The sequence below is a fragment of the Aristolochia californica genome, unplaced genomic scaffold (assembly GCF_029961685.1).
Source record: "Aristolochia californica isolate CCGP_79_NKW_82.1479 unplaced genomic scaffold, dmAriCali1.0.hap1 SCAF_10, whole genome shotgun sequence".
Taxonomy (NCBI): Eukaryota; Viridiplantae; Streptophyta; class Magnoliopsida; order Piperales; family Aristolochiaceae; genus Aristolochia; species Aristolochia californica.
In genome coordinates, this window is record NW_027181771.1 from 1,386,204 (window position 1) to 1,455,576 (window position 69,373).

The 69,373-nt window shown below is 36.9% G+C and overlaps 8 protein-coding genes and 3 non-coding genes across 14 annotated transcripts in view; 6 read left to right on the forward strand and 5 right to left on the reverse strand.

Moving 5' to 3' along the window:
* The first annotated feature begins 3,153 nt into the window (after window positions 1-3,153).
* Window positions 3,154-5,039, forward strand: LOC137939238 (vicilin-like seed storage protein At2g28490). Its single transcript, XM_068784474.1, has 5 exons — window positions 3,154-3,481; window positions 3,596-3,777; window positions 3,899-3,979; window positions 4,132-4,533; window positions 4,608-5,039. Exons 1-5 carry the CDS (start codon window positions 3,154-3,156, stop codon window positions 5,037-5,039), a joined length of 1,425 nt encoding a protein of 474 aa, XP_068640575.1.
* Window positions 5,040-6,367: 1,328 nt separating this feature from the next.
* On the reverse strand, window positions 6,368-15,128 carry LOC137940901 (DUF21 domain-containing protein At1g55930, chloroplastic-like). Its single transcript, XM_068786019.1, has 14 exons — window positions 14,438-15,128; window positions 14,130-14,227; window positions 13,889-13,982; window positions 13,398-13,475; window positions 13,098-13,201; window positions 12,901-12,982; window positions 12,636-12,775; window positions 12,473-12,551; window positions 12,332-12,395; window positions 9,900-9,991; window positions 9,736-9,801; window positions 8,857-8,973; window positions 7,243-7,413; window positions 6,368-6,821 (listed from the first exon to the last, which is right to left on the reverse strand). Exons 1-14 carry the CDS (start codon window positions 14,933-14,935, stop codon window positions 6,693-6,695), a joined length of 1,812 nt encoding a protein of 603 aa, XP_068642120.1. The 5' UTR covers window positions 14,936-15,128; the 3' UTR covers window positions 6,368-6,692.
* A 3,140-nt stretch (window positions 15,129-18,268) lies between these two features.
* On the reverse strand, window positions 18,269-21,129 carry LOC137940076 (rRNA 2'-O-methyltransferase fibrillarin 1-like). The gene is made up of 6 exons (XM_068784997.1): window positions 20,965-21,129; window positions 20,573-20,859; window positions 20,313-20,408; window positions 19,941-20,195; window positions 18,747-18,815; window positions 18,269-18,631 (listed from the first exon to the last, which is right to left on the reverse strand). The coding sequence occupies exons 1-6, from the start codon at window positions 20,978-20,980 to the stop codon at window positions 18,455-18,457; spliced, it is 900 nt and encodes a 299-aa protein (XP_068641098.1). The 5' UTR covers window positions 20,981-21,129; the 3' UTR covers window positions 18,269-18,454.
* LOC137943312 (small nucleolar RNA snoR60) lies at window positions 19,123-19,195 on the reverse strand. The gene has a single exon (XR_011110648.1). It is a non-coding gene; the product is annotated as a small nucleolar RNA snoR60 (small nucleolar RNA).
* LOC137943311 (small nucleolar RNA snoR60) lies at window positions 19,384-19,455 on the reverse strand. Its single transcript, XR_011110647.1, has one exon. It is a non-coding gene; the product is annotated as a small nucleolar RNA snoR60 (small nucleolar RNA).
* On the reverse strand, window positions 19,514-19,626 carry LOC137943314 (small nucleolar RNA snoR100). Its single transcript, XR_011110650.1, has one exon. It is a non-coding gene; the product is annotated as a small nucleolar RNA snoR100 (small nucleolar RNA).
* Window positions 21,130-22,021: 892 nt separating the features above from the next.
* On the forward strand, window positions 22,022-33,299 carry LOC137966335 (methionine aminopeptidase 2B-like). 3 transcript variants are annotated; one of them, XM_068812930.1, is made up of 14 exons: window positions 22,022-22,125; window positions 22,300-22,853; window positions 23,962-24,064; window positions 27,899-27,944; window positions 28,594-28,630; window positions 28,726-28,833; window positions 29,678-29,777; window positions 30,053-30,198; window positions 30,307-30,398; window positions 30,553-30,647; window positions 31,258-31,354; window positions 31,615-31,758; window positions 32,269-32,486; window positions 33,010-33,299. In XM_068812930.1, the coding sequence occupies exons 3-14, from the start codon at window positions 23,975-23,977 to the stop codon at window positions 33,118-33,120; spliced, it is 1,284 nt and encodes a 427-aa protein (XP_068669031.1). In that variant the 5' UTR covers window positions 22,022-22,125; window positions 22,300-22,853; window positions 23,962-23,974; the 3' UTR covers window positions 33,121-33,299. The 3 variants fall into 3 exon arrangements, with proteins under 3 accessions (XP_068669031.1, XP_068669026.1, XP_068669021.1); XM_068812925.1 differs by having other exon boundaries at window positions 22,023-22,125; window positions 22,300-22,858; window positions 27,851-27,944; XM_068812920.1 differs by having other exon boundaries at window positions 22,023-22,125; window positions 27,851-27,944.
* Window positions 33,300-34,398: 1,099 nt separating this feature from the next.
* LOC137966350 (DNA N(6)-methyladenine demethylase ALKBH1D-like) lies at window positions 34,399-42,597 on the forward strand. 2 transcript variants are annotated; one of them, XM_068812940.1, is made up of 6 exons: window positions 34,399-34,701; window positions 34,799-34,882; window positions 36,336-36,467; window positions 37,984-38,256; window positions 40,896-41,243; window positions 41,933-42,597. In XM_068812940.1, the coding sequence occupies exons 1-6, from the start codon at window positions 34,510-34,512 to the stop codon at window positions 42,206-42,208; spliced, it is 1,305 nt and encodes a 434-aa protein (XP_068669041.1). In that variant the 5' UTR covers window positions 34,399-34,509; the 3' UTR covers window positions 42,209-42,597. The 2 variants fall into 2 exon arrangements, with proteins under 2 accessions (XP_068669041.1, XP_068669047.1); XM_068812946.1 differs by lacking the exon at window positions 36,336-36,467.
* Window positions 42,598-44,384: 1,787 nt separating this feature from the next.
* LOC137939248 (3-ketoacyl-CoA synthase 4-like) lies at window positions 44,385-45,917 on the forward strand. The gene has a single exon (XM_068784486.1). The coding sequence runs from the start codon at window positions 44,385-44,387 to the stop codon at window positions 45,915-45,917; it is 1,533 nt and encodes a 510-aa protein (XP_068640587.1).
* Window positions 45,918-53,386: 7,469 nt separating this feature from the next.
* On the forward strand, window positions 53,387-55,302 carry LOC137966365 (3-ketoacyl-CoA synthase 4-like). Its single transcript, XM_068812954.1, has one exon. The coding sequence runs from the start codon at window positions 53,551-53,553 to the stop codon at window positions 55,090-55,092; it is 1,542 nt and encodes a 513-aa protein (XP_068669055.1). The 5' UTR covers window positions 53,387-53,550; the 3' UTR covers window positions 55,093-55,302.
* Window positions 55,303-63,867: 8,565 nt separating this feature from the next.
* LOC137966373 (ankyrin repeat domain-containing protein 2B-like) overlaps window positions 63,868-69,373 on the forward strand; it is a 7,991-nt gene continuing 2,485 nt past the window's right edge. Inside the window, exons 1-5 of the mRNA XM_068812961.1 lie at window positions 63,868-64,022; window positions 66,727-66,872; window positions 67,747-67,947; window positions 68,052-68,200; window positions 68,284-68,458. Of these exons, the coding sequence (XP_068669062.1) occupies window positions 64,007-64,022; window positions 66,727-66,872; window positions 67,747-67,947; window positions 68,052-68,200; window positions 68,284-68,458 (687 nt within the window). The 5' untranslated portion in view covers window positions 63,868-64,006. The remainder of the gene's footprint in view (window positions 64,023-66,726; window positions 66,873-67,746; window positions 67,948-68,051; window positions 68,201-68,283; window positions 68,459-69,373) is intronic.

A 69,373-nucleotide genomic window follows, 5' to 3' on the forward strand; every position in this document is an offset into this window, starting at 1 on the left:
TAGAGAAGAAGTGAGGTTTAATGCAGCGGTCGCAATTCACCCCATAGGCAAGGAAGCACGAAGAAAGAGAGAGAAGAGAAGTCGGCGTTGAGTTCTTTCTAGGCATTGCAAGAAATCGGTCTCAACCCCTGGCGCGGCCTCTTTCTCCAGAAAGCCAGTGAGTCTCTTTTTTTAATTCTTCTATGCTCTTCCGTTTCCCTGTCTCCGTTCTTTTTCTCTCGATCTTAATTTCTTCCATTCTTTATGGTTGTTTGCTCCTTTTTTATGATTTTTTATGCGTTAATTTTTTCCAATTTTTTTATAATTTTCATCTGTTTCGTTTTTTTTTTTGTCTCTCCAAATGCATATCTTCAGTGCTGTGTTTCTTTCTTTCCCTTCCCAGGTGTTATTATTATTTTTTTTTTTTGCCTTCTTGATCGTCTAATGTTTCTTTTATTTTCTTTTCTCTCCGTTCTCTTCCTCCGGACATTTCTTCCATTGTTCTTTCCATTTTTTTTATAATTTTCATCTGTATCGTGTTTTTTTTGTCTCGCCAAATGCAGAGCTCCAGTGCTGTGTTTCTTTCTTCCCCTTCCCGGGTTTTTTTTTTTTTTTTTCTTTTTGTCTTCTGGATCGCCTAATGTTTCTTTTATTTTCTTTTCTTTCCGTTCTCTTCCTCCCGATATTTATTCCATTCTTTGTTTTTTTCCTTATTTATTTTGTTTATTCGTTTGTTTTTTTCAAGGCAAATACAGAGCTTCAGCGCTCTGCTTCCCCTTTCTTGCAAGAGTAGCGGCCGGCGGGCATTAACATTTTATGCGCAGAGGAATGATTCCCCCTCCGTCAGATGCTATGGTTGTTTGCTCTTTTTTTATGATTTTTTATACGTTAATTCTTCTCCCCGTTTTCTATGGTACAAGGATGAAAAGCGAGGTAAGGATAGGGAAAGGGGAGGTGAACTTGTCAGAATAAAAAAGATGGCTAACCTGAGTGGTGGTTTGAGACAACACCAATCCGGCCAGCTATAGAAAGCCTTTACATTAATGGTAATACAATTCAAGGTAGAACCAGACTCCAATGTTCTGCACGGCGACGGAGCTTTTGCAGACGTCGAAGAGAGATTGCGAGAGAGACGACGTTGGGTGTGTGGAGTAACGATTCCTTGTAGTCTTGTACTAATAATATTTTAATGTTGTTGTTATTATAATTATGTAATAATTAATTGAATAAAAATATAATTACCATTATTTTTATTTTATTTATACATAGTAATTATTTATTAAATTTATTTTTCTAATATATATTATTACAATTATCTTCGTCTTCGTCTTCCCCTAGGCGGCCTGGAAGACCTCCGTGAAAGAAGAACGCCGCACTCAATATCTCTCCCCCTCAGTCTCTCCCTCTAGAAGCCGCGACAGCTAAAGGGCTAGAACTGTTTGTTCTGGCTTTCTAGGAGGAGAGCCTGAGAGAGTGAGGTATTGAGTTCCTCCGTGGCACGTCGCTGTTGATTAAGTTGATGGAGGAAGCCGTCGATCGTCGCTTCTTTTCTTTCTAACTTTTCCTTTTTTATGGAAACGATAGCATCCTTTTCTCTTGACCACATTAGGAACACCGTCGAGCCAGAGGATCCTGTGTTATGTCATTTTTTGGCGCTGCGAATGCATATTTTCCCTCCATTTTTTTCCTCCCATCTTTTCTTTCTTTTAATTCTATGAGTTTCTTTTTCTTAATTATCTTGATTATTCTCTATTCGATCTCTTTAGTAATTGTTCTCTATTCTTCCGTTTCTCTCTTTTGCGACCAAGGATTTCTTTGTTACCCTCTTTATTTTGCATTCTCGTTTTCGTTTTCGTTTTCGTCTTCGTCCGTAGATGTGATCTTCCGTTTCTCTCTCTTTTTTGTATACGTTTTCTTCTGTTTTTGTTCCCTTCTTTTTGTGCTTCTTCTTATTTCTTCAGTCAAATTCTTGTTGCGTCTTTTGTCGGCATTCATTATCCGTCCCATTCTATTTGTCCTCCTTTCATCCATTTTATTTCCGCATTCCTTTGGTTTTCCGATGCCATCTCCGTCTCCGTCTCCGTCTCCGGGATCATCAACGCGCCGCATCAACACTCCTCGTCAACATTTCAGGAAAAAGAATCTTGAAACTAAAATAATTTTTAAATTAGAAAATATTTTAATCAATAATAAAAGGTAATAATTACATTTAAAAATATTTTAATTAATTAATATATAAATTTAATATTTTATTACAATAAATACAAGGTAATGAAACGTATACTAATGCCTCATGCTAATTTTATATTTTATTATCGTAAATATAAGGGAATGAAATTTGTACCGATAAATAAGATTTTTAAATACTAAAATATATTTTTTAATTAAAAATATTTTAAATAGATAAAAGGTGCTAAATAAGTAAGAATATAATATTTTAATTAATTAATATAAGAATTTTATATTTTGTTATTATAAAAAAAGAAGGTAATAAAAAATGTACCAAGAAATAATATTTTTAAAAACTAAAATAAAATTTAAAATATTTTATTAAATTAAATAATATCTTAAAGATAAAATATAAGGTATTAATTACATTATAAAATATTTTTAAAATAATTAATAATGAAATTTTATATTTTATATTATATTAAAATGAAGGTAATGAAATGAAACGGGTAAGGATATTAAAACCAGAAAATAATATTTTTAAAATAAAATTTAGTTACAAAATAACTTAAATTAATAATGAAAGGAAAATAGGAGAATAAAGGTCAGATGAAGGAGGGGCAGGATCCCTCTGATCTTCCTTCTGCAAGGGCTCCTTCCCCCACTAAGAGGGAACTGCCCTACAAATAGTGATCTGATCTCATCCCTCCAAATTCTCAATAACAGACCCGAACGGCTATTATTTGAATCTGAAGCCTAGATCTTAGCGGATCTTAAGTGGACCTTGGAAGTTGGAACAGTTCTTCAGTCACACGAAGCGGATCTGAACGTTGGCCTCCCTCTTCAACATCCACGTCGCTCCCGGTATTCCGCTTGCTCCCAACGGTCCCCCTCCTCTGCCGCTTTTCCCTCCTCTTTTCGTCCTACATAAGCCCTCACCCGCGACTCTTCTCTCCACCAAGTAGTCATCGCAACAGATCCGAAACCAGCAAAGAAGAACAAGAAATGGCGATGCCGAGACGTGAAGGCCTGCTGCTTCTGCTGCTCGTGTTCTCCCTCCCTTCGATAATGGCGGCAACGTACGAGGACGAGAGTAGAGAGGGAAGACAGACGGAGGATTGGGAAGAGCACCGAGGTGGAAGGGGAGGGCTTTTCCTTCTGAGGAACGTTAAGCAAGTGGTGAACACTGACGCGGGGGAAGTTAAGGTTTACAGGGGTTGCAGAAGGAAAGGGGCTTTTGCTCCAATGCATGTCGGCCTCATCCGTATGGAACCCCAGACCCTTTTCATTCCCCAGTACATTGACGCCAGTTTGATCTTGTTCGTTCGCAAAGGTAAGCTGCTTAAGCCTCATGCTTCTGCCTCTTCATGTTGGAGTATTTGCGATTTGTTCCATGCATGCTTAGATCTGTTTGTGGTGATGGACTGATGGTGTTGGTGTTTTGCAGGGGATATGAAGATCGGGTGGATTTACAAAGACGAATTGATGGAGAAGGAGTTGAGGATGGGAGATGTGTACAGGATCCCCGCCGGCGCTGCTTTCTACATTGTCAACACTGGCAAAACACAGAGGCTTCAGATAATCTGTAGCATAGATACCTCTGAGAGCTTAGGAGCTGGGCTTTTCCAGGTTTTCTTTTTCGTCGTCCTTCTTCTCTATTTATCTTCACATAATTCTTTAATTTTAGGATTTTTCAGCAACAATAAAATCTGGGTTAATTACTAAACTTCTTTTTCATTCACTGTTACAGTCCTTCTCCATTGGAGGAGGAATGCATCCAAAATCTGTTCTCGCCGGATTCGACATCAAGACTCTAACCGCTGCCTTCAATGTAAGCAGAATGAGTCCTATTTCATCATTTTAATCTCAAAACGTTTAATGGAAATGAAATTAAATCGTCTCTCTGGTGGACTGATTGTCTAGGAAAGTACCATAAAAAATCAAAACCGAATACAACTATAATGGTAAAAAACTGTTTGTCAGGTCTCCGCGGAGGAGCTGTGCGCCATCATGGGAAGACAGAAGGGCGGACCCATCATCTTTGTGAAGAACCCAGACCAACCCCGCAAATGGGCGGATCTGATGACGCTGAAACACAAGCAAAGACGAGCTCAGATGGCTTGGGATGAAGATGACGAGGAAGAATCAGGACCAGATCAGGAACAGACCAGCATTTGGGCATGGAGGAAGCTTCTGAATGCCATGATCGGGACGGAGAACAAGGGGAGAAAGAGTTACGCAGTTAAATCACCCGACTCTTATAATCTCTACGAAAGAGATCCCGACTTCAAAAACGATTATGGGTGGAGCGTGGCCGTCTACCAGGACGATTACTCCCCTCTTGGCAGCTCCAGCATCGGCGTCTACCTCGTCAATCTCACCGCGGTAATCTTTATAAACTGGGTATCCAATTTGGACATGTGAAGAGATATTAATTTGGATATAATTGAGACTTTCAGGGATCGATGATGGCACCACATCTAAACCCAACAGCGACAGAGTACGGGATCGTTCTTAAAGGGTCCGGCTCGATTCAGGTCGTCTTCCCGAACGGAACGTCGGCCATGAACGCCAAGGTGAAGGAAGGGGACGTGTTCTGGATCCCCAGGTACTTCCCCTTCTGCCAAATCGCATCCCTAAGCGGGCACATGGAGTTCTTCGGCTTCACAACCTCGGCGCGGCACAACCGGCCCCAGTTCCTGGTGGGACAGAGCTCTATTTTGGAGACTATGAGCGGTCCAGAAATGGCGATGGCGTTCGATACAAGCGAGGAGAGCTTCAGGGAGTTTGTAGCAGCGCAAAAGGAGTCTATCATCCTGCCAGCGTGGTCTATGGCGCCTTCCATGGCGGGGAGAGAGTCGGAGATTCCGACGAGTGTGGGAGAAATCTGATCGTAGACTAGGATCAGGGAGCCGCCATCTCTGGATGCTCTTGCCTTTTTGCAGTGGGATTTTATTCTTTTTCTATCATTCTGACTGTAGTAGTCTTTCTTTAAGAGCAGTGAATAAAAGCTTAGCATCACTTTGAGAAAATTACTAGTAAAACGGCACCAACGCGACTCGTGCAAGTTAACTCGGATGTTGAACTGGAATGATTCAGTTCGTTTTGCTATTCTATTTAAACAGGACCCATTGCCTGAACTCAGTGATCGAGTTATTGGATCAACTTTGTCACCTTTTATCTCCTAGAGGTGAAGGGGTGACCCTCCCTCCACCACTCCAGCCTTTCCAATGAGAACAAGGGCTGTGAGTATGCTCAGCCCTTTTGATCACCATGGAAAATATGATTTTCTTAAAGCAGCCTTCGGAGGCTTTATGATGTTTTTCAAGCTATGTAACTAAACATAAGTTATTTGTAGGCTTTTTTTAATGATATTTGTGCTACCATGCATAGGATCCAAGCCAAGGCAGTCGAACCCTATTCGAGGGTCTTTGAGACATCAACAATGTTGGCTAAGGACAAGGTGCTACTAGACAAGGCAAAGAAAGAGGTGGTCGTAATAGGGGTAGAGGTCGTAATATAAATAATTCCTTTAAGACCTCTACTACTATTGTCATTACAGGTATAACCTTTTACTTTAATGTATTATAAATATTTTTATATATTTTTTAAAAAATTATAGATAAGTAAAAATATTTGAGTAGGCCAGAGATACAAGACAAGGTCGAGGAGAAAGGCAAATGGCCTAGATTTCTAAAACCCTCAAGATTTTAATGGGGTTTGGCTCTTGGGATTAAGTTTTTGGTTCAGGTTTTCCAAAACTCGACTTGTGCCCACTCCTTATTGTGTTATACCTCATAAACCCAACCCTTAATCTTATAATTTGTATGCTAAAATAACCTCTTGTACTCGATTACTATTTCTTAACCATAATAGATAGAAGTGTTTGCTATATCTTATTTACTTAAATTACCCTTCCACTTGCCTTTAGTGTTAAGGAAAATGCGCCTTATGCAAACAATCTATTAAAGTATATTTGGAACGCATGGAAAAGAAAATGAGAATTTGATCATTATTATTTTAAAAATAATTAATAAAAATAAAAAATTGATCATTACTTTTTACTAATTATTTTTAAGAATAATAATGATCAAATTCTCATTTTTTTTCTTTTAAACGGATAATTTACGCAAATCCTAACCTGTTTAAGAAATTTTTTTCTCAATGTAGCAGGGGGAAAAAAGACAGAGCATTGTAGTTGATTCTATTTTTTCAAGACATTCAAGTTACATGTTGCAATTAAGGTTTACATAAAATTGAAATTCTTAGAATTCCAACTCCAAACAAACTGAAACTGATCCTCCTCCCAATGAATTAAACTTTCAATAAGCTCTTCCCAGCTCCTGGAAGGACCAGAGGCAGCAGGGAAATGTAAGCAGCTTGCAAAATTTGGCACCTTAACTGGTGTAATCAATCAAGAATAATAGCAGAAAATGCAAATTTACAAACGCCATTTCTGAATTCCAGGACAACCGGATTGGGGTGAAAAAGAATGCTTTCATTTTTCTCCCCAAAACCATATATGCAGAATCAGACATCTATCATTAGACCTCTTCCCAGTTTTCCTCAATCCGAGGTATCAACATCCCATCCTTGGTCTCGAATTTAAGTTTTTCAGGAGGGATCCGTTTAAATTGAACCTTCTTCACTCTTCTTAAGTTGCCTGATAACACCTGCAAATGCAGCATACAACCCATTAAATTGATAATTTGTGATATATTTGGAATGAATTTAAGCAAAGAATGAATCGGTTTCTCAATCACATTCCTTCCTTAGAGTACCCTCTCCTTCATCTACAAACATGAAACATAACTTATTCTTTGAGAGAGAGGGAGAGAGAGAGGGAGAGAAAGAAAGAGATATTATATTAGTATATTTGCTACATTATATCTATCTTAATCATCACAATTTAAGAATTGATATTGGATAGTGTGTATAAGTTGGTCTCAATATGAATGTGAAGAGTACCATGTCAAAAGTGGACTTTAAAATAAAATTTTAATATCTACAAGAAAACATGAAACATAACTTGTTCTTTGAGAGAGAGAGAGAGAGAGAGAGAGAGAGAGGAGGGGAGGGGGAAAAAAGTAATACCTGAATTTCAAACACAAGGTAGTCATTTTGTATGCCTTCACTTTCACGCTCACTATCCCTATACTCATCTTTTTCTTCTTTCTCAAGCACCACAATGCTAGTTTCCCCTGGTTGGGGGATACACCCAAATTGATCACATATAAACCCAGACGTTGTCTCATAGTCTGCATCCTGCAAAATGTTTCAGAAAGAAAAAAGAAACTAAAAATGCTGAAAGTCAACACAGCTGAAGTGTATGGATGGACAAGTGCATGTATCCTTGAGGCCAGGAAGGAAAACACGGGAAGATCAGAGATGTGAACCACCATTTGCACATTTGCTGAAGGCTACAGTAGTCTACTTGTTTAGGTTTCTTTCTTCTTTATCACATACAAAAATTTCCACAAGCATGTAAAATGCACTACTTTTTGCCCTTTGTTCTTTGGAATAACGGGACACGATTAGAGATATCACTTTGTACCACCAGGTAGGCAAATCAAATATCACAGTGTACTGCGAAAGAGCAAACAGATGGCAGTTCCACTTCAGATGAACATGGCCCACAGCACCACAAGGAGGCCTACATCCACCTTATAGAGGACATGTAATTTCCATTTAAGAGGATTTATCATCTTTTGAATGTCATGGCTTAAATTAGTAAAGAGAAAAGGCTACAAAGGGTATTTCTTAGTTCTAGTGAACAGATTTTACAAATAGCAATTTCCTAAGAGAGTGGTGCATAAATCTGCAATTTTCTAGAAGATGTGTAAATAATTCACCAATTTATATTCAGCAAGCTTCCATTTTTATAGAATATTGACCATTAAACATTGCCTAGTTTCGAAATTTCATTATTAAAAATTCATCATGTCACTTGAATGATCTATGGTTCAACTCGTTCAACACAAAACCATATATCTTATTTAAGACCCACCAAATAATCCCACCTAGCAATAGGCTCACTTTTGGGTACATGGGGTATACACCTTTGAAATAGGACCATGTTATAGGCTCCTTATTTTAAAATGTAGTCCTAAACGGGTCTCACATTGATGGTGCATGCCTATATTGAAAAGTGAGCCCTTCTGTTTGTTGTGACTAGCATTAGATGGGTCCTACATAAGATATGCAGTCCAATATTATGCTATCTGTGACATAAGTCTGTATGACTAAGAGACAAAATGCCCTTTCAATAAAGGTTTCTTTGCCTTTCGCAAACAAAAAATTGGAGGCGAGGGGAGAATAGTAATATCATATGATATGGAAGCTTCCACATGAGCCGTAGTGCTATTGATAATCATTTTTTGCCCCCACAAAATATTTGCTGGCAGTGCTTCTGCTCATGCAAAAGCTCCATATGCATATATTTCTGGGCCACAAAATGTGCGTTGGTAGCACTTCTCTCTTATGGAAGAAGCTTCATATCACATATATCTGCCATGAGATTCTATACATGCGGGTATGTTCACTATCCATGTTCCTAGGGGTGACTATGATTTCACAATTTTATAGAGGTCAGTATAATTAACCCTTAACGCAGACCTGCAGAATCCTTAGTGCCAAGCAATGATCAGAGCAGACACCGCACTGAAATTGAAAAAAATACAAACAGTTTATCGTAAGAAAATGACAAACCTTTGGTAGTTTGATATTTAGATCCACGGTCAGTTGATGTATTGACCTACTTGCATCAACCTCATAAAGCCCATCAGAAATAATTTTAAAAGTACCAACATTCTTCACCATTGACGCCTGTCATACAGTTGACAAATATAGTTGAGAATTTAAGGGAAAATGCATGCACCAAGCCAAAACAAAATCAAGGGCACAATTCTAAAATCAGAGCCCTTGGTTCAAGTATAAGATTAAGAGAAACTTCAAAAGAAATAGAGAGAAACATGTGCTTTAATCATGCAGCTTGCAAAGAAGAAAGATGGGAGAAAGGAGGAAAGTGGTTGATAGCCACTCTGCTTATGAACACAGACATTGGCCTTTGGTCGACCACTCCCCTATTTCATAAAACCCTTGATAACTTCCTGGCTCGCAATATTCACCTTAGACAAGAAAACTAATAACCACAGCATAGGCCGCAAGATGAAACTGCACCTTACACTAGAAATAATTAGACTAGAATACCCCACAAGTTGGAGAACAACTGTTAAGCATGCCCAGCTTGGCTCAAAGTGAAATAAAATAGCTTGAGCAAGAAGCTTGGTAAAAATATCTCCAAGTTGATTTCCAAATCAAACATAACGACATTCTTTTAACCAATGATATTTTGTTACAAAATATATGTCAATCTTTTTTCAATGTCATTTTTTTACCTGAACCAAACCAATTTAAGACAACTCATTCACAAAATTGGGTTGCTCAAGATGCATATGATTGTATCAGACCATCAAGTTGAGAGGCATTTGTAGCAAAGCACATCCATGTGATCAATATCAAATGCCCTCATGGACATCGTCAAGATGAAATACAAGGAAACATGCAAATATGATCATCTATATTTACCTCTGAGTCTTTTTCATCATAGATTTCTCCTATTATTTCTTCAACAAGGTCTTCCTGAGTAATTATCTGTCCCATGAAAATTAAAGAAACATTAGTGTAGCTTGCACTTTTTATTGGTAATTCCTCATGTTATACGATATAGTTCTACAGGATTTTAAACTCACCCCAACTGTTCCTCCATATTCATTTTGGACTATTGCCATGTGATACTGCTTGACTTTGAAATCTACGAGAAGATCCCATGCTGACATTGATTCTGCATGAACAAAAATGAAGTCGTATAATCTATGATTTTTTTCTGTTCTATTTTTACCAGGTCAAGAGTTTATTTCAATAGTATAGAATAACAGGTCATAGCAAACAAATCTCTTGCACTGATAATTATCAAAATCATTTTCACTTTTTCTGTATCTTCTATGATATTATCCTTTAGAGGGAAAAAAGAAAAGAGCATTTGATGTGGATCAAGAGTTACTATTTTTTCTTTTTTTCGTTTTTTTTAGATTGAGAGTTTCAAGGTTGTTTCAGGAAAGACAAGAGACGTTTGGCAAATTTGCTCAATTGCAAGCCCAAAGTTTGGGTTTTTTTAAATTTAGTAGATTTAGGAACTGCAGTTTAGCAATTTATTTTGGTTTTAGTAGTAATTTTCGCTTTTACAGTATTTGGCTTTTATTAATTAAGTCTTGTTTTTCAATCCTGACCATTACTTTTGGGTCACTATGATTTTTTTTCTGTTTTATTTTTAACAGGTTTGAGTTTATTTCTTTTTTGATATTTCTGTTGAATTTATGGAAAAGAGAAAAATTTCATTGACTTGATGTAAATAGAGTACATGAACCCCTATTTATAATAGAGGAAAGTAGTAGAGTTTAATTACAATTAAACTACCCTTGTCCCAATTATACCCAAACTCTAACACTTAAAGATAAGTCCTAGCATAATTAAATAACTCAACATAAATAGAAGCTAACATAATTAAAACACCTTTAAACTGAAACTCTTCTATGAGACCTGCTTCTATAATAATCTTGGCTCTGTAAGATTTCCTATTGTGAGAGTCATGTAACTCTTCCAGTTTTGCTCTTCAACAATTTTAATAGTATAGAATAATAGGACATAGCAAACAAAGATTTTGACCTGATAATTATCAAAATCATTTTCACTTTTTCTGTATCTTCTATAATATTATCCTTTGGAGGCAAAAAAGAAAAGATCATTTGATGTGGATCAAGAGTTACTCTTTTTTCTTTTTTTCGTTTTTTTTAGATTGAAATTTTCAAGGATGTTTCAAGAAAGACGAGAAGTTTGGCAATTTTGCCTAATCGCCTGCCTAAAATTTGTTTTTTTTTTAATTTAGTAGACTTAGGAACTGCGGTTTAGCAATTTATTTTGGTTTTAGTTGTAATTTTCGCTTTTACAGTATTTGGCTTTTGTTAATTAAGTCTTGTTTTTTGACCATTACTTTTTGGTCACTATGATGATGTAATCTGGATGATTGAATTTTATGGTTAGTAGTTATATAAAGACATAACAATCTTATTGCAAAGCAGCAGATAAATGAAAATTGCAAAAAACTGCTTTCGAACATTAGATGTGAAATCATTAGAAGTGAATTCCAAGCCAAAAAGTAATGCCACCCACCTCTTCTCCTTAATCTTTCTTCTCTTTCTTAATCTATATTCTCATTTCTTTCTCAAATTTCTTTAGATTGATCCTTTTACTTCTTTCATGCTTCCCTTCCTAAAATACATCAAGAAAAGATTTCTTATAAAACAACTGCGCTATTATTGTCATGCAATACAGCAGCCTAATTGTAGCAAATCACTGTAGTACACAGCAGCACAAGCCCTAAATCTTTTTTTTTTCATCTTTCCAACACTACTCTAATTTCAACATCCCTTCTCTTTTACTTACATTTTCTTGTTCTTGTATTCTTTGAACATTTGGCAATGTGATTAAAAGCAAATTGGGAAGACCAGGAAGTTTAATTTCCTATCTTTTTATTATGAATTTCCCTAAACCGTAATCAAGTCTAAGAATCCTTCCACATATTACATGCATGAAAGATTCTTGACTATATGGTACTTTCTTCTTCTCTAGTATCTTGTCAGATGTGCTTATGTCTGTTTAATTTAACTTCAGTAGTTAAAAATTAAAATAAAAAATTACAAATACATGTGAAAAATTACTAGAAAAGAATAATGTGCCTTTTAGTTCTTTAATTTAACTTCTTTAGTATAAATTTGTTTTTTTATGAAGATAGCAAGAAATAAAAAAATTCTTTAAACATTTTTTGGTAAACCTTCAACTTCAGCCATTAATTCTCATCCTTCCTGTTTGCTAAACAAACATATCTAAACTTTTTTTTTTTTGAAAGACAACTTAATTTCATCTTATCCCTGCATAAGTATTACACTCTGAATGATTGACCTAACTTATCTGGGCTTTGAGGGGTGATAAGGGGCCAGATCGGTAGAATCAACAAGATTAACTCCAAATCAAGTATTTTTGCAAAAATATTTGCACAAAATTAGAAGATATTATCAAATTGAACAACAGAAAACACAATAATAATGCATTTACACCAGAATTTTACCAGGAACAAAGTTTGCCTCTCTCAGTGGAGCCTCTGAAATGCAAAATGCTTCAGGATCTTGAACCTTCAAATCACATCCCACCAGCTGAACATTAAACTTTTATCAGTTACTGATTATATGAACAAATTTTGTGAACTTACATTTTCAGAGAAGTTCACAATATCTTTGGCATAAGCAATGTTAACAATGTTGTCAACACGCTCATCATATATTGGAATCCTGTTAAACATTCCGAAACAAATTTCAGCAATTATATGTAAAGTAGAAAATTTTCTATAAAATCAGACATATCTTCCAGTATACCTTGAAAATCTAAACTTAGCAAATAAATCACAAAACTCTTTCAGATTGGCAGTACGTTCTATGGCTGCAACATTTACTAGAGGGGTCATCACATCCATTACCATCCTGTCTCTAATATTCAGCATATTTTCAAACATGACCTGGTAGGAAATTGTAACGTAAAGCTTCAGGACATGAAGTTTAAGAAGGAAGATATCAAGTAGAATGAGGAGCTAGACTATGCAAATTTCAAATAGAGTTAGCAGTAGATCAGTTTTTTCATCACCTTCTCTTCTTTGTTTATCTGACCAGACAAACCTGCTCTTTGAACCATCAATTTTAATTCCCTATTTGTAACGTAAAGAGAGCTGTATAAAAAAACAGTAAATATGTCAGAAACTGCACCTTTTTCCAAAACTATATCTTATAGAATGAGAGAAAGTAGCATCCATGGATGAATGGGTCAAGTATAATATTTATTACCTCCCACTTTTCAGGCCTACTATCTGCAAAAGCCCCTTTGCAGTGTTGGTGAACAGTTTGGCAAGTGGGTATAGGAACAAAGAAAGTGTCGCAATAGGATTAACCTAGAGGCATTTCATGCAACACTTTTTGTCAGATTTTTACACCTGTAGAAATTAATGCAAATAGTTGTCAAAGAAAAAGAATTTTGGTGCAAATATTGAGCTGTAGACGTCAACCACCAAGCAATGAATCAAAACCAACTTCAGAACAACATTGGAGAGAGATATTGTTTTCTAAAACACAACAAATTTCACTTACAGCAAAACGAGCAGCAGTCAAAGAATGAAGAGCTGCTAGATTCTTTGGAGTGATATCAGTGATGAAGGGAACCATAACCTATCAACCAAAAACAGGGGTTCATCATGTTATTCTGCATGTGATGGTAAGAAATTTAAAGGAGGAAGCCTATATGCGACAATATCCAGTAGCTAACAGTAGCTACAATGCACAAGAATTCCCTCATAGACCAAGTAGAAATTAGTCTTTCATGCAAGACAATATCACAAATTGCAACGAATCAAGGTGGTGGATCAGAAAAGACAGTACTGGAAAGGCAGCACAGTAGTTTTAAGATACAAAAAGGAAAAAAGAGAACAAATTTTCTGTATCCACCAACCACTCGGCAAATATATTCATAAGTAATGGTAGCAATTGTACCTGATCATCAGTAAAATAGACACTAAAATGTATTAATATTTGTAGAAAACAGTAGAGCAAGTAATAGTATAAGACATGGGGGCACGACTTACAGTCATTATGGCAGTAATGAGAGCTACGGATTGTCCACTAAAACGGCTTTCTATCATTGAAGCAAGGAAAGTGCTTGATAACGTACTAACGACTCTGAAAACATTCCGAGTAAGAACACATGTGAGGAAGGAAAAAATAATAACATAAAACCAACCAAACGCTTCAGCAGTTATTGTGCATGTGTCTGCTTGTGTATTGCCGTGTTTGTGCAAATGAATGTCTATAAATGAAAAGCTTTACGAGGAAGCTACAAGGATGGTGCTCAAGAATCTGTTAGGATCTTTGCTCAGCAACCGAAATCCAGTATCTTCTGATTCAGACTTAGCTAACTGTTCAACCTATTTTTGAGGAAAAACAGAACGAAAATAAAAAACCAAGACAAATAGAAGTGAAAGGATGAAGAGCCAAACAAAATACAGGAATATAAGCGTCTCTTTACCCATATCCTACTTCACATGACCATAAATTTGAACTCCCACATTTATCAGAACTAACCAAGCATCCCCACAAGGGAGAAGGGCACAAACTTCGTAAACAGGAAACCGTACCTCGGACGATGCCAATGAAGTCAATGCTGTTTCGGATATCGCCAGAAATGCAGCGAATCCCCATAAGACAACTAAAACTATCCATCCCTGCGCTTTAATCAGGCATAGAAATCTCCACCCACACTCCTTCAGACGAGAAACAAACCTCAAAAGCGACTCCTTTAAGGAATCCACGAACCCCCACGACACCTCTCTACGAGCAATCGGACTAATCGTGGCAAACGAACTCACGCGAGACTCCGAACCCCACGGAGAATGGCAATACAATTCCTGTCGCCAAACCCCATCTCCGTCCCAAATTCTCTTCACCACAAGACTTGAATTGAATCGACAAAAAGCGCTTCCTCTGAAAATGCGCCGCCGGGGATTCTTCCCCGAAATAGCAGTTCTCCGAATCCGTCTAGATAATAAAACCTCCCCTCTCGTCCGTGACTGGATTAAAACAGAAAACCCGAACCCAGTAACGTGGAGACCCGATTTGTACAGTAGTGGCTCCATATGCACAAGACCTTTCAAAAATTTTCAGCCGGAAATCAGATACGCCGAACGAAATTCCATCCTGCAACGAAAATAAGGAACTGGGGGTGCGTCTTCACTGTCAGCACCAGAGGAATCACACGGAGCAACAAGGGCATTGTAGATGACGAAGAGAGACAGTAGGCCGCCTCTTGGCTGATGAGTCGATGACCTATCGAAGAAAATAAAAAAAAGCACCACGTCCTATCAATTTGGTGATACTTTCAAATCCCTTGTGGCTTATTGATAAGTACGGATTACCTATCTATGATACCCGCATCGGAGGTTTAGCACCCCCTCTCTTGAGAAATCATGGGAGGGCTCCACTCCCTCCGTTCAGAAACCTTTCTTCGCCATACGTCAAGAGATGAAAGAGCAAAGAATAAAAAACAGTCCTATCAATCTGTTAATATTTTCATATCCGAAAAATATTACTGAAAAGTATGGAATTTGTAGGGCGAGGAAGATTTACTCAGGGTGGGGAAATTCAGAAATGTAATGAACAATCTGAAAATTGTAACTCGGAAGACTTTGGATTAAGTTTCACAGATCTATGACACGATAATATGTATGAAATATATAAAACAAAGGGATATGGATAAAGCCTGCAATGGTATAATACTTTTACCTTAAATCATTTTGATCCACATCAAACATGGAAACGGTTTCTCCCTCTCCTGAACTACCTACCTATTGAATTGAGTTATCTAATCCCCTTGTGTGGGTCTTGTTAAGAGGAAAACTAAAAGAAAACAAAAACCTAAGACAATAGTTAGTAAAAATAAATAATGATAAAAAAAAAAGATCAAACCAAATCTTGTCACCGTTTTAGGGTAAGACAATTGGCACATATAAGAAAATTCTTAAAAGAATATTACACAATCCTTTAAAAACCAGTCATATTTCATATCTAGCAAATACTCAAATAAAAATTTACTACATTAATTTTTATATAATCAGGTAATCAGTTAAGAGGATATAAAATAACTCTCATCCATTTCTTTTCTAGTCTCATAAACAACTAATCGACATTTAGATATAATTACAAGTAGGGGTGGCTTCGAGTTGGCTCGAGTCTGGCTCGGTTCGATTCGTTATCTATCGAGTTCTGAAATCGGCTCGTTTACCTTAACGACCGAAGCCAGGTTCGGTTCGTCAGCTCGCGAGCTGGCTCGAAGTGAGTCGGGATCGGTATCAGGTCGGGAGCGGGACTGTGGGGAGGGGGGGAATTTTCCTTCCCTCGTCACTGTCGAGCCCCTCCCGTCGGCTATTGTCGCCGCCTCTATTGTCGTCGACAGCTGCTCGTCGGCCGCTTCTATGGCCGTCCATTCGATTTCTTCCTCTCCTAGTCGTCGCTTCCATCACCGTTGCTTCTGTCACAGTCGTCATCCTCGACGATAGGTCCTCCCCGACGTCGTAACCCCCTTCCCTCCGTGTCTCAGCAAAAAACCTAAAGCAATAACTTTAGGGGAGAAATAATCTCCCCCCTCCCCCGCACGAAGATGATCTCGCACGTGCGAGATTGTAAAGTAAAAAAAAAAACTTTTTCCTTAAACTCTCCTTCCTCATAGCTCTTGAAAAAATTAAAAATACATTTTATAGAAATAAGTTTCTATGAACTATTAGTATCTCATTTTTTTAAACATTTTTCTAATTGAAATTTCTTATTAAAAATCATATAATTTTCTAAGTAATTTTGTTTTTGACATTTTATTTGATTAAAAATTTATCGATAAGTATAATAATATATTAGATTGATTATTATTTTTTATTTATTTCCCTAGAAGAGGCAATAAAAGGTCCATTTAACTTTCCTAAGAAAATTTTAAAATATTTCTTGTAATTTTCTAATAAGTCACTAATAGTAATAGGATTTTATGTAAGGGTTTTTTTGGGAATATGTATTATAGGAAAAATATTTCTAGTTTTTCCTAGAATATAAATTTTCATCTAGGGGTACTAAGAAGGCCGTAGTAAATTTATGGCCAGATTCAAAAATTACAAAACAAGCTAAATAACAATTGGAGTAAAAAATATTAATATCGGTGCATTTTAATCCATTATTGAAATTCAATCTCCACCCCTACGTGCGAGATCATAAACAAGGAAAAAAAAAAACTCTTTGTCCCTTCCTCATGACTCTTGAAGAAATTGAAAAGATATTTTAGTAGAAATACGTTCTAGAGACTATTAGTGTTTTTTCAATAAATATTGAAAAAACATTTTTAGTAGAAATTTAGGGACAATTAGTGCCTCATGTTTTTTGAAAATATTTTTCTAATTAAAAATTCTTGTTAAAAAATCATATAATTTTATAAGTAAGATTTTCTTGCCAAGATGGGTTAGAAAACCGTATAAAAAGATTTTGAATAAGTATTTGACTGTTGATGATATAATCCTTTTAGTATGAGGTAATTTTCATAGCAAGTTTGTATTTGATATTTTATTTGATTAAAAATTTATCGATAAGTATAATAATATATTAGATTAATTATTAATTTTTATTTATTTCCTTAGAAAAGGTAATAAGAGGTCCATTTAACTTTCCTAGGAAAAATTTAAAATATTTCTTTTAATTTTCTAGTAAGTCTCTAATAGTAATAGGATTTTATTTAAAGGATTTATAGTTTTTATTTGGGTGATTATAAATTGATAGTGATATTTCATTTAATTTTGTTATGTTTGATTATTGTATAGAGTTTATTCATAATGTTATGCAATGTATAAAGTGTTTAGACTATTTTATGAAGTGTATGGAGTGTATAAACAATTTCATGGAGTGTTTATGAAATATATAACCAATTTTCTGGAGTGTTTATGAAGTGTTTATGCAGGTATTATGTATATAAATTATGCCCAATTTTAAGTAGAGGTCATGCTGAATTTTATATAAATATTATATACATAAATTATGCTTAATTTTAAATAGAAGTCATACCCAATCTTATACATGTATTATATATATAGGTTATGCCCAAATTTATGTAGAGGTAAATAAAATATATACATAATTTTATATATATTTTTAATTTTTTTTTAAATGTATGTTAAAACTAGAACTAACTCGAATTCGGTTAAAATTTTTGGACTCGAACTCAATAACAATTTTAGGATTTTAGGCAAACGAAGTTCGGCCCAGGTAATATTGATACCGGACCATGAATTGGGCTCAACAAGGATTGGTAGCTTATTTAAACATACCAGGTTAGAAAACCTTGAGTTTTTCCTATGAATTCTGATTTCTTCTCTATTATCTCACTCAAACCAAATAATAATAAGAGTGAATTATTGTTGAAATATTATAAGAGCAGAGAATCTAAGATGATAAAATTCCAAGAAAATTTTCCAGAACAAAAAAGGAAAGGTACATAAAAACTCATTCATATTACAAAAATCTTACAACTTTCTAGCCAGATGAGAAGTGACAATCAAGGACCAACTCTCGAATAACAGTATCTGGAACAAAAACTTATCTAGTGATCCAATTTTATCATAACTGGTTTAGGTTGCAACTTTGTTCTTCTTGGGAACCCTATAGGCACCAACAACACAAGCATGGTCCCTTTCGAAGGGCTCAAGTGTCACCTGTTCCTGAGGCTTGAATTGGTCTGCCTGTAACTTCTTCACTTCTTGTGCAAAAACAGCCTCTGCTGGAACAGTTGAATCTATGCAGTTTGCCTAAAGAAGCAGAAGGTACTAAAAGTTAAGGGATTGGAGAGCAAAACCAGGTCTAAAACACAAGACCACAAACATAACGAAAACAGGCTTAATAGTGCTAGTGCAAAAACTTTACCTTGATAGATATCACAAAATAACCTCCATTTTTCAAGAAATATGAGGCATTCAGAGCTAAGATTCTTGCCTGGAAATGCCAAGCAGCATCAGAAAGATCATGACTTACAATAACAGCCACAAGAATGTAAAAGAGGCATGATTTCAGAAAAGTAACTGAGTGGACTAAAACAATAAAAAAGAAACTAATACCCAACTATTTAAACAGGTCAAAAGAAATATAAAATATGGAGAACAACTATTATTTAAAAAGGATTAAATTGATAGTAATGGAGTTAGCTGAACTACGAAAAAAATGTCCACATGAGTGTAACTAAAGTTCACAAATCTTTAAAACAAATAACAAAGGAGAGATATAATAAATAAAAACAGATATTAGCATCATAGACTCAAACCTGCATCATCCATACAGTCCTGAAGGGGAATCCGAGTAAATCTCATCACACGTTTAATGTTAGGTTAAATAACACTTCCAATTATTGGTTTTACCGATCTCCACATCTTTGGTATAGTTTACAGATTAATTTAAACAAAATTTTTGCAACATTCCAAGTTAAAACTTCTCACAGACAGACAAGATGACCTAATCTCACTACAAAACATATCTGTAAAACAAAACAGCAAAAGCAGATCTTGCTTGCATCAGAAACTCGAAATTGCATCATCCAAGAAGTCTTGAAGGGGAATCCGAGTAAACTCTTCATATGCTTGCCTTGATAGAGAAACCAAAAACTAAGGATAAGCAAATAATTCTTATACACAAACAAAAGATGTGGGTCAAATCCAGACCCACCATATCAAGTCCCGAAGGAGTTGAGGCGAGCAGACATAGACCCCATTAGCGATTCATCTCTGTGCACAGTACCATGCTTCCTTAATACAATATACATCTAGAGCATCGGCTTGTTGTGCACAGAATCGTTCAGCAAATATGCAAAAACAGCTAATTACGGCAGAAAGCCATTAAATAAAATGAAAATAAACACAACGTTTATTGAATAACACTCTATGCCACATCCATGAATCTAACAGGCAGTAAAAAAACAGCTTTTTAAGAGCTAAATGCGAGAAATAGTACTGAAACAGGTTAGAGTCTTCCACACCATCCAAAACTGACAGATGGAGGACCACGTCCACTATCCTCCATGCACAGAATGTTGAAATTTTGAATAAGCTACAAATATGTCACACAAACCTGATCCGGCTGGGCTACATCAGAGAAGATGACATCAACCATACCAACAAGCATTCTATACTTGGCAGGATGTCTAGCATCCTCTATGATAGGAATCACGTTTGTTCTTTTCTTTGCCATGTTAACCAAATCCCTACCACTTCTATGAGAGAACTCAACCGCATAGACTATCCCAGTAGGTCCTACAAGGTCAGATACATGAGACACGGTGGTACCCGAAGCAGCACCGAGGTAAAGAACCTTGGATCCAGGCGCCTACAGTAAATCAAAGAAGAAGTCCATAAAGAAGTACACATTACTAAAACAAGCTTCATATACAAAACGGATAACCCAACAGAACTATATTTACTGTCCCATCGAGAAAAAGCTCACAATACAGATTTTGTCAACACCACCAAGAATGGCTGCAGCCAACTTTGAACGGAAGGGATTCCAGACTCTGTACTCCACCTTTGTTCCATCCTCATTCTACAACAAAATTACAAGCAAAGAAGGTCAGAGCCAAAGAATAAAATTTGATAAAGCTTCTCTTTTTACAAGACGAAAGTGAGACAATGCCATTTAACAGGCGTATTAACTATTTACAGTTTGTCACACCACCAAGAAAAAGAAAAAAACAATCTATAACCCACCTGAACTGCGATTCTTTTCTCGCCGTAAACGGAGTCTCCCATAACCAAGTTCTTCGTGACCAGAGCATCCTCCTTCCCCTTGGCAACGAACACACCCTCATGGCGATGGGGTTCCACCACAACCTTGCTCCCTCCCCTCATTCCACCACCTCGGCCTCCACCCCGGCCTCTGCCGCTGCCTCGACCACCACCACGACCACCAGCATCTCTTCCACCACCTCTTCCTCTTCCTCTTCCTCTCCCGCCACCTCCATCACTCCTCCCGCGAAACCCCCCTCCACCGCGACCTGAGATTCATCGGGAAAAAAAACAATCAAATAGAAACAATGTGAGAGCAAATATAAACAAAAAAGTATCGCTTTTCATCCGAGTAACCGCAAACAAAACTTCACCTCGAGGGGGCCTCATCACCGCAACGATTCGAGTGGAAGAGAGTGTAAAGAGGTGTAGATTTTTTAAGGAGTTGAAGAGGGGATTTAAAAGCTGGAGTGGGGGTTTCAGGGTTTAAGAAGACGGAAGAGTAGTTTATATTGCGCCGGAATTAGGGTTTTAACTACTGGGTGGTGCTGCTGAAATGAGCAAAATGACCAAAAAATCTATTAACCGGTAAGAGAGTCGGACCTAAACGGTGAGGACTGAGGCCCCTATTGAAGCAAACCAGACCACCCTTGCCCACGTTAAATGGTGTGGCATCGAGCCGAACCGAACCACGTTGAAATCAATATGGTGGTCTGGTCGGCTTCAATACGGTATTGAAAGTGAATTCACTTTTAAACTAAATTAATTCACTTGGATTTTAATAAAAATACTGATATTATTTTATTAATAAAATAATTTATTTATTTATTTAATATTTTTATGACTTTAAATATTATATTAAATTATTAATTTAAGAGTGATTATTAAGGTATCGTAAAATTAATTCAAGTATCTAAATTAGATTTTTTTAAGTATTCTATTTATAAATTAAACTATTTTTTACTTTGTAATTATTATATTAATTTAGACTAAACAAAAATTTATCTTATGTTATTAATAGAATATCTTATTTATTTATTATATTTATAATTTTTAATAATATATTAAGTTACTAATATAATAGTGGTAAGAATTTGACCACGTATCTAGATATTATAAAAGTAATTATATTTATTTAGATATATTAATTAATTAAAATAATTTTATTTTAAAAAATTAATTAATTTATCTTATTTTTTAATTAAAAATTAAATAAAAATATCTTCATCAAATTAAATCTATCTGAATATTTTATTAATAAACTTATTCCCTACTTTCCACTACATTAACACACTAACACAAGAAAGTTTTTCCAATGAGCACTCTAAATCTAATTTGGGTCACAAAAACATAGAAATACAAGGATAAAAACAGGTTTACTCGTCACCTTGTAATTAGGGGTGGGCAAAGGTTGAGTTCAAAGTTTTTGATTTTTTCGTGATAAACAGTGGACTGACCTGCTAATTGGGAAGAAATTCTTGAAGGAACTAGGCATATGAGGTCATCAGAGGACACTCCTGTAGATTCCGTGGAAGGTGAGAAACCTGGTAGCTTTCTTCCTGCTAAGGTACTAAAGAACAAAATATGGTGTATTTTCATTCTTATCATAAATGAAATTAAACGTTGTTCAGAGATAAGACTGAGATTGTTCATGTAGTTCTTGGTCAATCTGTCTCCGATACTTAATCCTGTCTAAAATTTGAATTCAGATCTGAGTATCGGGGTAGAGTTGAGGACTGTTTTGGATCAACCAAGGTTTGCATTTCTCGGAATTGGATCTGAACTCACAGTAATCAGCGGGGAGGGAGCAGAACTGGACAGTATAGAACCGCGAACTGGCTGGGGTTTTCCGCCATTAGAATGGCTTTCCTGCCTGTTAGGTGGATTGTATCGCTATCAGATATGCAGAGAGATGTTCGATCCGAGATGTGAGAGGAAAGCAAGATTCAGGCGGACGTCTGAAACCAGTCTATCCTGCTCTCGACGGTGATTTTTCTTCTGTAGATTAAACTCGGTTCATTCACCAAACCGGTTCTCAACACGAACCAACCCGGTCAGCCGAACCCTTTGACATTTGTGATTAGACAAAAGAGCGTTATTTTCCCGTATGGGGAAAATAACCGGCGATGAGCGGACGCGGTTTTGAGAATCTGAGGTTTTCGAGCTCACAAGAGACCGAGAGCGACTAACCTACCCCTCGCTTCTCTGATCAACTCTACTAGACAGCAGACAAGTTCTTATCATCTCTTCCATCGGTCATCAGGTCAGGTAGCTGAGTTTGTTGAGCTTTTCTTCTTGGGAATCAGAAAAAAAAGCGTTATTTTTTTATTATTCATTTCTGTTTTACGTATGCTCTTACTGGTTTTGATTCTCACGCTGATTTAGTCATTTTCATTTCGAGAAACCTCCTACAGAATGATGGATTATGGTTTTTAGTCGAGAACTCGGCCAATACTCAGTTGAACCTATCGAGCAGTCATGCTGAACATGTTTCCTATTTTCTCCTTCTTCTTTTGATTTCTTTGGGTCAGTTTCCATTTGATATTTGTGACTAATTTTTTCATGGGAGAATAAAAGGCTCAATTTTCCTTCTAAATCATCAGGTGTTCTACGGTATTGTCAAAGGGAGGGGACCATGTCAAGCCGGTCATTAGAAGTAGTTCATTTACGGGAGCAAAGGATATGAATTAGAAATTACTGATTTTTCGAGTATTGTCGGATGCTATATCGAAAATAAAGGAAACTGTGTAAAGGAGATTACCTTAATGTAATTTTTGTTTGGCTCCCTGATTATACTCTGTTTGTATTTTTGAAATAGCAAACTTGATCCTATGTGCTTTATATAAGTATCAATTTCAAGAAGATAAAGCAGTAATCCCGAACCTTAGTGAGAAATTGTAAGTTTTTTTAATCTTAGATGTTAAAATTGGATTCAGGGGCATCCTAAAATAACCAGCAGAAGTTAGGAAGTCTCTTCCCAAGTAGCAAGCACAAAATTTTTCTTATCCTGGATCTACATGGGATTATTCTTAACACTCCCTTTTACGTGTAACTTTATAGATCCTATATATGGACAATTTTGGGTGGAGGTCCATGTAAGGTTACCTACTCGGATACAATGTTAAATGTGGATTAGGTCTGTCCCAGAATAATTAGCCGAAGTTAAGAAGCTTCTCCCCAGTTAATAATTACAAAATCTTTCTTATCCTAGATCCATATGAAACTCATCTTAACAATAGACATTTTCAATAACATAAAACTCTTATTGGGCAACTGCTGGACTATACACAATCTCATTGGTTTGTCTTATTTTTGGTTTTGATATTACTATGATCTTATACAAGCTCAACTACGGTCACATTGTATTCCAGAGGCCAAAAAAACATGGGGGACTCTGTTAACAATGTAATTGAGGAGGCTTCTGAGGATTTAAAGCACTTGCAACTTGATCAAGCTACCCTGATTAATGGCTCTGTATGTATTTCTTTCTTCAGATACTTTTTATGTATTTGTCATGGAGCTCTATTCTTAAATTTTTTTTATGCTTATGACTTCATTTTATGTTCCTCTTGGTCATGGACCGAAGCTTTGATTTTGGAGCATTTTTGAAAAAAAATATTTTCATCCACTTCAAATTACTACAATATGCTGGATATTTTATATCACTGTTTACAGCAAAGGGTCTTGAGAAACATTCATCAATTCATATATTCGATGGTCGTCATTTAAAAAAAAAAAGATGGCTGCTTTAAAGACTTCTAATAGTTTATTAAAAAACAAGTATTCAAATGAAGAAGAGCAAAACAATACCAGGTCAGGTTACAGTGGTATCAGTTCACCTTTGAAAATGTGGTCAGGTTATTCCACACTACATTAGCACATCTGTTCAGTAATTTGTAGATCTTGGTTTCTACTTGAAATGGACTGAGAAGGAGTTGCCAATTTACTAAGAGAGAGGCAAGTTGGTAATATCCTGATCTCTTCGAAGTACTTACCTAGTCCCGATGGGGAATCTAAGATAGCTTTTTTCAAATTAAGAACAAGAGCTTCTTTAAGGACTAAACGCCTGGATCTGGTCTTGAAGTGTCTTAATCCCTGGAAAGATCTGAGTCTTTAGTGTCTTTAAGACAATAATCTTGCACTCTTCATTGTGAACTGCAGTCGCTTTGGATCTCTTTTGAACTTCCGCATTATTTGTTCTGTGACATCCCTCCTGTTACTGGTTTACCATCTAAAGCCCTCTCATTTAGTTTTTACACTGGTGGAATTTAGGGGCCATGGAAAGATGAGCTTCCTTAGTCCAGGTGAAAATGGTAGAGCAGCAGCACTGTGGACACAATGGGAAGAATGCAACTCATATACTGAAGCTGGAAGATGTTATAGTGTGATTAATAGTTTCGTCTGCCAAATTAGGGAAAGATCTCTGGAAGAAGGCATTTTATTAGCAGGCCTTGAGTTAGGATGTTTCCTAGGAACACAATATAATGTGAGTTGTAGGAGATCCTGAGAGATAATAAGATAACTTGCAAGGGGGATTGAGTCTAGCAGTAGGAGCTGTGAAGAATGGAATGGAAGGAATCTAATTCACCTGATGGTATTAAAAAGGTGGGCACCTAATTTCTGGGCAGTTTCACTTGGTGCGGTGGTAATGGAGCAAAATTTGAAATTTTTATTTATAAAATCACGCAAATGCCTCATGTTTTGATTTTTTTCTTGTTTTTCAATCTTGTGTTTTGTGCTGCGAGACAACATTTAATAATGGCCAATTTGCCTGAACTATGGCTCCTCTTGGTAATGCTGGTCCTTAATGCATTGGTGGTGGATTCTTCCTTGGTGCTTTTGATTTGTCATGTTCACAACTCTTGGTCAGTACAGTTCATTTATAAAGCTTGCAGTTTTTGCTTGCCTTCACTGACAGGGCATGATGGATAGTAATTTTTGTGGTACCTGTGGTGTTATTGTTTGGAAGTAGTAGTAGTTACAGAACCTAGCTAAATGTAAAGATTAAGAAGGTCTATGATCTGCAAGTTTTGGAGCTTCAAAAAAGTTAGCACGGTGACTTGTGAATTGCCTTGATCCATAAAACTAGAAGTGGCATGAAGTAGGAAAATTAAGCAACAGATACTCTTTCATCACTGGCCACCATTGTGAAGGATGATTTCTAAAATCAGGCATGCCATGGGGAGAATATATGCAAGTGGGCGAGCCAGTCAAGCAGGCTTTGAAAAGATTAGGTCTAAGAATTAGCTATTGAATATGCAAAGGTTCCTTTTTTTTTTTTTTTTTTTAAACGAGGTGTATAAACTGTACAAGAGAGAGAAGAGTACTAACAAACCTAGCTAGAAGGGCCTTCCTCCACAACAAGGTGTTGGACAAAGGCTCCACAACATGCATTTTAAATGGTAAGTTCTCTGTTTCTCAAATTAAACTAGCACCCTTGCTTTTCGTAATCCTTTCATTTCCATCATTTGAGACACCAATTCATAGATGTTTTGAATCTCTTAAACTAAAGAGGAACTAAAGTACAATGTACTGACAATTAATGCAACTCTAACCTTTGTTTCCTTCCTGGACTCTTCTTTTTGCTCCTATTTTACTATTATTATTTATTACAGTATAATAAATTTTGATGCTTTTGTTCCTGTAAAAGTGTGGAAAGAAGAAGTAAAAGAGAAGAAAGAGCGAGAGAGATTGAACAAGAGAAAGGGAGCAAAACTGCTGCAGTTAGTCCAGACCTCTAACTCTCATGTTATCACTTTAAGTGAAAATTAAAAGTAAAGACAAAATTGCCCCTCTAATCCAGCATATACATCTGCATCAATAACAGAAAAAAATAAGTGAAACACAAAAGACTCTTATACCCTACTACTACATGAATCTTATGTAAACTAGTGGAACATATTACATTCTGCTTGTGTGCCTACTCGCTCTCTGACGGTCGCAAGCCACTAGCAAACTCCCTTGTGGTCTCTACTTTTGTCTTGTTGGAAGAAGGAAACCCATCGTCAAGTGGTTCACTGATCAAACTCAGCACTCGGGCCAGACAAGAGCCTCTTACCTTGGTCAGAATGACTGGTTACTCCAGTTCTCCTCCGTTGAAGACACGACTGCTGCTCTCGCCATCTCATCCTCATGCAGCCCTCCCATCACTTGCATCTGCAAAATGGTCCCGAGCGCCCCTACCCTTGCCTTTGGCCAATGGATATCCATCCATGGTCTGCCTATTGAACTCTGGCAAAACTCCATGATCAACGAAATCGCCGCCTCTTTTGGCAGAGTACTCATGCTGGATGACGCCACCGCTCAAATGGCCAGGCTTGACTCCGCTAGAGTGCTGATCCTCCCAATTAACCCATGGTCCAGCCACCAGAGGATCAATTGGTGGTTGGACAAGCTTTCTTCTGGGTAAAAGTTACCTTCGACTGCCTCTCCTCCTGCCATCCTCCATCCATGCCCACCAGAACCAGAACCAGACCCCTCACCTGCCCCTTGTCGGCGAGTCACGACCAAGTCATCTGCAAGCTGGCTGTGGTGACTCAGCAACACCACCACCCCAACTCTTGTGGGTAACCCTGGTCCTGCGGGCTTTGGTGGGCTTTTCAAAAATTCTGACGGTAACATACTTATATCCTAATCTAGCCCCATGGGTTTTTAAGACTCCACTTCTACTGAGCTTATAGCCCTCTTAAGGGGTTTGGTTACCTACCGTGATTACCTTGCTGGCCCACTAATCATTGAAGGCGATTCTAAAGTAGTCATCCGTTGGTGTTCTTCTCCTTTCCTTGAGCCTCCTTGGCGCCACTGGGCTACTTTTTGCAACATTAAAGACATCTCTTTCAGGATTTCTTGAATCTGGATCCATGTTCCTAGATCAGCCAATTTGCGATTAATAATCTTGCTAAAAATGGAGCCTCCTCGCAATATCTTGTTGTAACTAGGTTGCTCCCTTAATTTTTGTATTTTCTTTTGCTTCTTAATAGAAACACAACACTTTCAAAATATATTGCATGTGTAAAATGACTATAATACCCTAACGTCAACTTTTTTTTTTTTTTTTTGTGTGTGTAAAGTTTGTCAAGTGGCTTGTCTTTGTTCATGGCTGCATGCATGAATTTGCCCATGTACATGCATGCACACAATTGAACTTGTATATATATATATATATATATATATATTTGCTTCTCTAGATCTCATATTCATGATTTCCCTCAGCTTTCTGTTTTCATGTGTTCATATTCAAGATGTACATCATTTATTCAGGAATCTGCTTCTAAAGGCCAAGATTTGAAGGGTGAACTTTCTTTACAGAATGATGACGAAGATGGGCAAGGGGATGCTGTGGATGGATCAACAGGTTTTGCTTGTAACCTTTGTTCTTTGTTTCTTGTCATTATGTTTTTCTGAATATCATTTAGAAAACAATTCTTTATTTCCAGAATAGTTTATTAATCTCTTCTTCAGTGTATTCAGTCAATAAGACTGTCATGGTTGATTATAAACTAAGTCATCATTTCCACCTGTGGTGGTTGAGGTAGAACTTAGATAATCACAAAATACTCTTGGACATCATTTTGATGAAGGCTTGGGTATCTCCTAATAATGATAAACTCATTTACATGCAATGACTTTCCTGACATACATGAAGGGATCTGTATATTTTTCTCTTCTTGTGTAAAATCCTAGTGGATTCCTAACCATTGAGTGAAAATATAGAGTTATAGTTGCCTATTTCAACTCAAGAAGGACAAAAATAGAAATATGTTGATGTTTCTTGTAGTCTGGCTAGTTTTTTGTGGCATCATGTGAGTAGTTCAAAGTTTTAAGACATTTTTTTAGAAGTGCTCAACATTTTGAGACATTATCGAAGTTTCATAGTCATTCTTAATCAGATGGGTTTGGTCAGTTTGTTAGAGTATAAATGTCTTTTTTTAAGTCATTATTTAAAAAAAAAAGAAATATCTGATATCCTGCTGTTTTTTGTGTTTGTCAAATTCTTATGCTAGAACCAACAAAGAAGAAGAAAAAGAAAAACAAAAGCAAGTGAGTGCCTATTCCTTACAGAAATTTCAATGCAATAGAATGTATATTACTGTTGTTTCCTTTATAGACTAATGGTTGCTGTTCATCTTCTATAGGAAGAAGAAAGAACCTACCCAGCAGACAGATCCACCAACCATTCCTGTCACTGAGCTGTTTCCTTCTGGGGAATTTCTGGAGGGTGAAATTCAACAGTACAAAGATGAGTAAGAGCAATCATCTGTAAATCAAGTATAGGCGTCATTTGGTGTGTCATTTACAACATCTAACATGGCTAATGAAGCTTTTTTTTAGAAGAAAATTGTAGTTCATAACTGGCAATTGGCATGTTAATAAAATGTTCCGTTTTTTAAGTTAAAATGAAACTAGTTTGTATTAAGTCTTTGGCTCAATGACCACACAGCTGATTTTCGAATGTGAGGTCTGGAGTTCAAGTCTGACTAGTGCTTCGGGTTGTGTATATGTGTGTGTTTAATGAACTTTAAATAAAAACCTGGAGAAGGAACTGATGCATCCCTTTTTTTTTAAATGCACTTTTTTTTGAACGGTGGTGACCTCTATTTGATATCCTGGATTCACCATAAAGTTTGGTTTGTGGTCTGTTGTGGGATTCCTTGTCTTGATTCTCTTTAAAATCTATCTTGAAAGAAATTTATGAATAATTCAATATGGCCTCGTGCAGTGGCAGAGCCAAAAGATTTTGATAGAGGGGTCAAATCACATACTAAAGGGAAAGAGAGAGAAGGGAAGGGATGTAAACTTTATTTTGGTGGGTGGGTGGGGGGGGCACAAAGGAGGTTGGTCCTTCCTGGCTCTGCCCCTGGCCCTGACAAAGCTGTAGTTGCTATCATTCATTGAACTTAGTTAATTGCATCTAAATATTCAATGTCTTTTATCAGCTGAGATCTAGATTATGACTTAGTTGCTTGAATAGCATGTACAGGATACAATTTTACTGTTATCTATCTAGTTTTGGTTGCAATTACTGTTTCCTGTTTCCTAGGTTTCTGTCTTATTTTTATAAACGTGGTTCCATTTCTCTTTTGCCAGTAATCTTTGGAGAACAACTTCAGAAGAAAAGAGGGAATTGGAGCGCCTAGAGAAGCCCATTTACAACTCGGTTCGCAGAGCAGCAGAAGTTCATCGACAGGTTTTAAATGGATTTAGTATTTTCTGTGGAATGTTGATTACACATGCACACTACACTCCATACCTCAGTGTGGCTTGAACCCAAGACATCAAACTAGAAACCCTCCCATGTTGCCATTGGGCCAAAGGCTGAATACAACTTGATTTAATATTTTATACATGTTTGGGGCTGAGATGTTAGCATCTTCATCTGGAATGTTGATGGAATGTTGATGTTTAGGGTTTGCTCAGATTATGGCTTATATTCTATGTGATATTTTTTGGTCTAAATTACAGGTAAGGAAGTATATGAGGAGTATTATTAAGCCTGAAATGTTGATGACTGATCTCTGCGAGACACTGGAAAATACTGTTAGAAAATTAATTTCAGAGGATGGACTTCAAGCAGGCATTGCCTTCCCGACAGGATGCTCCTTAAACTGGTGAGGTTTGTCTTATAGGAAAATACCTGGTCTATACCTAGAACACATTTGTTCACAACTTATATTTTCTTTATCTATATTTTTATTCAGAAAGCTTTTTCTTGATAGGGTTGCAGCACACTGGACTCCTAATTCAGGCGACAAGACTGTGCTACAGTATGATGATGTCATGAAATTGGATTTTGGAACACATGTAGATGGTATTTTGCAGGACCAAGCCCTCCCTTTTACCATGCAAAAGACAAAAATCCAACAAAAAAAGTTCAATTTTTATGTGCTTTGAGTTTCTCATGGTTTTTTAATGCTATTATACTAATTTATCCTTGTTTTGATATCCAACTGTTCTTATTGCAGGACTTATAGTTGATTGTGCATTTACAGTAGCATTCAATCCCATGTTTGATCCCTTGCTTGAAGCTTCACGAGAGGCTACAAACACCGGAATTAAGGTAATTTGGGCAAGATGAACTTTTGAAGGTATATTCTATTGAGTTTGATTAGTTATGAAATAAGTCTTGTTTTTAATTGGGGAAACAGTGGTTATTTGCTAAGGAAATGACAAAAAAATCTAATGATATGTTTCTAGTGGTAGATGCTGCTTCCCACAAAAAATTCTTACATTGTCATGAAACGGATTTTTTATGCTAGTCTGTTACTGTATAGAATTATGAGATACTGAAAAGGCCTTATCCTTGGCATCGCACATGGTTTACTGTCCTAGCTTCAGGTAATGATGATATGTTTCTATCTTACAGTAATTTAGTTGCATACCTGTTCTTCAAAGTCTTAAGAACTATTATCTGTAGTGTTTTGAAATTGTTAAAATTATTTTGAAAAGGATGGAAATTGTTAGAATTGTTCCACAGATCCTGGATTTCATCAAGTGCTTATTACTTGGAAAAAAGGCCTCTTGGCTTTAGCTAGACAGTTTGGGATGGATGTGGAAACAATTGAACAGAAATGAACGTTTTACGGGACTAATATTAGGTTCCAAAAACATTCAGTTTTTCTGCTTCAGTCAGATTATGGGTTTTGACTGATTTAGTTCACTATCCTTAGGAAGCTGGAATTGATGTACGCCTTTGTGATATCGGTGCCGCAATTCAAGAGGTTATGGAATCGTATGAGGTTGAGATTAATGGAAAGGTTTTCCAGGGTATGTTTGTTGCCTTCCTTTTTTTTCAAAGAGCAATTTTAATCTGGGTGGTTGTTGGGATCAAAGTTTTAGTAGATTTAATTTTTAGCTGTATCATTAGTTGAACTTTGACTTTGCTTTCAAATTGTTTTGAGCATGTCTTTGTCTTCTAAGTTACATGTTAATAACTGGATTAATTTTTATTTAGCATGTAAGCCATGTGTCTTGCGTCTGATCTGGTATGTTTGGGGTCACCTTAGTTCACTCTTTATTCTTGCCAGTTAAAAGCATTAGAAATTTGAATGGACATAGCATTGGTCGCTACCAAATTCATGCTGGAAAATCTGTCCCAATTGTTAAAGGTGGAGATCAGACAAAGATGGAAGAGGGTGAATTTTATGCAATTGAGACATTCGGATCAACAGGTAAGAAGATTTACTGATTTATGAAGTTCCATCATTACCATTTTCTGGGAATGGCTCTCCTTGTCTAATCAGTTTTCTGGCATGTCATATTGGGAACGGAAGAGTAGGCTTGGTCCTATTCATTATAAGAGGGCCTGATCGTAGAATGGCAATCTTGTAAATATAAGCAAAAGCTTGATTGGGAAAATTAGCTGAAATACGGGAGACCAAAGTCTGAATGTGCGACCAGGCCCATGTCTCTTTTTTAAAACAGAAGTTTACATTTCGAAATTGCCCTTTTTCTTCACAAAATTAAAACTTCTTTTTGTGGCTAGTTACTCTCTTTGCAACAGTAGCAAAATTAGTGGCCAGTTTTCCAAGTAACAGCTATGATGATGTAGCAGCAGAAAAATAGCAGAAGACAACGTTTGAAGGCCTATGGCCTTTTTTACCTCATAATGATTTTTCTTAACTGAGAAGATGATCTGACCTGACTTATTATCAAGCTGGCTTATGTCTATTATTACTTAGGCAAAGGATATGTAAGAGAAGATTTGGAGTGCAGTCACTACATGAAAAACTTTGAAGTAGGACATATACCACTGAGATTGCCTAGAGCTAAACAGCTGCTTGCAACTATCAACAAGCATTTTTCGACATTGGCCTTTTGTAAGCGGTACTTGGACCGCCTTGGTGAGACAAAATACCTGATGGCCCTGAGGAACCTCTGCGATGCTCGTATTGTTCAGGTAAACTTTATTTATATGACGAGTGTATTTATCACAATGTTGATGCTGTTGAAGGTGGTGATGGTATGAGCAATATGCAGAATATTTATGTTCTAGTTGGATTCTTTCTGCATTATGGGCAATGGTTGTTCTTGTCAATGGTTTTCTGGCCTGTTTGTGTTTGTTGATACCTCTGCCTTTGCATGTGCCGTCACAACAACATGCTTTATAAAAGTTGTCTTCGTGCATTGCCGGTTGATTGGTCGGGCGTAGGTTGATCTAGCAAACTGCTAGTTGTTTCATAAACAGTTTTCCACTTCGTCTAAACTTGTGACCCATTGGTCTCCTCTTGAGTATCCCACAACTCCCTTCAATATTCTGTAAATTCAGTAAATTCAGCAGTCCAATTCAAGTCTACGTAGCTCTTCACTACATCGATTGGTGTATCTAAGCATATTTCACTCGTTACAAATTTGATTCATCAAAGAGTCGGTGAGCAGAAGTCCGTTGTCATGACTAATTTGGTTATTACTTGCTTTTGCAGCCATACCCCCCTTTATGTGATACGAAGGGCAGCTATGTATCTCAGTTTGAGCACACCATCTTACTCCGGCCAACCTGTAAAGAGGTGATTTCAAGAGGTGACGATTACTAACTCTCTATCAGTTCAGACGCATTGTAGAGCAATCTTGGGAGATGTACGTAGCTCTTTTTTTTTTTGTATTTGCATCGTAGAAGTCTTATTGAATGTGACGGCACCTACGAAGTACAGAGTAATATGTTCTCTGAAATATCCACTACGAGAAATGCATAAAACATGTGATTTTACGTTGATGCTTGTTGCATTCACAGAGGGAAACTGTTACATTTGGGAACATCGTGCTAGTTCTCAAATGCAATAAGCTGTTTCATATGATATCTCTGGACTGGGTAAAGCATATACTGAATCCTTCATTTCCTTTCTCAATGTTAGTGTTCTTTACTTTTGTCACCGTCTATCAGGAACTGGATAGATGCTCTAAAAATTCTATCTGGTTTACCTAAGCCTGAAGCTGAATTCAGGACCAAAACGAGTCTGAAAGAACTGGGTAAAATCTGAAGTTAAAACTTGTAGTGTCCAAGTTTCACCTTAGTAAAGTTCTTGTGAAGTTACACTGTATTACAAAAGATAAATATACTCCTCGTCAAGTATGCATGTACAACATTCTAAAATAATGATTTCGTTAAATATGGTCTTATATTTATTACGAGTTTTCAGGTGAGACGGATTTCAGATTGGGGACGGAGCAGGAAAAAAAAAACTGCCAGGTTTCAAATCAGGGACGGGTTCTTCCAAACTTGACCCGAACCTTTTCAACATGAGAAATAAAGCATTGGATAATGTACTTGCTCTATTGAAAGAAGCATTTCCTCCTCACGAGTCCCTGCTTGCAACTATTACAAAGCTAAAAACTCTTTTGCATGAATTGAGTTTCCATTACAAAAAGATACATACCTACAAAAATGATTGTATCTTATTTTTGAAGGAATATGAAAAGGTAGATAAATGTCTGTAATGTCATGAACTGAGGTACATACAGTTAATTAACAAAAAGAAGCTAGTCTTGAAGAAAGTCTTACACTGTTTTTCCAGTGTAAAAACACTTAAAACTCTTATATCTCCCTTTTATATTCAAATTACAAGAAAATTGAATTACAGGTAAAATAAAACATAGAATAAAATCATATAGCCGCTGGGATTTATAGTAAATACAAAATGATGATAGCACAGTGAGAAAGTGAGAACTGATGCTGAAAGAATACTAGAAAGAGAAACTGCACTTGCGTAAAACGAATCTGTTACTTTGGGTGTGTTGAACCGCTTGAGCCTCGTTTCTTTTCCGTGATCGCCAAGCAAACGGCTCTTCGATTTGGGCTAGTTGGTGTTACCAGTACTCTCTCGTCTCCTGGGAACGGATGACATTTAGTTCTGTCGTTAAGCTTCCCAAAATTTTACACATCCAGAGAAGAGCTTGGCGTTAGAAAATCTCCCAAGAGTTTTCAAATGCAGCTAAGAGGTAGGACTTTCAAGGAATTATACACCGTCCAGTGCTTGCTCTATTCCCGCCAAAATCCCCCTGCTTTTCCATTTTCTTCTTCGAGTAAAATGGAAGGCTGTAGGAACCCATGTGAGAATTCCACTTCGAAGGCAAACCGATATACTTTGGCGCAGAGAGCTTCTGGTCATCGTGGAAAGGTGTTCTCTTCTCTCTCCTTTTCTCCTTTTTTTATCGTCCATTATCCCTATGATGGGTTTTTTCTTCAGTGAATTCATATATTTGTCTTTCCTCTAGAGGGGAGGTCAGAGAAACCAAGGTGGTCGTTCGAATCCGAATACGCATATCTGGAAGTCTATCTTGTCGAAGGATTGTAAAACAGTGAGTTTGTAGCTCCATCTTTGTCTTGATTTATTGGTGCTTTGTCTTCAGTTCAATACGTTTTCTTATTTCATATTCTTTCTTTTGGATAAATATCAATTAATAAGTTGTGCGCATCAAGGAATGATTTGAATGGACTGTTTGGAATCTGTGTCTTTCTCATGTAGGTGTAGGTTTACTGAACTGTTGGTATTAATAAGTAAAGATTAAACGAACTTGTGGATATGTATATGTATTTTGCTAATTATGTTTTAGTGCTCTCTTATGAATTCAGTTCGATCCTTAGAAGCCCTTGAAGGAGGTTAAAACAGTCAAATAATAGTCGTTGAGGTTATCTAGCAACATGAAAGTATTTGTAAGCAATCATCAGTCTGATTGAATCAATTGTTAGTGGATGATAAGTGATTGGTTGATGATACAAGTTTGTTTCCACTTGTGCGTTTGCTGTGCATGAAATTAATCTCATTTAAAAAAATTGTTAACGTAATCTATTTATCTTAACAGAAGACACCTTAAGCCTCTTGCCTGAATAAAGTTGAAACTATTCAATTACCTGATGATAGCGAATCAGTTAGAACTTTCAGCTATGTCCAAATGGATTCTACCAGTTTGTCCATGTTCGGTTTTCAAGAGTGTGAGCAAGTGTTTAAGCTACAGTCCAAACTGCAGACAAGACACCTAATAAAAGCACTAGATTAGGTGCTCTACTAGAGCAAAATCTCATTTATTGAACTTATGAAGTTTTCATTTTCATTAATAATTATTGAATGTTCATTAGTAAAGGAGGCAAGCTTCAAGTTCAAGGGGGAATGAACTCCTTTCTGCATATCATGAAGAGAAATTCTGGTCTCACTAATGAATCTGAAATGGAACAGACATCATGAGGATTATGCTGCCATACAATCTGAAGCTGGAGCTTAGGTCAACATTTTCGTTGTAGGATTGCCTATGCCACTGCTTGGAAAGCCAACTTCTGACAATTGCTGACTCCTGCTCATCGATCACTGGATTGGTGAAATTCTGAGAGAAGATTTAAAGTCTAGAGGAAAATCTTGAATCTATACATTGCTTTTCCTTTTTATTTTTTGTTTTAGTGATTGAAGTGATGAGAGACTGCTAAACTTTATGCTGTTGGAGCCACTGAAGATGTCTAGTGCTTGATCCTGTAAAAGTGATCCTTGCGGAGGTTTTTATATCAAAGGCAAAGTAATATATTTATAAAGGAAAAAATTTCTGTTTGTTTTGATTTGTACAAAGTGATATTGTATAAAAACTAGAGAGATAAGCTGGTATTTAAAAGGAATAGTAGTAAAAATCATCATCGGGGGATTGTCCGAGCTGCATAATGTCACAGCTTTTAGAAGCCATATTTTCAGTTATGGTTATAGATTTCACTGTCTGCACTTACAAGTTGTTTCTAATTGAATACTTCATAAGGTACCTTTACTTTCAGGTTTCTGTCAGTGAGGATTCTCATAGAATGACAACCCCGTGTTCAGCTGATCCTAGAACACCTGAAATCAATGTTCAAGAAGAAAATGAATGGCAACAGGAAGAGCTTTATACCAAGAGGTTGAATCTAGAGGTCAACCAGCTTGGGGCTGTCACTGCTGATTATGCTGCATGGATGAATCTGGAAATTTTTATTTTTAGTCCTTGTCATTTCTTTTTATGTTATTAATTACGATCTTGGGCAACATGCTTGCAGTAGCTTCTTAAATGTGTTTCCATCTTTACTGTTTCAGAGTTTTTGTCATCACTTTTTCAAAGATTAAGGTGCAAAAGGAGGCAAAGGTCATTTTGATCCTCTGGACGAAACTCCTGATAATGTGGACTAAGTTTAGCTGATAATCTGAGGGCTATGATTGCTTATGGAAAAGGAGGCAAATGTCATTTTGATCCTTGGGGAATAGTTCGATAGTGATCTTGCTGACTGGGTTGGGTCAGTTGGTTCGCTGATTAAACTTACAAACCCTGCTGGATCCTCTTGGTCTTATAGAGGTATAACTCAGACAAGGGTCTGAGTTTGTCTGAGTTCAGTTGAACTGTTCATCTGGGTTCTTGGTCTTATAGAGGTATAATAACTCAGAAAAGGGACTGAGTTCGGTTGAACTGTTCATCTGGGTTTTATAGCTCTAGATCCATACATGGTTTTAGGAAAGTCTGTTCACATATGTAAAGGCTAATTGGCCCAGTGGCACTGTCAAGGTTGAACCAATCCAACTGATTGCTCTGTTTCTTGTGCAGAGTGTATATAATATTTTGTAGTATTTTGATCTACTATTTCAGTTCATTCACTTTTCAGTGCTAGTGTACTATTCCATCAAGTGATGGTCCCAAATATTGAAGAAGCAAGTATTACGTGCCTATTCAGCCAGTGCCTATACAGCCAGGACATATCTATCCTGCTTAAACACTTCTTTTTGGCTACATATTTTTGCTGATGAAATGATAAGTCCTCCTGATGAAGGATATTGGTGAAGGAAGCAGCACTTGTGCCATATATTGTTAATCTACTAATATAATTTTTTAGAAAAGTTCTAACTATGAAACGTATCTTGCCCTGTGCCCTAGATTGTCCTTGTTAAAGTTGGATCCAAGGCCTATACCTAAATGATTATCAAAGTTAGGAAGCCTCTTTTTTAACTAATAAATTCAAGAATTTCTATTAATTAATCCATTTGGGACGATTCTTTAACAATTTTCACGCCTATTGATGTACCTTGATTGCCTTATCTCAATTATATGAAATCTTTTGATTCCGTCTTGCATAAAAAACTAGTTACATCAGTCAAGCACTGGACCACCTGTAAATTATTGATGTTACTTATCGTTTTGCTTTGTGCAAGTGTAATATTCATGAGGGAATTAAGAATAATTGGTAATATTTAATTGTGTTATCTGGAAGTTGAGATACTAAAATATTCAATGGCACTAAAGTCACCTCCTTTTACCATCCATCTAATTTTTTTAAAATTCTTAGAGATGTTTTACTTACAGTATGTTGGATTGGCTCTGAATTCATTACATTAATTTTGTGTAATGATGAGTACAGGGTTTTGTTGTTACATTGATCATGTTGAATTCTGTGGGTTTTGCAGCCTGCTTCTGATGATGATACTGCATCCAAAAGCAGTGGACCTTCTTTGGATGCAATTTCTTTACCAGAACAACATCGGCAATATGCTTCAGACAAGAATGTATCCTGCTTTGATATCTTTCATGATGAGAAGAAGGGACCTGTGAAACTAAATTCTTCTCTTTTTAGAAGGAAGAGACAAAGAAGAAATGAGCTTGCCAAGAATTGTGGTCAAATAGAAGTACTGAGGCCAGGAATGATACTTTTGAAGGCGTTTATCAGTCACACAAATCAGGCAAAAAATTTCTCTATTCATCAGTTATTCCCTTCTGATTCTTCCCATGTTTGCAGTGCATCAATGTTGCTAACAACTGAAGTGGGAGGCTCAAATTTACCAGTTCCATGTGTTCCTATAAAGTTATCTATGTGATTTGTAGAATTCAGGTGGCAGATAGTTATGCATATAGCATCTGATAGAGATGCATTTCTGGGGGAAAAAAAGGTAATTGTATTTGTGAAAAAGGATAAGATTGAACAATATAGAGAGAAGAAGTAAAAGAAAGAAGAGGGGAGAGAGATGGGGGAAGATAGTCTCGAAAGAGCTCTTCTTGGGGATCGTACTCGACCCCCATCTTCTTTAATAATTTAATTATAATTATGCGCTCATACAATTAAAACTCAATTAACCCCTTATATCTCTCAATATACATACTCAAGTTACATCAACTTGAACTAGAGATAGATCTAAATAAGTAGAAAAATATAATTTCTACTCTAGAGATTTCAGCTCATAGAAAAAAACACAAAACTACTCATCAACTGTTTTTCTAACACTCCCCCTCAAGCTGGAGCACATATATATTCATAAGTTTCATCTTGTTATGGCAATATCCAAATTCGTGCTTACCCAAAGCTTTAGTAAATACACATCTCCAACCTGATTGCCAGATCGAACATAGGGAGTGGCAATTTCTTTATTGTTGCATCTCAAATAAAATGACAATCTACCTCAATATGTTTTTGTTTTTTGTTTTAAATGGTGCTGAAATTTATTAGAAAGAGAAAGTTACATCAAAGGGTGGGGGGGACCTTCCCAAACAATGAGGGATTGGAGGGAGGTCCCATTTTTAGCAAGTTTGTTGGCAAAAGAGTTTGTCGATCTGTTAACATAGTTCCAAGGGCAAGAAATAACAGATACAATGTTGATCTATTAACATAGTTCCAAGGAGGAGATGCAGAACCCGAACACCAGCCGATAACAACACTAGAGTCTCCTTCAATGAGTAAATGTCTGGAGAGCCGCTCCTTGAAGACAATCAAGCAAAATAGCAAAGACTTCGGCTGCAGTTGAATCAGCAACCCCTAAAGGTCCCGAGTATGATAAGATAACCTCGCTTGAAGGGTTTCGAAAGACTCCCTCGAAGCCAACAGACCCTGGGCAGCCTAAAGCACTATCGTCAAAATTCAATTTGATGCTACCGGGAGGAGGGGACCATTGAACCATGGTTGGATGCTTGGATGGACCAGACATGTGCGCAAGGATACACCAATTCATTCGAAGTAGCATACCCGTGAGGGTGGAGAAATTCTTTTTTGGAGTGAAGCTAGTTGGAGATGAGACCCACAACTGAATTAATAGTGCTGCTGATGCTGCTGAACTTGTGGTTGAAATGCCTATTGTAGACCGAGGTGGAGATCAAGTCTCTGGAAAATGGCCATCCAGACCCTCCACGAATTGCTGCAGTGGAGAAATAATTTGATGACTGATTTTACTAAGTTTTTTTTTATGCTTAGGTTTATCCATTTTGTAAAACTGAAAGATCGTGGTAAGCTACTTGGCAGGGGTAAGCTCTTATCCACTGCGGGAAGACTTTCTTTATTGAAGTCGTTCTTGGCTGGCTTGCCCAATTACCTCTTATCCTTCATGCATTGTCCGGCCTGGTGTGTTCTAAGATCGATTCTATCTGTCGACGATTTCTTTGGAGAGGTTCCAACGACACCTTCCGATATCATCTTGTTAGTTGGAAAGAGATCTGTCTCCCTCGATTTTGGGGTGGTCTGGGCATCCGGCCTACTAAAGACACGAGTTGTGCTCCCTTCATTAAATGGATCTGGAGAATCTTATGCGGGGCCGGTTGGTATTATGGACTCCAACACCGCTGAAGTGATTGCCCTTCTCCATGGAGTAAAATTTTCAAGGACCGTCTGCGAGGAAAATTGCTCATTGAAGGGGACTCCAAAGTTGTTATCAGTTGGTGCACTAGCTCGGCTTCTCTCCCTTGGCATCATTGGCCCACCCTTTCTTTTATTTCCGACATTATATCTACCATTTTTTGTACTTGGAATCATATTCCTAGATCAGCCAATTCCTTGGCTGATAGATTTGCTAAATTTGGAACCTCCCTGCAATCTCTTGTTGTATGGGATTGTCCCCCCACCTTGTAATTCTGCTCTTTACAGCTTTTTAATGTAACTCAGTACTAATTCAAAAAAAAAAAAACTGAAATGCCGTCTGTTTTCCTGCCTTTGAAAGATTGCAGAGAATGAATTCCATTCCTTTGTTTAGACACCTAATGATAATTAATGGCGACTGCAGTGAGTATAGCATCTTGAATAATGTGTCTATAAATTTATCTTCATTATTTTCTGCTGCAACCATGAGGCTTATTGATAATCTTCTTCTGCTGCTTAAACTGTTGGATCTCTTCCTTCATTCATCAGTCTTTCCCATCTTCAAAAGGTCTCTAATATTTTTAATATTTGCCCACATTTACAGATTTTGTGTATTTTTACAATATTTTGAGCATTTTATCCTTTTTTTTAAATTTCTTGATGGTTTGTTATGTATGAATGGGGATAACTGAGTAATTTATTCTCTCTGATCCCTTTCTTGATATTTTCTTCAATATAGTCACCTTTATCAGAATGTTTCAGGTGGAAATAGTGAAAAGTTTTCGAACCTTTGGTGTTGGTTTTGGTGGATTCTATCAACCAGGTTATAGAGATGGTTCAAAGTTACGTTTGCGGATGATGTGTCTTGGTAAAGACTGGGATCCAGAGACAAGATTGTACACAGATGTACGATCCATGGATGGAGCAAAACCTCCACCCATCCCAAACACCTTTGGAACTTTAGTTGAGGAAGCAATTCAGGCATCTCATGATTATATAAAAGCTAAAGACCCCAATATACATTCAGTAGAGGAAATACTACCTAGAATGTCACCAGATCTCTGCATAGTAAATTTCTACACTGACAGTGGGAAGCTTGGCCTACATCAGGTACTTGCATTGTTATTTTCTCAAATTTAATTTATTAGGACATTGAAATAGATGGGTTGATTTGCAATCATGAAGTTTATCTTATTTTTGTAAACATATATTTTTAAACGGTTGTAGGCCTGCTAGATTTTTTGCTGTTCAAAATAAAAAGAGAATGCTTGGACTTTTTTTATCATACTTCTGTTACACGTTAATTCGTATCTCTGGCAAATGGTATTTAATTTATTAGGTATTTTTATTTTTCTTTAAAAAACTAGATACGTTTTTGGTTTTTTAAGAGCTAAGGTCTTGTTTGTTTGAACTAAATTAATTAGATTGTAGTATTTCTCCACAGTGATGGCTTTCAAAAAGATGACCTGAACTATATTTTAATAGAAAGTGAACAATCAATTGATATGCAGTTGCTCAGGCTTACCCTCTCATTGTAATTTTTCAAAAAGAGGATCATGAGAACCTTGAGTACCTGAAGTACATTATGAAGAATGGTATTGTTATCTTTCTTCTTATTTCTGTTTGTGTTTAAATTCTCATAGGTTTGCTCCTGATTATCCTTCATGATGTACTTTTTTTCTCTTATGGGTGTTAGATAGTAATTATTTTAAACATTTTGTTTTCAATATTTGGCAAGAAATATTTTTAATTATTGTTTCTTTATATATATATATACTGATGTTATCTGTACAATGCAGGACAAGGATGAATCTCCACAAAGTATTGAAAAAGAATTACCAGTTGTCTCGTTTTCTATTGGTGATTCCGCAGAATTTGCATATAGTGAGAAGAGGGATGCAGATAATGCTGCTAAGGTAGTACTTGAATCTGGTGATGTTTTGATATTTGGTGGGAAGTCAAGGCTTATCTTTCATGGAGTTCCAAGGATTCATCCTGGCACTGCCCCAGAGCAATTATTGGAAGAAACAAATCTTCGTCCAGGACGTCTCAACCTGACCTTCAGAAAGTTCTAGTTGTGGGGGTGTTGGCATTCTCCCCTCCATTTCCACACGACTGAGGATGGTGGAGCCCACCCGTCCCCCACTGTATTTCCATTCATTTGCTGTACAGAGACTAATTTACCAATCGAGTGCCAGAAAATCAATCAGGTTTTGTCAAGGATGAGAAGCTTTGATTTCTATCAAGATGTGGAAGCTGGAAGTAGTGGTGATTTTGTTGTTAGCAGTAAAGAGCAGCTTTGGAGGACATCTCACAGGTTCAACATTTCTGCTACAGGGGTCTTTAACTCCTCTTTGAACTCAAAACTCTGTTTTAAAGGGTTCACTTCTTTTTATCATTTTACTTGCTTAATGTCCTCAAGACTCCTCTTTAGGGGGTTGACTCCTTCAGCTTTTTCAATAAACTTAGCTTTGTATAAGAACTTTGTCTAGGGGTGGGCACGAATCGGGTCAATGTCGGGTTTATCCAAACTTGAACATGAACCTAAAAAAAAAACCAAATTATCAAACTCGATCCTGACCCGATCACTATCCTCCTAACCCCGGATCACTATCCTCCTAACCCCGTCCCTGTCTCGTCCTCGTAATCCTGACTTAAATCTGACCCTTCCTCTTCCTATCCCCATAAAACCTGACCTATTTCAACCCAGTTTTATAGCTAGTTTCAACGGGGTTTTTCCCCACCCCATCCCTGACCCGTGAGGTGAAATGAGTTCCCTGTATAACCAAACCTGATACCCACCCCTATTTATGTCTTTATGGTGTTCTTCACATGATGTGCTCCAAGAACGGCCTCCTCATCTTCTTTTGTTTGTTTGTTTGTTTGTTCTATAGATCAAAAATAGAGAAAAGGGGATTCCCATTTCTTGTCCATGTCAAGAACTGTTTGCCCAAAGTTTCGGCAGGCCCCAAAAAGACAAGGGCCTTCTTCATGTCCAAACATATGAAGGAATCTTGCTTCTCTCCGGTAAAGAACACAGACAAGTCCTAATGTCAATCGATTTAAAGCATCTCTCACATTGGCAACAACTTCCCATGTTCAAATTAGGAATCACAACACAAAAAATTTTCTCTACCCTTATAAAACACTGTCTATGTTTTTCAATTTATCAAGTCGAGTTGAGATTCAGGTAAATTGAATCGGAGTTTCCACCAGGCGAGTCGAGTGGAGTCATAGGAAAAGACTCACTCGAGTTTGATGATAAACACCCAAAGATTGGACCAAACAACCCTCATTTGTCACATATGGTGAGGGAGATTACAGAATGGGGAATAATAAATCTATAAACCGGGAAAGATGTTTGAGAAATTGAAATTGATAGGAAATTTGGGAATTTTAATTTGGTGGATTCAATTTCTTGGATTTATTGTAGGGTAATGCACCAATGAGAGAGGTGGCTTAGAATTGTTAGGGCATGGTGATATATTGGAATAATGGCTACTAGAAAAGTTTTTTTTAAAATCATTTTTATATTCAAAAACCTGAAATCTTAGGGTTCATTTGGGGATATTATTTCTCTATTTTATGTGTAAAAATATGTATAAATACTACTTATGTGTAAAAAGGTTTTTCAACGAAAATGAAAATTAATTAAAAATAAAAATAAAATTTAAAATAAGCCTAGTTCTTTTAAATGCCTGAAAATTTATCGATTGCTAGCTCCGTTACCTTCGAGTTCATAAAAATCCGGCTATTGTAAATTGATAACTTGGATGATGTCAGATTGGATATTTCCACCCTTTAATTTACATTTTGTGCTTAAAAATAAAAAAAACCACATATTTTAATGAATTTGAAAAAAAAAATTCAAATAATTAACCCATCATTTTTTATTTATATCATACTTATAGTAATTGAGTTTGATGAAATATTTGACTTGTATTATACCTTGATACATCATATTCCTAAGGTTGAAACAAGAAAGGAGATATTTATGCGTGCGAGGGACCCTCGCGGAAGCCTCTGACACGCATGCCTCTCGCCACCGATGACTAGAAAAGGGCGTCGCAGAGAGAGATGAGATCAGATAGTTCGGCTTACACCGCTTCCTTTGGCATGTTCTCTGCAGAGAGATAACGAGTCCGCTTCGAAGATCTTTTTCTTCCTTTTTCTTGGTTTTCTGCTTGTTGGTATTTCTTTGTGGAGAGATTTTAAAGGTTGGTTGAGCGGTAGGAAGAGAACGAGTGCAGAATGGACGGCGGGAACAAGGGGCAGCAGGAGATATCGTCGCCGGCGCATATTCCGCTGCTGCCGGACATCCTGCAGAGCGTGAATCTCAAGTATGTGAAACTGGGGTATCGTTACTTGATTACCCATTTGCTGACTTTGCTGTTGGTTCCTTTAATGGGGATGATTGTAGTGGGGGCGAGCAGGACGACGCCGGAGGATGTGCGGCAGCTTTGGGTTCATCTCCAGTATAACTTGGTGAGCGTGCTGCTCTGCTCGGTGGTGCTCGTCTTTGCCTCCACCATCTACTTCTTGTCCCGGCCGCGGCCGGTCTACTTGGTGGACTACGCATGCTACCGTGCTCCCGACGCGTTGCGCGTTCCGTTCTCCACGTTCATGGAGTACTCCAGGCAGGCTGGGAAGTTCGACGAAGCGGCGCTTGAATTTCAGAGGAAGATCCTCGGGCGGTCCGGCCTCGGGGACGAGACTTGCGCTGCAGAAGCCATGCACTGCCACCCGCCGCGGCAGTCCATTGAGGCCGCGCGGGAGGAGGCCGAGCTGGTCATGTTCGGCGCCCTCGACACTCTGTTCGAGAACACTTCGGTGAAGCCCAAGGACATTGGGATCCTCGTCGTGAATTGCAGCACTTTCAGCCCCACGCCGTCGCTGTCCGCAATGATTGTGAACAAGTACAAGCTTCGGGGGAACATTCGGACTTACAACCTGGGAGGAATGGGGTGCTCCGCCGGCGTCATCGCTATCGATCTCGCCCGTGACATGTTGCAGGTGCACGGAGGGACTTACGCCGTTGTTGTCAGCACAGAGAACATGACCCAGAACTGGTATTTTGGAAACAAGAAATCGATGCTGATAACCAACTGCCTCTTCCGGGTCGGCGGCGCCGCCATGCTTCTCTCGAACAAATCATCCGACCGTGCCCGTTCCAAGTATAAGCTCGTCCATCTCGTGAGGACCCATCGCGGGGCCGGCGACAAGGCCTTCCGGAGCATTTACCAGGAGCAGGATGAGACTGGGATGGTGGGTGTGTCGCTCCCCAGGGACCTCATGGCCATTGCAGGCGAGGCCCTCAAGACCAACATCACCACCCTGGGTCCCCTCGTGCTACCCCTAAGCGAGCAGCTTCTTTTCTTCTCCACCCTCATAGCCAAAAAGCTCTTCAACTACTCCAAAATCAAGCCCTACATTCCGGATTTCAAGCTGGCCTTCGAGCACTTTTGCATCCACGCTGGAGGAAGAGCCGTGATCGACGGGCTGGAGAAGAACCTCCAGCTTAGTCCCGTCCATGTAGAGCCCTCTCGAATGACGCTCTATCGCTTTGGTAACACTTCCGCGAGCTCCATCTGGTACGAACTAGCCTACATTGAAGCGAAAGGGAGGATGAGGAAGGGTGATCGAGTGTGGCAGATTGCTTTCGGGAGTGGATTCAAGTGCAACAGTGCCGTCTGGCAGGCTCTCCGGGACGTCAAGCCTTCGCCCAGAAGCGCCTGGGAAGACTGTATCCACAGGTTCCCCGTCCAGTTGCCGTTCTACGATTGATGATTCTTCTTTTCCGCGACTTGCAAGCAGGAAGCAACAGAATTCGGGCATCAGATGCCATGATTTATAGCATTGTTATCAAGTATCATGTATATCAGGCTCTATTTTTATTGAATTTCAGAGTTCATATGTAGATGTTTGAAGATCTGAAGCATAACTATCGTCAAAATTTGATAAATTTTACTCTAAATGCGACATTACCCAAGAGAAAGATGACTATTTGGTTGATGAAACTCAATAATATGATCTAATAAGAGCCTCTCATATGTATCATCTTTTAAAATATTTCATGATGTTACTACCTTTAAAAAATCATGTACATACAGGTTTCAAATTAATACTTACATGCCTAAAATGTTCCTAAAGCTTATACATACCATTCAATATGATACAAGATGCCAATACAAGCCAATAGCTGTTTTAAAATTTTGAACTAATATTGTCGTTAATACGCGTTATTAATGATGAATACATTCGTCGTGATTATTTTTTAGTGACAAATTTACTTCAGTCTTTGCTAGTTTTCCCCGATCTACACTAGCTTTGCCCTAGCATTTGCCAAGTATGTTGCCTGATTGGAATGACAATGACTAGCAATAGAATGCTAAGAAGGCTTCCCACCATTGATGCCCTTCACAATGCCCGGTTTGACAGTTAATCTAGAGATGATTTGTGCCATCAATAACGAGAATTTATATAGAGAATTGTGTGTAAAATAAAATCTTTATAAGTTTTTTTACCCAAGAAATTGTTTCTTAATCTATTTTTTTAGAAAGATAAATCAATATCAGAAGGATCAATAATCATGCCTGAAAGTTATTGCATGCAAAAATTGACATTTTACGCTCAATTTTTTGTTATATTTTTAAGTTGTCATTCTTGTTTTTCTCAAGTCTCCTATTCGCTTTCAAACTCTAATGCAAGTCTCCTACCATGAAAAAAACTTTAATTGTATCCCGTTTCCTAATCGAGTCTTGTTTTAATATGCCTTGTTATGGAGATCCTCTTTATGCAAGATAACTGAATTCCAATTATTGTGTTCTCTAAGCACTGCGAATGGGAGAGAAAAAACTAGGGTCAACACTTTAGAAGTTTTTTTTCTTGACCATGATTTTCATATCTAGCTAGTTGAAAGGGGATCCCAAATAGAAGTATTTTGCATAATTCTAAAACTGGGGAAAGTCCAATGCTAGTATAGAGTTTGTTGGTGGAAGGTTGTATTTTTCATATGCTCAAAAAGTCTTTGGGAGGTAATTGGAGAATACCTTACCAAATTGTATTAACAAAAGGGAAGCAAAAATGAGTAGTTTTCTAGATGGAATGGTTTGGTTCAATCAAATACATTCTAGCACGGCCAATCCTCTAAAGAAATCCCTATACAAGGGATCGAAAGTATAGCCAGGTCAACCCCCATGTGCTTGTACCATGCTTGCATGCTAGTCCAATGTTGCTAACATGTGACACCCCATATAGAATACACAATAGCTCATTTCACCTTGGTATTCTATATAATAATGTAAAACTTATCCTTAATCAAAAGAATAACATCAAACAATTTTTTTTATCAATAAAGGCGCATGAAAAAAAAAATTCTAATTGAGTAATCTTTAATATTTACCTGGATATACAGGTATCTAGTCAATAACTAATCATCAATGTAAATTTTGAAATTCTCTACCTCGACATCCATGTGGTTACAAAGGACAAGGCATATCCAATGAGTGAAGATGGGACTATAAAACTAGGAGTGGGCATCAGATCGGGTTTTTTGGAGGTCAGATTTTTTGGGGAACCCAACCCAAAAAACCCCGATTTGGGTTTTTGATTTCATCCCATGGGTCGGGGACGAGATGGACAAAAACCAACAAGGTTTCAGGTTGGGGGCGAGTTTTCCCAAACCCAGCTTTAACTTGACTCAAACCTGACTATAGACGAGACAAAGATATAAAACGGGGTTTAGACAAATCGGGTTTAAGGGAACGAAGTGAGGATAGGTCAGGTTTAAGTTGTGTTTATGGGGACACGGGGTTATAAGGACGATGATGGTGTCGAGGTTGGGTTAGGCGATTAGGGTTCGAGTTTTGGTAAACTCAAACCCAAACCTGACCCGTGCCCACCTCTATATAAAATCCTGATGTTCTCCTTTGTGATTCCCTAAACTCTATAAGGATCTTCCTACCTACCTCTTTGATGATGTCATCCACTCTAGAGCCCTTCACGGGCTGCATCCTCACCATATCAAGGGCGTAGATAGAGACGTGGATGGACCGGATGTGGAAGTGGATGGAGAAGATGTGGAAGCATCTATATTGTACCAAAAATTATATGCAATGTAAATAAATAAACTATAAATATTTTATGATAATAGAAAATAAATTTCGAGTAGTCTTTAATACATCGGGTCTCTAGGTCTCAAGATTCCTATCCAAGTGGCTCATTGTCCTGCATCTCCGAAACCGTCAGATCGTTCTTGAATGGTGCAAGACGGGGGGAGTAGTAGCTTAGAGGAGGCATGGTGTAAGATGATTTGCAAATTATTTTTTAAATATCAATAATGCTACAAATAAAAATAACACTAAAGACTTTAAAATAAAAATATTAACGTAAACTAAAGTTGTTGATTATCTAAAGTTATTCAGATTCATTTTCATTTAATTACACTTCTTTTTTGTTTCCTTCCATACATTCATCTTCTCATTCTTCTTTTTGTTATTCTTCATCATATTCGTCTTCTTCCTCATCTTCATTGTCTTTATTCTCTACCATGTGAGTTGACACACTCACATTTAGACGGAATGTCTGACTTCGCCACGTGACCAACTTTATCGTGTACCTTGATAACACGGAGATTAATGATTGCTCTAACACATCAAATACATTACTCATAACCAATTTCAGAACTATATGTCATGAGCCACAATTTAAGGATCATTCATTTAATAAACCTGTTTTTTTTTTAAACGCCAATGCTAAAGGGTCGTCATTGCACCATGTTTGTGAATTAAACTCGCTCTTATTTTTTCACATCATTATTCATATTATTATTATAATTAAACTCGACCGAGGTTAAGGTCCCTCAACGGTTTCATCGATTACTCAACTTAGTAACTAAGACGATAAAAGAATAAATTAACATATTATAATTCATCCAACAACACAAAAACAAACAAATCCATGCTACGATCCCATTGTATTTCCCCTCCATCAGCATAAAAAATAATCTCCTCGTTGCATGGACATTATTCCATAGCACTTCAATTTATCAAGATATAACAATTAATATAGAGAAGTAAAAGTAAAACAGGTTATAATAAATCATAAACAAAGTAAAAAAAATAAAAATAAAGGTTTAGGTTTGAAACTTGGGTTAGGGTTTAGAGTTTTGTGTTTAAGAACTAAGGTTTTTAGTGTTTAAGGTTTAGGGTTTTAAAGGTTAAGGGTAATCTAGGGTTTCAAAAATAGGGTTTTATGGTTCTTGTACCACTAACTTTCATTGATAGATTTTGATTTTTTATGTAAAATCTGCCAAAATTATTTTAGTAGTGCTAGAAATAAACTTATTGCCTAACTTTAGAATCAATGAGATCAAATTTAGATTTTATTATGACCTAAAACTATTCTATGTAAATATATATTCATTATACTAAATAATAAATACTCATAATTAGATAAACACTAGACAACTTGTACACAGTTGTAGAAATAGGGTTTAAGGTTTAGGGTTTTTATTTTTTATTTTTTGGGATTAAGGTTTTTCATGCATAGGGCTTTTTACGGTTCCGGAACAGTAATAGGATCCGAACCACAATCTGGATCTGAAACTGGAACCGTATCTGAATCCGATTCTGTATCCGAATCCAGAATCCGGATTTAGGTCCGAACGAAACAACATATTAATTTAAACAACCCTAAAAAATACAAAACATAAAAATAAATAACCGCACTTACAGGACTGTAACAGCGGCCGGGAGCGGCAGAAGGGATGGTAGTGGCGGCACGACACGACAGTAGGGAGGTAAAGAAGGGAGAACAATACGGCGGCGGGGAAGAGAGGACAATTTGCCGGCGAAGCCCATTACCACCAGTGAATTTACTAAATTCGTTGGCGATAATGGAGAAAAGAAACCGAGGTCTCCGCCATTGAAATTAGATTTGTTGTCAAAGACTGCAAATTTTTAAATTCGTTGTGATAATGAGGCATCTTCCCACCTAATAGATTGTAGATTACTTAGCCTAATCTCCAATAGTGGGTGAGCTAGTTTAGAGGATCTAGGGCTTTAAATTGATGTACATGAAACTTAAGGTACATAACACAATAATCTAAGGTGTGACATGAAATAATATACATATCACAATAAAATTTAAATTTCACCACTAAATGAAATGGGACGAATGTATGTATTTGTTTTCCCAATCGTCGGAGATAATCATCATATAACGACGAAATAAAGCTTATAGCAAATGAAATATTTTAGAGTCTACTTTTATTTCCTGATACATTGTTTTAGTAACAAATTGATATGTTTACTATTAGATACTTTTACATATAGCTACCACTATTTTGTTTGATGCTATTTGCCCACAAAAATACCATATTTTGTCATTAAATACAGGCTTTAATAAAAAAATTAGATTTTCATCTGTAAATGTATGTTTTTAGTATCTTTTATTAGTATTTACTAAATAAATTTGCTTCACTAGTAGAAGTATTTTTTTCTTTCTTCTTTTTCTAGTGTGCATGCCCAGTATGAGACGACGGGGAATTTGAAATCGATGGGATTTGGGAGGATTTCATATTTTGGATTAGTTGTAGGGAAATGGACCAATGAGAGAGGTGCCCATTTACTTGCATTTTTAGAGCTCAAAATTTTAATGTTATAAAGCTTGAATCTCAAATACAAAATACTAATAAAAATACTTATTATGAGTTAGTCTTTAAAATTTATAAATAATATTATCATATCAACATGGTTTCTTGTCATGATTCTCAAGTTCTCTATACTTAGACAGAGGCAAATGCCATCTTTCCATAAGCACACTAATTTTCATGACTTGTTTCAAAACATCCAAGTCGGAACCCAATGGGTTATTCTTGTTTCAGCTTGCTTCCAAGTATAAGCATGTTATTTATTCTAATTCACAATTAAACAAACATGTTGGTAAGTCTTTTCTAACCTTATTTACTAGAAACTTCATGTTTAAAGTCTTAGTTAGGTAGGAAACTCCATTAAAGGTAGGTTTTGCTGACAATTTCAAGTGGATTAATCAAGAATCAAAGCGGATTTGATCTATTGAAAGAAGATATCAAGGAATAATCATGTTTTTGTAATTGTGTGGAGGAGAAGACAAACAAGCTGAGATCATACAACTTGACTTCATATGGCCAATTTCCACAAGTTAGGTAATCCTCTTGACTCATCATCTCTTAAGACTTTTTAATATTTCTTATGACAAAAGCAATAAGAGGCCCAAATGAGAGGAATGCTTCACCAAGATGCCAGCTTATGGCTACTATGAGCTAAGAGGTAAATGTTTGTCTATTTTTGCTTGCTTAGGGAAGTAGATAATTACATGAAAAAGTATTTTATCGATAATTAGGCTCATCTTATGATATATTGGCATACCCATAAAGTTTTCCCTATAGGCAATGTACCTTCGAGTGCGAGGGAGGAGGGGAAGAACATTCAATGTTTTGTCTAGCTGATAATAAATTAATCACCATTTTCCTTATTTTAATCTGCAAGTTAAGATAATCTCTCTTTTTTTATTGGCCATTAATATAATTATGCCATTTTTGTCGATGGGAAAAGCTCTCCTAACCCATCTCATGACAAACTAATAAACCAACAAAAAGAAGAAGAAGAAGAAGCAGACGAAGAAGAAGAAGAAGAAGAACACAAAGCATGAGAATCACCACCAACCCAACTATTTTGATGTGTTGCTTAACATGTAACATGTATTAGTAAAATCCATATTAGTATCAACTAATATATAAGATTATTTTAAGGTCAATTATTTATATACACCTTTAAAAAATAATACAAGTGTAATAACATCACTATACTATATAAGTGTTACCTACCTGTCACATAGGTGATGAAATTAGTCTAAACCCATAAAATAAATATTTCCAATTTTTAAGATAATTTGTAAAGTTGATGGCTATTTCTCAGACAAGTGGTTGGTCAAAAATATATTTGACTTAAAAATTCCCAAACAATGACACGAACTAGCGAATATGACCTAAATGTTATGTAAAAGTTTTTTTTCCTTTGATCAGAAAAACCCAAAAAGATTCCACTAGATAATTCCCATTTGTCACATTTGGTGAGGGAGATGGGTGGGCATATCTGCCACCATGGCCTTAGGGTTGGTGACCCACCATGGAGTGAGGAGATAAAATGGGGAATATCCCATGACATGACAAAGATATTTGAGAATTTTAAAATTGTGGGAATTTTATGAATTTTTGGTGGATTCTAATTGTTGGATTAATTGTAAGGTAATGCACTAATGAGAGAGGTGTCCAGTTATTTGCATGGTTAGGGCATGGTGCACCATTCTACTTACACTTAGATTATTATTGTAGGATCATTGTTGTTAATAACTAAATTTTGTCCCTATCATAAAAGTATCATTTATAATTGAAGGTTTTGATTGTTGTCTTCGTTATAACTTGCTTGTTGTTGAGTATGTTACATTTTTATTGCTTTAGGTACTTACTACCCTAGAAATCATCAATCATGGATAAACACCTTTTATTTAAAACAAAAAAAGGTTACTACCCCTTAATCTTATTATCCATTTGGAGAAATTATTTTTAATTTTATGTAACAATATGTTATATATATATATATATTTATTTATTCTAAATGCTTGAAATTTTACATGTTACTAGCTCAGGTCATAAAATTGCGACGATTTGAACGATATATTATCGGATATTTTAGCCCTTCAAATCAAAATTTGTGCTTAAGAAATCAATTTTTAAAAAAATATATGGGTTTTTATTGCTATTACAAGTTAATTAACTTGATCGGAGGACCTTGATACATTATACTGATGAAATATTTTATAAAAAAATAAATAACATAATTAAAAATTTTAAAGTAAAGTAAAAAAAATCCTACTTAATATTTTAGCTTTATATAATATTCATATTTCATAATTTATGCCCCCATATTTTTTGCTAGGGTTGCTTACTAGAGGATTAATATTTTTTACTAGAGGCTCCATAGTAGCTATGGAGCGAGATTTTGGTCAAGTTTGGAACTGCTGGGAGCTACCACGTGGATTTGTAGGCATGTATCTAGAATTTCTCGCAGCCTCGCGAATCGAAAGAAACAAGTAACGAGATATATGCGTGCGAGGGAGCCTCGCTGGAGCCTCTAACACGCATGCCTCGCGCCACCGTTGACTAGAAATGGGCCTCGCTGATCCGGGATAGCTTACCCTGCTTCCATTGGCGAGTTCTCCGCAGAGAGACATCGAGTCCGCCCCAAAGATCTCCTCTTCCTGCTTCTCTGCTTCCTGTTTAATATTGTTTTTCTGCTTCTTGAATCTCTGGCTGGAGAGATTTTAGGGGTTCTTTGGAATCGGTTCAGCGGTAGAAGCCGAAGAGAACGAGTGTAGAATGGACGGCCGTGACGGCGGGAACATGGGGCATCAGCAGATCCCGCCGCCGGCGCATGGCCGGCGATTGCCGGACTTCTTGCAGAGCGTGAATCTCAAGTATGTGAAACTGGGTTATCATTACTTGATTACCCATTTGCTGACTCTGCTGTTGATTCCGTTAATGGCGATGATTCTTGTGGAGGCGAGCCGGACGAACCCGGAGGATGTGCGACAAATTTGGGTTCATCTCCAGTATAACTTGGTGAGCGTGCTGGTCTGCTCGGTGGTGCTCGTCTTCGGCTCCACCGTCTACATCATGACCAGGCCGCGGCCGGTCTACTTGGTTGACTACGCGTGTTACCGCGCTCCCGACGATCTGGCCGCCCCGTACACGAAGTTCATGGAGCACTCGAGGTTGTCTGGGAAGTTTGATGAAGCGGCGCTTGAGTTCCAGAGAAAGATCCTCGAGCGGTCCGGCCTCGGAGAGGAGACTTACGCTCCGGCAGCCATGCATTTGATCCCGCCGCGGCCGTCCATGACGGCTGCGAGGGAGGAGGCCGAGCAGGTCATGTTCGGCGCCCTTGACGCTCTGTTCAAGAGCACTTCCGTGAAGCCCAAGGACATTGGGATCCTTGTCGTAAATTGCAGTCTTTTCAATCCCACGCCATCGCTGTCTGCTATGATTGTGAACAAGTACAAGCTTCGGGGGAACATTCTCTCTTACAATTTGGGAGGAATGGGGTGCTCTGCCGGCGTTATCTCTATCGATCTCGCCCGGGATATGTTGCAGGTGCACAGAGGGACTTACGCCGTGGTTGTCAGCACGGAGAACATTACCCAGAACTGGTATTTTGGGAACAAGAAATCGATGCTAATACCAAATTGCCTCTTCCGAGTTGGCGGCGCCGCCGTGCTTCTCTCGAACAAATCTTCTGACCGGTCTCGTTCCAAGTATAAGCTCGTCCATGTCGTCAGGACCCATCGCGGGGCCGACGACAAGGCGTTCCGATGCGTTTACCAGGAGCAGGATATCAATGGAGTGGCGGGTGTGTCGCTGTCCAAGGACCTCATGGCCATTGCAGGCGGGGCCCTGAAGACCAACATCACCACCCTCGGTCCGCTCGTGCTACCCATCAGCGAGCAGCTTCTTTTCTTCGCCTCCCTCATTGCCAAAAAGGTCTTCAATAACTCGAAAATCAAGCCCTATATTCCAGATTTCAAGCTGGCATTCGATCACTTCTGCATACACGCAGGGGGAAGAGCTGTGATTGATGAGCTTGAGAAGAACCTCCAGCTTCTGCCCCTCCATGTAGAGCCATCTCGAATGACGCTCCACCGGTTTGGAAACACTTCCTCGAGCTCCATTTGGTATGAATTAGCCTACATTGAGGCCAAAGGGAGGATGAGGAAGGGTCACCGAGTTTGGCAGATTGCTTTCGGGAGTGGATTCAAGTGCAACAGTGCCGTCTGGCAGGCCCTCCGGAACGTCAAGCCGTCGCCCAGAAGCCCGTGGGAAGACTGTATCCATAGGTACCCCGTGCAATTGCCGATATATGGTTGATAATTCTTCTTTTCTGTGACATGGAAGCAGGAACCAAGAGAATTCCTGCGGTGGTCACTGATCACTGGTCATTGGCAGTTATTGTGTTGCTCTGTTGCGTTCATGTCTTTTGTTTTCTTTTCTTTTAGATTTTTTCTTTTTTTCTCTATTAAGATTAGCATTGTACTCTACCATTGGAGTGTCAAAAGGAAATTTTATCTTTTCCCTTTCTCTCTTTTTTTTTTTTTTAAAGTCACTTTTATCTCTTTTGGTTCAATCGTGTATTGGGAACTTTTAATCATTGTTTCTCATTTAAGACTTGATGAGAGTAGCTGTTAGCATGTGACATCATTGAATTTCATTAAATATGAAACTGTGTTTCTTCCCTTGCATTATATTTTATATTCTTCCTGCTGCTTGTGTGGTAATGTTTAAAGCAGTTTGTGCTAGCCATATCCACTGAAAAATCAGCATGTACTACCTTTGCCTTTGATATTCAAAAGAAAAAAGAAAAAAAAACAGTTTCCTGTGACATGGGACTTTGAATTTCTTGTGGCATAAACATTTTTTGTTAAGACAAGGTGAGTGTATTACTTCTTGCTGAGTGGAGGCCTTCAATTTGTTGAAATAACATTCACGGTGCTTCTTGAGTGTAATTTTAGTTTGAAGAGCTCTATTTTAGTCTTATGTCATACCTGAGCTAGTCTTTAAATTTGTTTTTTCCAAAATCAATGCTCATTGATGTTGGTCAGAAAATTTAATTTTCAAATGAATAAAATTAATGAGATTAGTGGCAGCAAAAGGGTGTTCAGAATGACCTGCACTGGAATCAGATCAGCTTGTTACTACTGCCAATGCGTCCATGCTCTGCAAATTTTTTGGGATGGTTGTTGTTCAGAAATCTAAAACCAATCTCGAGAAGCAGCTCATTCTCTCAGTATCAAGAATTTTATCACCTATATGCCTTTTCAATCTGGCAAGTATTTGCTCCCAGCAGTCTTGCTTTGTAGCTTACATCTACTGCAAATGAAGAATGAAAGAGTTGCATCTTACATTACAAGGGCCACATTAACACTTTTACAAAAAATTAAATCCTTCTCAACACGAGTAACATGGCAGCTTCTGTGGCAAATGCTGAGTCCAGATGGAGCTCACCTGTTTCAATCTGTGCTCTGGTGACATTGTTTGATTTCTATCAAACACAACAATTTCAATTCTTTAATGTTTTTCTTATGTTTGTCGTCAAGAAGAAAAAATTTAAGATTCAGAAAATAATTTAGCAATGTCCATTGGGTTGTTGACTCTTTTAGGCCTATGAAAACCTTGCTTCTCTGTAATTAAGGTACTCTGGTGATTTATGTGTGTGACTGAGGCAATGCTCTGTTACTCCATTTTTATTAAGTTATAAGTGCATGCGGTATCTCCTCTTTTAGTGACTTAAGGTTCCATTGCTTTGTCCTCATATTGTATAATGGGCCACAAATGCTTATAACCTGTCTGTGGAAACCCTAATATCATCAACAGTGATCTTCTGATGGAATTCATGCACACCATGTGTATGAAGAGGGGGAAGTTCGCAGAAACCTCCATTTGGCTAACTCTGATATGACCCGTAAGAGGGTATAAAATTCTTTATTATTAAAGTTTTAGGATTAGTTTTTTGGCCTTTTGTCACTCCCCATACATTAACATCTTCCTGGTTGTATTTCTATTTGGTTTGAATTGTTTAAAATGTGAAAAAGGACCTAAATGGTGAGAAAAAGAGTTCATCATGTCCTTTAGAATGCTTCATGGTTGAAGTCATAAACTTGTTCTGTCTTGGTTGGTTGTTTGATGAAATTTTCAGACTTGACACTCTCCTTCACATAGATGGTGATAATGAAACGACCCATTTGTCCTCATTCCAGGATTTCCCTTGTAGGATCTCATCCCTGTCTTACCTATTTGTCCTCAGGTTGTGAAGTTTCACATAAAAGAATCAGATGCACCCAAATAAGTAGATTTAGACGCATGCCATCTTGGAAATGGTAAAAAGGAAAGGTTGAAATCAAAGATGCGTCTTTTAACTGGTATCTAGTTTTACTTATACATAGTAGGTCTGTTTATTGCTTTCGCTTTCTTCTCTCCTTTTCAGTTGTTTTCTTATTTTTTAATCAATGATATCTTGCTGTTGAAAATAACAAGGGGAAGCCTTCCTGCTGTTTTTCTTTTGTCAAAGTGCTTGACGGTCTCTGCTTCTGGAAGAAGAAGAATTCAAAACATTATTTGGTTCTTTATTGTTTTTCCTGATCTTTGTTTCCATAGTTTTCTCCTAGTCAGTGATAGCTTGCTGTTGAAAATGACAAGGAGAAGCCTTCCTGCTGTGTTTCTTTTGTCATTGAGTGCTCGACGGTCTCTGCTTCTGGAAGAAGAAGTATTCAAGACATTATTTGGTTCTTTATTGTTTTTCCTGATCTTTGTTTCCATAGTTTTCTCCACCATATATAATGTCAATTATAAGTGTTGAAAAGGATAGTTTTCTACTACCCTACTGTTCTGAGGTAAATTGTGATGTCTCTCTTGGATGTTGCAATTTTCATAGAAACCCATGTTTGACTTTCGCATTTGAATTGTCAAAACTGTGGACTATGAAAGAAGAGGATCCTTGATATCCATCATTGATCACTCACCTCGATTGGAAGAGAACATTAGAATAGATTTAAAATTTTCCTCAGTTTTTTTCTTCTGACCTGCAGATCACTCTGCTTGGTGGGCAAATGAGCCTGCTGGACTCATTTTTGTTAATAGAATTGGGGTTTCATAGCTTAAGTCTTTTACTTTCCTTCTTCAATAAACTTTTAAATTGTGCAGCATAATTTGTTATCAGTTAAGCTTGTATTTGCCATTATGCCTTCCTCCTCCAATACATGCACAACCTCATGCATTTCTATCTCTTAAAGCCTACCGAGAATTACGCCTACTGAGCCATTCACAGGTAAAGCAAGATGTTTGCACAGAAATTTTCAAAATTTTCATTTATGTAAGAACTTCACTTGAACTTGAATCCCTTCAGATAAGAAACCTTACACTAGGCAGACTCTTTCTGCTGGATTTATGTAGAGATTTGTCTGTTCAGGGACATCTTTGGAAGCAGATAAACAAGGTTATTGTGTTTTTCTGGATTAAAGATGGTTATGGAGCTGTGGGTCAATCTATGGAATCTGCAGTTTGGATTTCAGCCTTAGAATGGAAACCACTCAATTTGATTGTCTTTGCAGGGGAAAAATCACGTGCTAAAGGTGATTCAGTGGTGGTGTTTAGGCCTTTAGGGAATCATTCAAGTGGCTTTGTGACTTTTCTGTGCTGTATAATTGGGTCTCAGGCTGGCATGCCTTGGAAGCTTCCGTAGGAATCGATTTTAGTCAAATGAAGCCTGCGGTGTATACTGTAAAATTCTCAGTATATTAGACACTATTTCATGTTGAGATGTGACTCAAGAAACTCTAGACCATGACAACTGGTTTTGAGACAACTGAGCTTCAGTTCAAGTCTCTGAAACCCCATCTTCTAAAAGAGCTCAAGAAACTCAAAATAAGTTTCAAAATTAGGGTTTAAGGTTTAGGGTTTAGGGTTTATAGTTTATAGATTGTGTAATAGATGGTTTTAAAATGTTTGTTCAGACTTTGATATGATGTGTATGGTATATGTTTAGGGTTTATAATAGCTGTTGGTTTGAGAAAGAATACTTTTTGGCTGAGGATTTCATGCAGGTCACTTTTAAAATGAATAAAGGAAGTACCTTGTGCACTTTTGAAGAGAAAAATGTGTTTCACATTCCCAAGAAGGGCTCCAACAAGCCATAAAAAATTGTAGGTAACATTATCAAGGCAATGGAAAAATATTTTACACTAAATTCATCTTACCCACCAATAGGGTATTGGAAATGATAATAAATAAATAAATATTTAAAAAAATAAAATTTTGTGTAAATATATATTCCATTGAGAAATACCTCCACTAGTTAATATAAATGTATAGGTTTCAAAGAGAATTTAAAATCACTAATTTTGCATCTTAAATCATATCACCCATAAACGCGCGAAACAAGCCATCTAAGTATATTTTCTCTCAAATATATATACTTTTGATCCCTGAACCCGTAATTTACCACTAAAAATGGTGTTTTTAGCCCATAATTAACATCATTACAAAAAAAATGGCATTAAAATGGCATATTTGGTTCTTGGAAAGCATTGAAATAGTTAAAATATATTGAAAAGAAAAAATAAAAATATTTCCAATCAATCGATTACTAATTCACCAACCTAATCAAGTAGCAAACAAAGAAGGATTTGTATTATGTTTTGATGCATAAGAAACTTCATTGCTTTGATTTTGATACAAATAAAAAAGGAATACAAACAATTGGGATATGGAATTGCTTTCCACTTAATGAGATTTTGTTCAAGAAGAGGAAGCATCTTGGAAGGATAACCAAGCTATAGTTTCTTTTTTAAGTAGAAAACCACTCTTTCTCTTGAAAAATGTGAATGTGAGGAGTCCAAAGTCCATTACTATTTGGGTGAAAGGTTTTTGTTTTCTTCTTGATATTCTTTTTGTAGTAAAAAAAAGTACTTTTTTTTCTAGAAAAATGTGAATATGAGAGGGGTGGTGTGCACTCCAAAGTCCATTATTTGTCTACAATAATTTTGTAGTATGTGGTTTTTACTATTTGGGTTAAGTGTATTTTTTTTCTCTTTTTACCCGATTTATCAGATGTGTCAATTTTACCTGATTATTTTTTTGTTTTTAACCATTTTTTATAAGATTTTAAAATATAATTAGACCTAATCTTAGAGATTAGTTGAGGAATTAAATATAATTGGAATGATATCTCTTTATTATTATTTTACATCTCTAATTATTATTAATATTGTTAAAAAAGTAAAAAATCATATTCGAAAGAGAAATATGACGGTGTCTAGGGTATTTTTTCTTTATATTTTTCTCCTTTTTACCCAGTGACAAGGGTATCAGTTTTACCTAATTATTTTTTCATATTTAACCATTTGTGATAGGATTTTTAAAATATAATTAGATACAATCTTAGAGATTAGTTGAGTAATTAAATATAATTGGAATGGTCTTTATCTCTTTATTACCATTTTACATCTCTAATTATTGATAATATTGTTAAAAAAGAAAAAAAAGAGAAAAATAACCGTGTCTAGGGTTTTTACCTGAAAGTATATAAAGCATGTTAATTTATTAAAAATAAAAATATTATCCTAAAATTAAGTATGGTAATTCTATCCAAAACGCGACAATCGATATTTAGTATTTATAAAGTACGACTCCATACTAATCACAAATAACCTTGATTATTAAGGATTTACATCTTTTTAAAAATCCCAATAAAATAATTTATGAGAAAAACCAAGATTTCTCAAATTAGAAAAATGGGGAAATGAATTAACCACATATGAAAGGGTTGTTCTCAAGAGTCTACTCCCATTTCCAATCTTATTTTACAATATCAGCCATGTACAGCCAATGGAGATTGAAAAACAAAAAGGCAACATGATACCTACCTGTCACCATTAACCTTTTGCTTTCCTGTGGAATCTTTCCTCTCTCATAAAGATTTGCTGTCCCCTTTCATATCTTTTCATGTCAACTAAGGTGTAAAGGCCTGTCACATTAAATTATAAAACATGGGAGAATAGGTTTAGATGGTCAAAGACTCTCCTTGGTTCAACTCTCTTACCAACCCACTTCCATTGCCACCATATTTGGTGTCTGCCTCATGGAAATATAAAATGGTCAATGATAAGCAAAAATTGAAGTAGTTGAAGCCTTGAAGGGGTTTGTCATCATGGGTTATATGATGTAGATTCTTGGTGGGGTTCATGAGAGGGTTTCATTCACATGAAATTAGAGGGTCTTAAATGATGTACTGAAAAAAAAAATCCAAGATATATTTTTCTTACTTTTAATTTTTTTTTGAGTTTCCAATAAGAAATTGGCTAGAAATTTTATATGATTTTTAATAGTTATTAGTATATTTTTTAAAAATATAAAAAATCATTTGTTTGTGTATTAATAAAATTCTCTTGAATTCGTATTTGGACCAAACAAGTTATTGAATCAAGTCAATTGATCCGACCATGTTTTTCTTAGAGCTACGAGATCGATCGTTGCTGAATGAATAAGATTTGATACAAGATTATGATACACGATGACAACAAATAGGGTCAATCTTGGCAACAATTCTTCTTAGAATTTGCGACATATTAAATTTATATAATGTCCCAATCTTGTCAATAGTATGTTATGATATAAATTATAAAATTATAAAGTATGATATAATATTAGAATATAAAAATAAAAATAAAAATATATTTTAAAAAAAATGAATAAAAATGTTAAAACATATTAATATGATATTTCATTATGTATATAAAATTTAAAATTATAATTATAAATAAATAGTTTAATTTAATTTATTTTAACATATTAATAGAGATAATTTTCATGAATACAATTGGGGTGAATAATTGAACCAATTACTTCATCAATATGTGCTCAAATGCACTAAATTGAAGAAAGAGTTGTATTAGATGACTTTCTTTGGTTTCCTTGTTCAAAGAATGGAATGGGGCATGAGTCCCAAGTCCATATAAATTGTTTTTACCCAAATTTTAAGTTAATTATCAAACCTCTCATGATTGCAATTCATTTGAGATCTTTCTTATTCATGATTGGGAGCAACCTTAATTGACTAGACTTGAGTCCCACCATTTTTTCCTCAAGTAATAAATCTAAGTTCAAAGATTGATTCAAACAATCATTATCTTTGGATGGTTCATCCATTCAACATTTTATTTTATTAGATATTGCAAAACCATGTCCATAATTGCAGCTTTGTTTAGCTTTCACTATGTAAAACAATTATTACTTGCAACTTTCCTTTAGAATATTTACAAGTCAATATGGGTATTCACCGATTTTCACAATTTGCATTATTCAAATATCATTCAACATTATTGTAACTCTACTTTTAAAATTGAACATACATAGGTCGGTTTAATAAACAACAACCCTCCAGAACCACGAGTTACACTGATAAATTTGAAAATTCGACCCCGATGTGTTGAAAATTTCTTTGTCAATATGGGTATTCACCGATTTTCACAATTTGCATTATTCAAATATCATTTAACATTATTGTAACTCTAGTTTTAAAAAAGAACATAAATAGGTCGGTTTAATAAACAAAAGCCCTCCAAAACTACGAGTTACATTGATAAATTTTAAAATCCGACCCCGATGTGTTGAAAATTTCTTTGTCAATATGGGTATTCACCCATTTTCACAATTTGCATTATTCAAATATCATTCAACATTATTGTAACTCTACTTTTAAACAAGAACATAAATAGGTCGGTTTAATAAACAAAAGCCCTCCAGAACCACGACTGATGAATTTGAAAATCCGACCCCGATGTGTTGAAAATTTCTTTGTCAATATGGGTATTCACCCATTTTCACAATTTGCATTATTCAAATATCATTCAACATTATTGTAACTCTACTTTTAAAAATGAACATAAATAGGTCGGTTTAATAAACAAAAGCCCTCCAGAACCACGAGTTACACTGGTAAATTTGAAAATCCGACCCCGATGTGTTGAAAATTTCTTTGTCAATATAGGTATTCACCCATTTTCACAATTTGCATTATTCAAATATCATTCAACATTATTGTAACTCTATTTATTTCTTACTTTTTTTTTAAAGAAAAACCAATTTTGAGAGGTTAAAATTTACATCATATTATAAAGATTAGTCTACTTTAAAAAAGAACATAAATTGGTCGGTCTAATAAACAAAAGCCCTTCAGAACCAAGAGTTACACCGATAAATTTGAAAATCCGACCTTGATGTGTCAAATATTTTTTTTACGATGGTTATAGATTTATGCATGTCCATTAACAAACTCGATTTATTATAAGTTTGTACCCTATATGCATCAAACTTGTAAGGATTTGTAGTGTGCAATGTATTGGATACAAAGTCACTTATTTTTTCGGTGTTGATGAAACTACATTTTTAAAAATTTTATCTTAACAATGAGTAAAAAATATCGGTCATTATGTAGTTTTATCGATAAATTTGTATATTAGATTTCAATATTGTTCATTATGTAATTTTATCCAACACATACCCTATTATAAGACAATTGGCTTAATGTTAGTGACACTAATGTTTTAGAGGTAAATAAATGTCACATACCCCCAAAAAAAATTCGAGACTTATTAATCTTATATTGAGACATATGGTTTAGGGTTCCCTAATGTGGTACAAACAGTCCCTTAGCTAAATCTTTTGATTCGTGGAGCAACTCGGTCGGGTCGACTTAGATTCAAGACGAGTAGATTGGGTTAAGGTCAAGCAACTCAGGTGGGTCGACTTTGCGGTTGGAATAGGTCAGGGTCGAGTAACTCGGCTGGGTTGACTTGGATTCAAGAGGGGTTGCGGATACTTCTACAATGGGTGTGCTGTCTATTTGGGCCGAGTCTAACCGGGAGTTCTGATCTCAACAAGAGCTTTCACTCAGTACGAGTTAGGAGTTAGAGCCCATTGGTAGGACTTCGAAGGAGCGTTTCACAAGAAGAAAACCGGGTAGGCCGACCGCAGTTGACTCGTGGCAGGGCGTGTGCAATCACCACACGTGTGGCGCCAAAAATGCCTGCGAATGGGACCGGTCTTATCTTATCTCTTGATGCAAGCTAGCCAACGCCAACCCATCTTCTAAATACAGTCTGATTTCTGCGCATCGACAGAGGACAGACCGTGGTCGCGCTAGGGTTTCCTGCTTGTTAAATCTCGGATTTTCCTCAGGTGTCCATTTCGCCTGAATTCGTGCCTTCGCCGACGCGGATTTCGAGCAATCATGTCGGGAAATAAAGGTTGGTTTTGCTTTTGAATTGTTCTCGGTTAACGTGTTTGTGTAGTGTAGTTTCTGTTTTTTTTTTTTTTTTTTTCTGATTCACAATTGATCCTTTTCCGGTGCAAATTTTAAAATTTTATTGGTTTTGAATTCGGTTGGGATTCAGGATTTGTGTTGCGGATGCCGGATGGTGTATACTGCTGTTGTTGATTCCATGATTGGAGAGTTTTGGTTTCTGTTTATCGTCAATTTGATAAGTTTATTGCTAAAAGGCCCTGCTAATCTTTACTTATTGAAAAAACGTGCTGAGGAGATCAATCGAGTAATGAGGAAGTATGGCCGTCGTTTCGCAAATTAAGTTTTGTCATTGTTCTGATATGAATGTCAAGCGTTATCTTGATAATTTGCCGAGTGGGGAACAGGCTAATTTAGGCAGTGTGGCATGCCTGAATATATACTTGCCTTGGTCTACGAGTTATGAAGTTTCGTATTGCGGTGGCCCTGATGTATCGTAAATTATGTTGTAGTATGAAGCATTTGTTGCATTCATAAACAGTAAAACAATTTTCTTGCTTCCAGAATCTAGTTGTAACGGAGCTGTGTTACAATACAAATGTTGATAATCATGCTGTGAAATCTATTTGTGAATACCTAGTAAAAGATTGTTTAAGCTACTACTAATTGGGGCAGACTACTCAACTAGGTGTTTGCACGAGAATTTACCAAAATTTCTTGGATACATATTCTAAATGCTGGAGGTCGTGAGTTTTTCTTAACTTTGTGGAGAGCTGATGAAAGAAAACCCAAAGTGGATACATTGTCAAGGTAGGAGAAAAGAAAATACCTGACTAAAATCTGTCCAAAGACAAATCACAAAGAAAATACCTCGCCGCCAGTATGTGGAGTTCCTGCATGCTGGCAGGGAGTGCAGTTGCCCCTCATTTGCTCATAGAAAGAAGCGGGAGGACAGGGGTGGCAGCCCCCTCCACTCCTTTTACAGGAGGGGCTATGAAAAAAGGGAGGACAGGGGCAGCAGCTCCCTTCCCCTTCCTCTTCCACTCTTTCTACGGACAGAGAGGTGATGCGGAAGGGGGGCTCCGCCCCTCTCCTCCCCCTGTTCACTGCCCCTCCCCCTTCCCATCTTCACCTCTCTTACCCCAGAAATGCAGCGGGGAATGACAATTGGGGGCTGGAGCCCTGTTCTTCTGCTGGTGGGGAAAGGGCCCACACCCTCCCTGCTGCCATGTGGAACCTTGCATGGCGGAGCTTCTCCCCCAAAGCCCAGAGGGACGGGGCTTCTCCCTGTTCTGTGTTTTTTAAAAATATTAATTAAAAATAAAAAGACATTATTTATGATATCAGACGAGTCAACCACCTTTTAGATTCGGTTGACCCAGGTCCAGCTGGACCCTCTCACTTCACCAGGTCAGTGACCAATTTGGTTTTTACAACATTGGTTTTGTTCGCTTTTGTGTGCATTGTATTCAACTTTTTAAAAGACATCTGTATAGACTCTAACAGATCTGGGTTTGTTATCTCAATCTGGCTCTTTTTTGAACCTTTTCGCAATTCTTTTGTGTTAGGGTTTCAACTAGGGTTTTCTTCCCTGCTGAAGACCCCAATGTAGAACACCAGTTTTAAGCACATCATAGGTTCTGATAGTTTATTGTCTACATCCCAGTTTGATATGGATTTGAAGTGAGTTTTAGATAAGAATTCTAGACATATTTTTATGGTTAGGTACTTGATTGGACTTTTGAGTGTGCCAGGACATAATAAATAATTAAGTTTGTATATACTGAAACACATCAAAATGTCTCAATTCCTCCAATGGTGGGAGGCATTCAAGTGGCTCTTGTTAGCTTCTCTGAAAAAGGGTATGAACTCCTATTTGTAGTGGGTATGGGCTGTTACTCATCAAAGTATATCTCTAGGTAGAAAATATTTCTTACCCTTAGCTGCTACCTGTAGGTTTGGTTAGTTACAAGGAGGGAGTAAAGCAGGCCTTACTGGGTAAATTAGGTGAAGACTGTGGCTAGTCTAAGTAGCAGTTCCTTATTATATTTTACCTCCAGTTCTCTTTTCCTTTAAAGTCTTGTTTGTTTTGAGAGTGAAGGTGGTGATCAAAATATATTTCTAGTGAATAGCTAGCTTTCTTAAATTACCAAATGAAATCAAGTAACAATTTACAGTTAAATGTCAAATGGTTAGATGTGATAATCCAAATTTGGTATTTTTACCATTTGTTTGGTATAAAATACCAGATTGTGACTCTTCGTAGCTCATGTTGTATCCTCCAAATGTCCAATCACTCCTCCTGGCATGATAATAATGCCACTAATCCCAACTGGTTTAATACAGCAGTAGGCTGAAGTGAACTCATAAACTAAATAAAAGGCTTCCATGCAAAACAAACAAATGAAAGGGGCGAAGTTGTAGTTTTATCTTACTTTAAGAATTTCTAGAACATATAAGTAATTTTTTTTTTGTTTGCATTATATTTTAAATATCATGATGTATGTTTACAAAAATATTTTCTTTTTCAAGGAAATAAATTGACCATCAAAATGAATTCTAGTTCATAGTTTAGTGTTTCCATCATGCGATAATGCATAAAAACCCTCAAAAAGAATTTTCTGTCCAAAGTAATCACTAATCAGTGCTGATTTTGTTCTAGAATGTCGCATACTTTTCTTTGAGTATTACAGTATTATTTATTGCAGATGAGAAGATATCATCAGAGAACAAAAGTTCTAAAACTGAGACTTCTTCTGCTGAACAACCAGCAAGACGTGGGGGGTCTGCTGTAGGACCAGGAGCTGGGATGCCCAACCCTTTCGACTTCTCTGCCATGTCTGGGCTGCTAAATGTATTTTCTTTGGCCTTTCATCTCGTTTGAATAGATTATACTCTTTTGTTTTGGTTCCATCTATTGGTTCTAATGCATTCTAAAAGAACAAAGTTTACTTATTGATGACTGATTATTTTAATATATTGTCATAACATATGAAGTAATAGAATGCTTTAATATCTTGTAAATGGTAAATTGGTGGTTGGAGTTAATTATTTCTACTGAAATTTCAGAAATATCTCATGCTAATGAATTTTCATTTTTTTGGGGAGGGTTGTTCACCAAAATTGTATTCTGGACCCAACGTAGTACTCAACTGACAGTTTATTGCTCAGAAAAGCTATTAGAAGAAATGCAACTAAATGAATGTAGAATGGGCTAAATGGGTACTTGCGGTGTTGGTGTCACCTCTCTCAAATAAAAATAGTTGTGAAGAGTTTATCGTGAGTACACGCTATTCATGAAAAAAAAAAAGAAAGCAAGAGTTTATCATCACAGCAAAAGATTCATATCACAGGGTGAGCAGAGGTAATTACAATAACTAGGCCCTCGTGAGCATGGCCCACTCTAGCAATAACTAGGTCCCCTCCCCCTCAAGAGGGGGCTGTTGTATTCTTATTCTTTCTCTTGATAATTTTCCGCCATTTAAAAAAAAAGTTTATATCACAAAATTTCAGAATGAATTAGCAAAAGGAAATCTCAGTTGTGCATCTTCCAAATGCCAACATAGACAGAACACTAGACCATGGATCTGACTATAATTGGTGATTTTTATTATAAACTGAAGATTCTGCAACCAAGTATAGTTCTTCTGATCGTGGTACTTAAGGATGTAACCAATTCACAAGTGTTTGTAGATTGTAGTCTTGAATTTGTATCTGTTGTTATGTAGGATCCAAGCATAAAGGATTTAGCTGAACAAATTGCAAAAGATCCTGCATTTAACCAGATGGCTGAGCAGCTGCAAAAGAGTGTGCAAGATGATGTGGTCCCTTCGATGGATTCACAACAATATTTCACCACCATGCAGCAGGTCATGCAAAACCCCCAGTTCATGACCCTGGCCGAGCGGTTTGGTAATGCCCTTATGCAGGTATAATAATTTTCTTTTTTCTTTTTCCTCCATTGACTGTATGTCATCATTCCAAATAGAATGATAGCTGAATGTGGAGGGAATTGCTATTTACTATTGGTCAGGGTCCTGCCATGTCTGGCATGCTGGAGAGTCTTACTAATCCATCACAAAGAGAACAAATGGAGGAAAGAATGACAAAGATTAAGGATGATCCGTCTCTAAAGCCAATTTTAGATGAGATTGAGCAGGGAGGCCCAGCTGCCATGATGAGGTTTGAGATTTGTGGTCAATGACTGTTGTTGATTATCTGCCTCTAGGTCCTGATTTATGTCCTTGCTCCTCCTGTTCACTTAGGTATTTGAATGATCAAGAGGTTCTTCAAAAGCTTGGTCAAGCCATGGGCCTCGGATCTTCAGGAGGAGAGGCGGCCACATCAGCAGAACTTTCTAGGCCAGATGAAGCTGAAGAGGAAGGTGGATACGAGGACGAATCTACTGTTCATCATACGGCTAGTGTTGGAGATGTAGAGGTATTACTAGGTTTTTGAATAATTTTGGTAGCTATTCCCTGCACTAGAATATATTTTGAGACAATCAGATGACTCTGTGACCATATATGTTTCCATAATTTTGCCTATGGCTCCTTTGTTTTTATCTAAAACAAATTACAATTCCAGAGGCTTGTCATGATTCTAACTCTTTCTGGTTAAAAAGGCAAAAAATCATGATCCCTATGATTAAACCCCTCTTGCATGGTCATAACCCATTGCTTTTAAAAAACATGCATAATCAGCACCTATTTTTTAAAAATTATGATCAATACCAATTCAAAAGAAATGCACTAATTCGGACCGCAACTCCATTTGACTTTAGCTTTTTTCTGATTGTAGAAAAGGAAAAAATCATCTTTGTTGCTGATGTGGCACAGTGCCATGTTTTATGCTCTATCCTGCATGGTCTTATTTTTAGTTACTTCGTTATTTTGTATGCTGTGCGTCTTCAGTGCAGTACATAGATGACATGTTTTGGCCCTCTTTGAATTATGTTGACTGTAATATTACTCCATGTCATAATATTTTTGAGTTTTGGTTTTACTGATTGTCTTCTATCTGCAGATTGCTTTGTTGCTGAAATATGCTGTCATTTGTAACATGTCTTTGGTGTCTTGGACTGTGAATTTCTCTCCTTGCTGGATTTCTTTATTCGCTGGAGAATTTTTTTTCTAGTTACCTCCTTTTTCACTAACATATTACCTGATCAGATGTCAGCTACTGTGACCATGGACTCTGATACCTTATTTGGAAATGTTCCTAATAATTGTTTCTTGAATGCCATTTCTTTCTCATTAATTATTTTCACCCTCTTGAGAAATGCCTAATACTCATGCCCCCTGATTAAAATTTTCTTTTCCTTCTCTTCAATTATAAATGTTGTTATAGAGGAGC

Bases quoted from the DNA above. Each gene is read 5' to 3' on its own strand.
- LOC137939238 (XM_068784474.1), top strand. From the start codon at position 3,154: ATGGCGATGCCGAGACGTGAAGGCCTGCTGCTTCTGCTGCTCGTGTTC. The intron at 3,482-3,595 runs GTAAGCTGCTTA...GGTGTTTTGCAG, and splicing joins GATCTTGTTCGTTCGCAAAG to GGGATATGAAGATCGGGTGG. The intron at 4,534-4,607 runs GTAATCTTTATA...TGAGACTTTCAG, and splicing joins ACCTCGTCAATCTCACCGCG to GGATCGATGATGGCACCACA.
- LOC137940901 (XM_068786019.1), bottom strand. From the start codon at position 14,935: ATGGAGCCACTACTGTACAAATCGGGTCTCCACGTTACTGGGTTCGGG. The intron at 12,552-12,635 runs GTATACTGGAAG...AATGTTTAACAG, and splicing joins GCTAAGTTTAGATTTTCAAG to GATTCCAATATATGATGAGC. The intron at 9,992-12,331 runs GTAAAATTCTGG...TTGTTCATGCAG, and splicing joins AGAGGCAAACTTTGTTCCTG to AATCAATGTCAGCATGGGAT.
- LOC137940076 (XM_068784997.1), bottom strand. The intron at 20,196-20,312 runs GTGAGCTTTTTC...GATTTACTGTAG, and splicing joins GTGTTGACAAAATCTGTATT to GCGCCTGGATCCAAGGTTCT. The intron at 18,816-19,940 runs GTTTGTGTGACA...TGGCATTTCCAG, and splicing joins ATGTAGCCCAGCCGGATCAG to GCAAGAATCTTAGCTCTGAA.
- LOC137966335 (XM_068812925.1), top strand. From the start codon at position 23,975: ATGGGGGACTCTGTTAACAATGTAATTGAGGAGGCTTCTGAGGATTTA. The intron at 31,355-31,614 runs GTATGTTTGTTG...TATTCTTGCCAG, and splicing joins TAATGGAAAGGTTTTCCAGG to TTAAAAGCATTAGAAATTTG. The intron at 32,487-33,009 runs GTAAACTTTATT...TTGCTTTTGCAG, and splicing joins GCGATGCTCGTATTGTTCAG to CCATACCCCCCTTTATGTGA.
- LOC137966350 (XM_068812940.1), top strand. From the start codon at position 34,510: ATGCAGCTAAGAGGTAGGACTTTCAAGGAATTATACACCGTCCAGTGC. The intron at 36,468-37,983 runs GTCAACCAGCTT...TGGGTTTTGCAG, and splicing joins CCAAGAGGTTGAATCTAGAG to CCTGCTTCTGATGATGATAC. The intron at 41,244-41,932 runs GTACTTGCATTG...TGTACAATGCAG, and splicing joins GGAAGCTTGGCCTACATCAG to GACAAGGATGAATCTCCACA.
- LOC137939248 (XM_068784486.1), top strand. From the start codon at position 44,385: ATGGACGGCGGGAACAAGGGGCAGCAGGAGATATCGTCGCCGGCGCAT.
- LOC137966365 (XM_068812954.1), top strand. From the start codon at position 53,551: ATGGACGGCCGTGACGGCGGGAACATGGGGCATCAGCAGATCCCGCCG.